The sequence below is a fragment of the Myotis nattereri genome (genome assembly GCF_964212035.1).
Source record: "Myotis nattereri genome assembly, chromosome: 18".
In the NCBI taxonomy this organism is placed as follows: domain Eukaryota; kingdom Metazoa; phylum Chordata; class Mammalia; order Chiroptera; family Vespertilionidae; genus Myotis; species Myotis nattereri.
In genome coordinates this window covers 5,598,803-5,660,289 of record NC_138093.1, presented here as the reverse complement: position 1 = coordinate 5,660,289, position 61,487 = coordinate 5,598,803, and the positions used below count along the sequence as shown (strand labels likewise).

Genomic DNA, 61,487 nt, shown 5'->3' with positions numbered 1-61,487 from the left:
CAGCTCAGGAAACAGGGTCAAATTCATTCGGAAATGGTGGTTCTTTTTTTCACTGAAAAGGATTTGGTTATAAGGGCTGTGAACTAGGGCACCTGAGCGCTAGCTGATTCTGATGCTAGGTCGTTTATTGATATTGAGGCAGTACAGGGACGTGGGCCTGGGAATGGAAAAATACCCCGTGGCCCGGAAGCCACGTTGGAGACCGTGGTCAGAAGATGTGAAAACCACTGTTCCTCCTGCACAGCTGGTCAGGTTTGGCCACGAAGAGCCAGCCTGGAGCCAGGTCAGAGGGCCTCCCTTTCCTCTGTGCTGCCTCCCCTGTGCTCGAGCACGATCTTAATAAAATCTGTCTGAACATTTCTCTGGGGTTTCCTCCCAATTTCTGTCTTGGGGAATCTGAGAACCTCAACACCGGTAACATTTCGTGGCGACTCAGCGGGACCCCTCGTGTCCCTACAGCAGCAGGACAGAGCCAGAGCACACGTCACGAGGGGTCAAACCTGGGCCTTTGAGTCTGTCTCCGATGCTCCCAGGCCTCTCCTCTGGCCAGTTTGTCCTTTTCTCTCCCCTGGTGACTGTTTTGTCTTGTCCTTGCGTTCCTGAAAGTGGGTTCAAGTCCCCCTGTAGTTATACTGGTGGGCAGACAGATTGTTTCCCTCTGTCCGTCCACAGGGTCTCAGGTTAGAGTCCCAGACATTGTTTTGTGTTCTGTTTGTGTACCTGTTTCCACACAAAGAGATGGACTTACTGACACCCTGGCTACTTGCTAGGCTACTCTCTTCAACACTAAAAAAATTCAATATTGGTTTTCTTTTGCAATGTGGTCTGGCCCCAATATTCTCTTGGGGATCAAAAAGAATGGTAACGATGGCCCTAGCTGGTTTGGCTCAGAGGATAGAGCATCAGCCTGCAGACTGAAGGGTCCCAGGTTTGATTCCCGTTGAGAGCACGTGCCCAGGTTGTGGGCTTGATCCCCAGTGGGGAATTGTGGGAGGCCTGGTCAATGATTCTCTCATCAGTGATGTTTTCCCTCTCTCTCTCTCTCTCTCTCTCTCTCTCTCTCTCTCTCTCTCTCTCCCTTCTTCTCTGAAATCAATAAAGATATATTTTAAAGAAATTTTTTTAAATGGTAACTATGAAGGGACGTCGTCCTGAGTGAGCGCTCGGCCCGCAGTGGAGTGACCCTGGCCAGTGGCGATCGCCCAGGTTCTCCTGAGCTGGCTGTGCCAGAGCCGGACCTGCGTGCTCCCCGCTGACCCTGCAGGCTGACCAACAGGGCTTTCATTTTACGGTGAGAAAATGAGGTAATTGATCCTGGAACTGTATCTGTTATTTGTTAAGTCTGTGTCTCAACCAGGCTGTAGACTTTTGTTTTTAACTTGAAACTGGTTTTAGATTTGATCTAAAGCTGGCAAATGAAACCTGAAAGTATTGACTGTTTGGGGTGGGGGTGTGAATGCAGGTAGGCATATAAGTGAAATATGTTGTTTGTTTCTGTTATTTGTTTTAAATGGTTTGACTTTTACGCTTCTTGGTGAGCACAGCACACTCCTTTGTGAGAGCCTTCTGACCCTGAGCTCTCTCCCTGGCGTCCCTGGAGCAAGTTCCCAGGGGCCTGGGGATTTCACACACTCCTGGGGGGCGGGGGGCGGGGGGGGGGGGGCTTTCATGGGACATGGCAGACAGCTGGCCATGGGAGCCTGTGGGGGTCGCCTCTGTCAGTGCCTGAGAGGAATCCACATGGCAAAGGGTCAGAGTTCAACCCACACCTCCCTGGGTTCTGTTACCACCTCATTAACATGTTTGTCCTTTAATGACAGTCATTGTTGAGTCTGATGCTTTTGCAAATATATTTCATCTCCAGGAAGATACATGGAGAGGACTCTGGCTTATTTTAAAATTCAGGTTTCTAAGAATTTTTGGATCAGATCTTTACACTGGATGCGGATTTATAGAACGCTAGGGAACACTGGCAGGTGACCAAATAAACAAGAATTAACTCTTTGGGGCTGAATGAACTGAAAATGATTGTAATTTTTATAACTTTTTGTTGGAAATATTGATGTTTAACCTTTTTGCTTTCCGGGTATAAGAAAGCTTGTTTTCTCTTAAACTACCTATGACTTACAACAGTTTGGTAAATTATATCTCTGTAGATAATAGTGAAACATTTATATTTTTCTCTCTACCTAATCCCACAGAAGTTTGGAAATTCTGAATGAGTATCATTATTTTCATGGGAATATGGCTACTGGCATAAATCCTATAGGAATCTGTTCTCTTTATAATGGGACACAATTGGAAAGTTTGAAGAGGCGTTGACTGGAATGTCATGTTTAAAAGAGACACACATAGACTCTGGATCTCTGGTTCGATTCCCGGTCGGGACCACATGCCGGGGTTGTGTCTCGATCCCTAGTGGGGGGCGTGCAGGAGGCAGCCTATCAATGATTCTCATCATTACTGTTTCTATCTCTCTGTCCCCCCCCTTCCCCGCTGAAGTCAATGGAAATGTTTCTTTTTTAAAGGAGTATACCCTGAACACCAGCACTCAGTCAGAACACAGTGCTGCTGTGTCGGCTGCTGAGAGGACGCCGGAGCTGAGATAAATGGTGTTAACACTGAGGACCTGCCCAACATAAAGCTCTTGGTATTTTGAAAACATTTGTTCATTTGGTTGCAAGCAACCAATCAAAACTGAAAAATAAATGCAAAATCTTGCTTAAAAAAAGAGGGGGAAAAAAAGCACAACCCAAATCAAATCCAGGAATCCATTCATGGTGACCTGCCTTCACTTACCTGGCTTTCCCCTCTGTGCCCCGATGGTCCTTCTACTCCCACTGGTATTTGGGCCTGGTCTCTTTAACCTTCTCGTAGTTTGTCTCCTCCAGATGGCAACAGTTCCATGTTCATGAAGCTGATGGTCATGCCAGGCTGCCAGCCCATCCCGGACAAGGAAGACCCGAGCCCTTGCTGCTCTTCAAATGAGACGGCGAGAGAATTGTATTCCTCCCTCACTCAGCAGGAAGCAGTCACCAGAGACCTCTGACCCTAATCCCTTCAGAATAAGGAGGATAAAACCTCCCGGGGGAAATGAGGCAGGATAAGGACTTGGGCCCAGGAATGAAAAAATACCAGATGGCCAGGAAGACAAGTTAAAACCAGGTGGCCAGACGACGTCGAAACCACATCTGGGGCATGCTCAGTTGATCAAGGTTTGTCCGCTATGTAACCTTCCAGCAGTGGCGATAATGAGCAATGCTACCATCTTGCCCGCACAGCACAGGCCGGAGATAGTTGCCAAGCAACCCAAAAGAAGGAGGAAGTAACCCCACCCTGACACGTTAAATTCCACCCCCTGAACCCTTCCCAAGCCGCCTTTCCCAGCAAACCCATCTTTGTTTTTGCACAAGCCCGCTTTGTCCCCAGCTTATAAAAGCGGCCAAACAGAGCCAGCCATGAAGCCAGCTCCGTACTGCTTCCCTTGTGCTCAAGTGTAAGCTTAATAAACTCTGTCTGGAAATTTCTCTGGGGTTTCCTCTCGATTTCTATCTTGGGGAACCCCCAAACCCCAATACCATTAGCACTATGAGGATCACCTTTCTCTGCTTCTGTTCACTCCCCTCTGAAATGGGAATGGCACCTACATGCTCTACTGACTCCACCAGGGCACTGAACCCAAATGCGATGATAAAGGAGAGCTGCCACAGGGAAGGCGCAGGAGCTGGAGGCCGAGGCAGGCCACCGGCACCCGCATGGTGCATGCGCAGTAGCGGGTCTGTGCAAGCAGACCAGGTGAGGATCAGGAGTTCCCCTGCTCAGCTTAGTCGTGGGGAAGGGGAGCCAGCAAGCAGGAAGCATGCAGAAGCAGCACGGAAGTTTGCAGAGGTGGCAGCTGAAAAAGGAACAAGCTAAGCATTTTCCCCGGTTGTGAAACAAGTCAGGTTCCTTTAACAAGGCACGGGCAGCTGTGATTAAGATCCTGCGTTTGCCTGTTTTGCCATGGTCTTTTTTTTTTTTTTCTTCCCCCAAGTGTTCTTTCTTTGGCTGCTTATTCGAGGGCAATAGAAAGAGAACGTGGTATGTCTGTTTACTAAGCTTTATGACCTTGAACAAGTGACTTAACCCCCAAGTCTCAGGTATCCGGCCTGTAAAATGGGGACAAGAGCGCTCAGCTTGAAGTTACTGTGAGAATGAATTGACCTGAGCCCCATAAACTCTTTAGTACAGTCCCTGGCTGCTCCTTGCTGTGGATAGTGCAGGGCACAGCACAGCTCTGGCCCCGGTGTAAGTTACCAATACTGTTGGTAGGCTAGGGCAGGTATTACTGAAACCTTATAGCCAAGATTCCAGGACAGTCACCATTTCAAGGGCACTTTCCTGTTTTCCCTTGTCGCTGAGCACGTGTCCATTTTTGGCTGGGAAAACACGGTCACCGTGGCGGCACCTTGGTGGCTGCCTAGTTGTCCATCAGCCCCGAGAGTCTGGGCCCAGGCCCAGTGCTTCTCAGATCCCCAGATACGCAGCTGCGGGGCGGCAGGAGGAGCAAGATGGTCGGCAGGTGCTCAGGGTTCCTGGCAGGTGGGAGACCGAGGTCCTACCTCCCCCTCTCTCAGTCCCACAGGCCACCGCTGCACTGTCCCAGCTCTAAAAGGACAGAGAAAGTGAAATCCTTTGAGCTCAATGGTTCCCTGCTTTGGCTGCACATTAGAATCATAAAGAAAATTTAAAAATCTTCATGCCTGGCCCAGCCGGCGTGGCTCAGTGGTTGAGCGTCAACCTATGAACCAGGAGGTAAAGGCTCAATTTCTGGTCAGGGCACATGCCCAGATTGCGGGCTGGATCCCCGGGGGGGGGGGGGGGGGGGGCGGGGCGGGCATGCAGGATGCAGCTGATCAATGATTCTCTTCAATCTCTCTCTTTCCCTCTCCCTTCCTCTCTGAAATCCATAAAAAAAATTTATTTAAAAAAGGAAAGAAAAATCTTCATGTCTGGACTGCATTCCAGACCAATTAAATCAGTATTTTTTTTTTAAAAAAAAGCTCTTTATGTCAACTCCAATGCACACCAAAAGTTGAGAACCACTGTTCTGGATCAGGGCTTTTCAAACTTGCCATGTGACAATAACTCCTTATATTAGTGTAAAATACAGTTGCTCAGGCTCTGGAATTGGCATTATTACTGGAACTTATGGATCCTAAAGCACACCCTTTTAAAAACGTATAACATTTGAACATCTTTGAAATCAGATGATCTCCTTCCCATCGGTGGCGCCGGGGTTCTGAGGAAATACAAGCACTCAGGGGAGTCTCATCATTAGGCAGGTGCGAGGGAACGCCTAGGCCCTGGCCTCCCCGGCGGCACTTCCCTGTCCTTGAAATCACTTGCGATCCTGCCAAAAAGGGAGCTCTGAGAAGGTCTTGGGTAAGGCCTCAGTGTCTGCATTTCTTTTTTATTTTTAATGTATTTTTATTGATTACAGAGAGGGAGATGGAGAGAGAAACATCAATGATGAGAGAGAATCATTGATTGGCTGCCTCCTACATGCCTCCCACTGGGGATTGAGCTCATAACCCGGGCATGTGCCCTGACCGGGACTCGAACCCAACCTTGACCTCCTGGTTCATAGATCAAGGCTCAACCACTGAGCCACACCAGCCGGGCTGGAAAAAACATTCCTAATCTTCCCAAGGAAGGGCAGCTCCCCAAACAAAAAGCCCTCGCCAGGGCCGCCTGCAGTGATGGAAGATGGAGGGGTGTGCTTCGGTGCCTGAAACAAGACCCCAGAATCTCTGTGGAAGATACTTTTAGGGAGTCAGCCCCTGAAAAGGAGGGGCACCCGCACCCTGTTCTCGTGTTCGAACCCAGCAGGCTACCTCCCTGGTCACAGAAACACAGAGTCTTTGCCCTTTGCCATACTGAGCTCTTAATTGGCTTGGCCATCACAGCGCTGGATGTAAAGGCCGCAATCCCCAGCCTAAGCAGCTCTCCAGCTGGGGCAGGGACGAGACCTCCCTCCCCAGGCCCCTGCAGACCCGCCTCTCAGGCCTGCGGATCTAACACTCCACCCCAGTTTACTGCTCCCTTACCTTCCTCCTCCCAGACCCGGAGACCCCAGAGGAGAAGCCGCCAGAGGAGACAGGGGACGATGGGGAGCGGAGTCAGTGCTGAGGACAGACAGCTGGCCAAGCGGTCCAAGGAGCTAGAACGGAAGCTGCAGGAGGACGCAGACAAGGAGGCCAAGACCGTCAAGCTGCTGCTGCTGGGTGAGGCGGTGGGGAGATGAGCCGGGGAAGGACAAGGCCCGCTCCGTCCAGCTTAGCCGGAGTCCGGGCGGAGATGGGCTCCAGCCCACCCCACAGGCGGGAGGACAGGCAGGTCCCTGTCCCGCTCCCATTCCAGTCTCGGGCTGGGGGGTCAGGAGCTCTAGATGCAGGTGCCAAAGCTCCGCTGGGATGGTTCTGCTAGTCCTTGGACCAGGAGCAGAACCAGGGCCAGGATGGCCCCGCCCATCTCTGAACCTAACCCAACCCAACACCTCGGGGCTTGCGGACGGGGCCCCACACGCAGCCAGAGGACTCGGAGTCCAGGACTCCGGAGGATGGCGGACGTGCAAGGCCGGCCCTGTGTACCGTCGGTGTCATGTAGGCGCAGGGACGGGCCCACTTGCCGAGTCCCGGCTCCTTCTCGCTCTCGGTAAAAACAGCAGGAGCAGGCGCCCCAGGGGAGGCCGGGCCTTCAGCTGGAGGCTCGTACCCTGAGGAGCTCCTAAGCAGATGAGGGGTTTGGGCTGAAGAGAGACCAGCACCTGGGTGGTCAGGCAGACACTAGTCGCGGCTGTAAATAGAGCCAAGACAGTAGAGCTCGGCCACCTGGCTCAGGAAAACCACAGTGGCCGCCGGGCGGGTGGGGCCGTGCGGAGGGCAGCTGGGCAGGTGTGCAAGCCCAGGCCCAGGCCCCACCCTGCGGGCGTGTGGCCTGGCCCTGGGGACACCCTGGAGGGAGTGTCCCTGGGCCCCGAGGAGGGAGGCAGGGGAAGAGCATGGCCAGCTGGGATCTTTTAAGCCTAATCCGTTTCTTCCACCTTCAGGATAAGCCGCTCAGACTAGAGCAAGCAGCCCAGGCAGGGGGAGGCCGGAGGGCTGTGGGTGTCGATGGAGGGAGAGCGGAGCGTGAAGGAGGATATTAGGGCATTTTTGTCAATAAAGGAAACACCACGATGGAAAAAAACAGCATTTCAGTGAAGGGATCCAGCTCCCTCCAATCCTGCCGAGTTCTCGCTTCTGAGTCAAAGGGTCGGAGAGAAGGGGGTGTGGTCAAGGAATTCCCCGACTACCGACTACCCGGGTTCCAAGGAGGCTGCCCCCGCCCCGCCCATGGGGACATCTGGAAATGTCTGGTGGCACGTGTGGCTGTCACAACTGCCAGCATGGAGTGCCACTGACGGCCAGTGGGTGGTGGCCCAGAATCCTGCTGGACACTCTCAATGCGCGGGAGACCCCTCCCCAACCAAGAGGCCCCAGCCCAGACGCCCACCGTGCAGAGCGAGGACCCCGCTGTGCATGGCCTGAGCTCAGGCTGGCAGGCCCTCCTCCGCGTGCTGTGCCCTGTAGGGGGGAGGGGCGGACAGGGGTGGGGGTGGGGGGAGAGGCTGGTGCACATCTGGAGCAAGAGCACTTCTCCCGCAGGGGCCGGGGAGTCGGGGAAGAGCACCATCGTCAAGCAGATGAAGTGAGTGAGCGAAGCCCCAGAGGACGGGGTGGACGCGGGAGTGGCAGGGCCGGCAGAGGGGGGGAGGGGCGCCTGGGCCTTAGGAACCCTGATGACAAGAACAGAAGGGACCCACGCCCCTCTGCACCCCTTGCCTCTAACTCTCCACTCTGGAACAGAGATCAGGTTCTTATGAACCTTTAGAGCAGTGGTTCCAAGCCTTTCTGGCCACGCCCCACCTAATCATCTCTAAAACCCTGATGCCCCCCCCCCCTCCCGACAGAATTCTTTTTTTTCTTTTTAAATATATGTTTTTTATTGATTTTTCACAGAGAGGAAGGGAAAGAGAGAGTTAGAAACATCAATGAGAGAGAGAAACATCGATCAGCTGCCTCCTGCACACCCCCAACTGGGGATGTGACCGCAACCAAGGTACATGCCCTTGACCGGAATCGAACCTGGGACCCTTCAGTCCGCAGGCCGACACTCTATCCACTGAGCCAAACCGGTCAGGGCTAGAATTCTTACTATTCAAAAAGTGAATCCTAGCCACGTGGAGGAAGCCTAAAAGGCCATTCACTTGGTCTAAACAAGCTTCCAAAGAACATGACACCCGTGAAAGACAAAAATAAAAGAACAAAAGGACAGCTGAAGTACTGAGGAAGAAAGCCCTAAAAAATTGTTTAAAAAAATATGAAGTGATATGAAAAAATAGCAAAGTTTCAAAACATATAACAGAGAACTGAAATGCATAAATATATCACAATACTATATATACATATATTTTATATATTTTTATTGATTTTAGAGAGGGAGAGAGATAGAAACATCAATGATGAGAGAGAATCACTGATTGGCTGCCTCCTGCACGCCCCTTACTGGGGATCGAGCCCGCAACCCAGGCATATGCCCTTGACTAGAATCAAACCTGGGACCCTTCAGTCTGCAGGCTGACACTCTATCCACTGGGCCAAACCGGCCAGGGCACAATATATATATTTATATACTGTATATGAGGCCCCTAGAACCATAAGAAATGAAAAAAATGCACTGTGAATACCCCATTCTCGCATTGCCCCCCTGTGGGGCGTGTGCCCACACTGGGAAGCACTGCTGTAGAGCCCCCCAGATCCGCAGCCCCTAGGCCTGGTTGCTCAGGCCCCGCTGAGGGCTGGGCGCACTCCCGCAGGATCATTCACCAGGATGGCTACTCGCCGGAGGAATGCCTGGAGTACAAGTCCGTCATCTACGGCAACGTGCTGCAGTCCATCCTGGCCATCGTCCGCGCCATGTCCACCTTGGGCATCGACTATGCCCAGCTGAGCTGTGTGGTGGGTGCCCGACGGGATGGGGGTGAGCCTGGAGGGAGAGGGAGGCTAACAAGGAGCAGACCAGCGGCCAACAGGTTGGGAGGAACCACAGGTCCGAAAAGTTGGTGTAACTAGAATCCCACCTGCTGAGTTTCCAATCTTTTTAGTTCGGAAGGCGGGTGCACATCTGGAGAAGCATGCAATTCCTGCCTTTTTAAAAAATGTTTTTAATGATTTCAGAGGGTAAGGGAGAGAGAGAGAGAAACATCCATGATGAGAATGATTGATTGGCTGCCTCCTACAGGCCTCACACTGGGGATCGAGCCCACCACCCGGGCATGTGCCCTGACCGGGAATCGAACCGTGACCTCCTGGTTCCTAGGTCAATGCTCAACCTCTGAGCCCCGCCAGCTGGGCTGCACTCCCTACCTTTACCGTAAATGTTCTTTGCCTTACTTCACCATTTAAATAGCTCCTTGGGCTCCTCGCCCGGCCGTGGGACTGTGACAAGCTCGACCCCTTGTTCCAGGGTTGGCCTTTTCCTACACCTCACAAAGGTGACAGGCTGCTGCCTTCCCTCGTGCCCACCTCTCCGTCAGTCTGCCCTGCGAATGCGCGGTCTCCACGAAGCAGAGGGCACGTGCTGGGGCGCATGCTCTGGCCCAAGGGTGGAGGATGGAGACACCCAGAGGAAGCCCCTGGGCCCTCTGCCCTCTGCCGAGCACCCCAGGACTGGGTGCGTGGCCACCCTCTGCATCTCGGAAGCCCACTCAGAAATTAGTGTTTTCTTAGGTGGACTCTGCCCTGGACACTGCCTCCGGCTCAGGAGGCTTTGGGAGCGATGCAAAGTGCGGCCCTTCCAGCAGAACTCCCAGAGGCCTCCTGGGAAGCCAGGACTCCCTGTGGTTCTCAGCCAGGGTTCTGCCTTACAGGATGACGGGCGGCAGCTCAACAACCTGGCCGACTCCCTGGAGGAGGGCACCATGCCCCCCGAGCTGGTGGAGGTGATCAGGAGGCTGTGGCAGGACGGCGGGGTGCAGGCCTGCTTCGACAGAGCGGCGGAGTACCAGCTCAATGACTCGGCGGCCTAGTAAGGCTCGCTGGGGACGGGGCGGGATGAGGCGTCCGTCAGCTTCTAGGAGACATCACACTGGCCTGAAGTTCCAGGCACTGAAAGCTGGGAGACCCAGGGACTGAACTTGGCCTGTTGCCTGTTGGGCCTCAGTGGTATTTTACTTGTGCCTGGAACGGAATGCCTTTAGGTCAGGACATGGGCCACAGCTCCCACGCTCCCTACTGCTTAATTTATTTATTTATTACTGATTTCAGAGAGGAAGGCAGAGGGAGAGATAGAACATCAATGATGAGAGAGAAGCATGGATCGGCTGCCTCCTGCACGCCCCACACTGGGGATCAAACCCCCAACCTGGGCATGTGTCCTGACCAGGAATCAAACCGTGATTTCCTGGTTCACAGGTCAACACTCAACTACTGAGCCACGCCAGCCAGGTTCAAATGAGAATGTAAACATGGAATTCCTGGCATACAGTAGGAACTGATGTTAACTTTCCTTCTCTCTTTCTCTCGGTCCCTTCACTTCACATCTGCCTTCCTCCTGCCACCACCTTCTTTTCTGAACTTTTAAAAAAATGGTAACTGGCAAACATATACAAAAGTAGAATAATACATCACCAGGCTTTCACTGTTATCAACTCATGGCCACTCTTATTTCATTTTATCTTCATCCCCCCACTGGATTATACTGAAGTAAATCCCAGATATCCTATCATTTCATCCTAAACATTTCATTATGTATCTCTAAAAATAAGGGCTCTTTTTAAAAATAAATCACAACATAATCACTACAACTAAATATTTAAAATTCCTTAATGTCATCAAGTAGTCACGTCAGTGTTCATTCGTTTCCCCAATATGTCAACGGTTCCAACTCGATTCAGGATATAAATGTTGCAGTGACTCGCGTCTCATGTGTGCCAGTTTCCTAACCCGCTCCTATGTTTTTGATGGGACTCCTGGCACCTTTAAAACCACCAAACCTCATTCGAGAGTCTAGAAAACCCTTTAGCCAGGGGAAATGCATGGAAGTTACCTGACGTGACTTCAATGGGGCGGAACCTCTGCCTCAAACGGACGTGGCCCCCAGCCCACGCCACACTGTCTCTTGTGAGGAGACCCAAGGACCTGAAGGGCTTTAACAGTCTGGATTCTAGTCCTGGTTCTACCGCCAAGTTAGTTGTATGCCTTTGGGTAAGGTTCTTGACCTTTCTTGGCCTTCGCTGTGAAAATTTAATGTCACCGATGCCAACCACTGCTCTCTAGCTACCTGAACCAATTAGACCGGATTGCGGCTCCCGACTACCTCCCCAATGAGCAAGACGTGCTACGATCCAGAGTCAAAACCACAGGCATCATCGAGACCAAGTTTTCCGTCAAAGACTTGAACTTCAGGTGAGAACGTGGTACCCTGAAAGCACCTCTGACATCAGAGGGCACGGTGTGCGTCCTGACCTTCACTAAAGCCCACCTGAATCAGTGCCCTGCCCTGTCCCTCTCACTGCCACCTGCTGCCTCCCTGGGGGTGGACACCAGACCTGGGGCCATCCCCGCACATGCCTGGAGGACAGCTTTCCACCCTCAGGATGTTCGATGTGGGAGGGCAGAGGTCGGAGAGGAAGAAGTGGATCCACTGCTTTGAGGGAGTCACGTGCATCATTTTCTGTGCGGCCCTCAGCGCCTACGACATGGTGCTGGTGGAAGATGATGAGGTGGTGAGTGGTTTCCTAGCCCCTGCTCCAGGTTCTCTCCTGTCTCCTTAGATCACGTTCCATCCGGGCACCCTAGATACCTTCTGGCGAAACGTCTCACAGGGCCGCTCATTTCCCAAGACCTCTTCAAGTCTACGAGGTCGGACAGGGTTTTGCAGGAGTCTTAGCAATGACAAAAGGCTGCACGTTACGTTTGTCTTCTTTCTCATTAGATGAAAGGATGGAGCCAAGTTAGCTAAGAGCATCCTTCAAGACCCCAGTGGCCTGCTCCCCAAGACCAGGCTGGCCCGGTTCCCTCTGGGCTCTGCAGACACACAGCCCCCGTTCTCCTCGCCCAAAGTGGCGCTCAGAGAAGGAAGTGGCAGAAGTGCTTGTGGTGTGGCACCGGGCTCTCCCGCCCTCACCGTTCGGCACCATTTACATTCCTGCCCAAACTGAGACCCGGGACCCCATCACAGAAGCCCATCAAAACCATCCTGGAGCCGAAACCGGTTTGGCTCAGTGGATAGAGCGTCGGCCTGCGGTCTGAAGGGTCCCAGGTTCGATTCTGGTCAAGGGCATGTACCTGGGTTGCAGGCACATCCCTAGTAGGAGATGTGCAGGAGGCAGCTGATCAATGTTTCTGACTCTATCTCTCTCCCTTCCTCTCTGTAAAAAATCAATAAAATATATTAAAAAACAAAAAAAACCCAAAAACCCATCCTAGAGACGCAAATGGGCACATGCTAACAAGGGCCCAGTCTCAACCCTGGGTCAGTAGCGCGTGCGGATGTCACAATCCTTAAGTGTGCCCTGGCTCCCAAAGACCTGCGTGACATTCATGGCCTTCACGATCACGGGCACGTTCCATACATGACCTCATTTAACCTGTGTAATAACCCTACGAGATAGGGAGACAGACCCAGAAAAGCGCGATGATCCTCCCCGTCACACGGCCAGGATAGGAAGAGCAGGAGGAAGCCAGAGTCTGTTGGCTGTTCTAGAGAGAGAAGCTGTTCCCTATCTTGCTTTTGGCATTTGGCACTCGTGTCTCCCAGAGCAGGGGGCAAACACCCATCCCCTAAGCCCAGCCTGGTGTCTCTGCTGTCTTTCCTCCCCTAGAATCGTATGCATGAGTCCCTGCACCTGTTCAACAGCATCTGCAACCACAAGTTCTTCGCGGCCACGTCCATTGTCCTCTTCCTCAACAAGAAGGACCTCTTTGAGGAAAAAATCAGGAAGGTGCATCTCAGCATTTGCTTCCCAGAGTATGATGGTAAGTGTCAGGGCTGGGGACCAGGTAAGGCTTTCTTAGTGATGACTGGTGGTGCCATTCCCCACAGCAAGGAGACAGGCAGGAACTTGTCTCTGAGGAGCACGCGGTAACCCCCCTGCCTGTGCCAAGTTGATGACTCCTTCTCCCTTAGCTCTCCTTCCTCTCGGGAGCTCTGTGATGTCCAAGTGACACTTGGCTGTCTCAGCTGAGAAACCTGGGCATCCAGTTCCAGGTTGTTCAAGTTTATTTTTACTGCTTTGAGAGAGGAAGGGAGAGGGAGGGAGAGTTAGAAACACCAATGACGAGAAAGAATCGTCGCCCTAGCTGGTTAGCTCAGTGGATAGAGCTAGGTTTACATTCAGGTGTCTCTGGAACAGAGCAGATGTCAGATGCAGGAGAGCCACCGACTGCCTATTCCAACAGAATCTACCAGAAACCAAGGGTGGAGACATAGGCAGCTCTCACCTCGATTTCTTTGCTCAACTCAAGCGAGAAACACTGGAGTGCAGTACAGGAGGGGCCTTCCCTTCAAAACAGCGTTTGTTTTGACTTGTAACGCTTTGAGGGTCAAGTCAGTCACCTAAAAAGTAAGTGAGCAACTAAGGGTTAATTTATCCCATTTCTTCACTATTTTTCTGGAAAACCAGGGAACAACTCTTATGAGGATGCAGGGAATTATATCAAGAGCCAGTTCCTTGACCTCAACATGCGAAAAGATGTCAAAGAAATCTACAGTCACATGACCTGCGCTACGGACACGCAAAACGTCAAATTTGTCTTTGACGCAGTTACAGATATTATCATCAAAGAAAACCTCAAGGACTGCGGGCTCTTCTAATCTCCATCACTTCCCACGTGTATCTTCCACGAACAGGCTTGGAATCTGGGTGATTTTGAGCAGAAAATGTCCGGTCACGACACCGTGAGATGGGGAATGAATGCGTGCTCCCTTGGCGGTGAGGTATACATGGCTGGACGGTCTCTCTTACATTCTTTTCAAAGCAGCGTAGCCAGTGAGTTTAAAGAGCCCGAGGCCAGGAGCCAGAAGACCCAGGCTCCAGGACCGGTTCTGCAACTCACGGCAAAACTTAAACATTTCATTTCTCAGGCCTCGAGTCCCTCACCTGTAAAGTGAAGGGAACTCCTCTACTACTTCACGGGGCTCTTCTGATGATCACAAACCTAACTGCAGGGAAGGCACAGAAAGGCTCTGTGGTTAGAGTCACAGAAAGAAATCCTATGTAAACGCTGCCATTTATGACAATCAATACCAGGTTTTTTGATGAACTAGCCCAAGCAAAACAGCAAAAATCAATTAAAAACAAAACCTTGATAACCCTACCACCCCTTTTTACTAACAGACCTCCCTCTATGTGCCTTAGCTCAGACATCCAGATCACTGAATAGAGGTGTTAGTTTTGAAGGCACATATAGAAGAACAATCATTTTATTAAGCAGACTACCCCTCTGCCCCCCAAAAAACCGAGTTCCCTTTATCTATAGGTAACTGTTTCTCAGCTATACAGGATACTTTCTAAGTAAGTTTGGAGTATTAATGATTTTATTGCTGCTACTCCTCTACCATAGAATCTAGAACAAGTGAGCAATCCTAAAATTCTCATTTCAACTGCTATTTGTTTCATAATAAAAAAGGCAGCGAGCCGAACCGGTTTGCCTCAGTGGATAGAACGTCGGCCTGCGGACTCAGGGGTCCCAGGTTCAATTCCGGTCAAGGGCATGTACCTTGGTTGTGGGCACATCCCCACTGGGGGGCATGCAGGAGGCAGCTGATCGATCTCTCTCATCGATGTTTCTGGCTCTCTGTCCCTCTCCCTTCTTCTCTGTAAAAAAAATCAATAAACTATATTAAAAGAAAAAAAAAAAAAGGCAGCGGATCTTGCTTTAGACAATAAACATCTTTGCAGTTGGGTGGGTCCCTGTAACGTCTGGCTGGAAACATCTTCCCAAACAGACCACTAAGCAAATTATTCCTCTGAACGCCTTCGAGGGGAGACGCAGCTTGCATTTATCTTGACAGGAGCGGTGAAGGGTGGATTTAGCATTTTTACAGCTACCAGTGAGGAAGGCTCTTGGCAGCAAGATTTAGTATCTCGAAGAACGTGTCAATTAAAATGAAAATACACTCTTTGCCAGAAGCACACATTCACACCGAGGCTGCTACCAGCAGTGTTGATACTAGGGAACCATATGAGCTTGAAACACACTGAAGACGACACTGCAGCTGCTAAAATTGGATTCATTCACTAGTCTGAATCCTTGAAAAGAAACCAACTTGGGAGAATGAAGGAAAACTACTCTGTCTACTGCCACTTACAAACTTAAGCCAAAAAAAGGGCTTTTGTCGGGAGTGGCACATGTAGAGCAGCCTGATTGCTCTACGTGCGGAATCGACATCGAGAGATTTCGGACGCATAATTTTTTGGTACTTGGGCAGCTGGTGATCGTTGGTCCTGGCGCCCGCAAAAAAAACCACACTCACAAAAAAAACTTAAGCCAAAGCCTGGCCGGCGTGGCTCAGTGGCTGAGCGTCCATCTATGAACCTGGAGGTCAAGGTTTGATTCCAGGTCAGAGCACATGCCCAGGTGCAGGCTCGATCCCCGACACTGGCAGCCAATCAAAGATTCTCATCATTGATGTTTCTCTCTCTCTCTCTCTCTCTCTCTCTCTCTCTCTCTCTCTCTCCCCCAAATCAACAAAAAAGTATTTTTTAAAAAGGAAACAAACCGAAACTCAAGTTAAAGAAAAAATCTGGGTAAGACTTCTTGTATCCAAGAGCTGTTCAGGGACTTTTCTAAATGGCTTGCTCCAACCATGACTTACCTGTTTGCTTTAATTCTACATACAGGGGTTCTGAAGTTTTTGTTGTGGTTTTTGGGTTTTTGATTTTTTGTACTAGAGGCCCAATGCATGAAATTTGTGCAAGGGGCTCGGCCCTTGCAGCTCGGCTGCCTCGCGGCCCTGCCCACTGGTTGTTCCAGAAGGTCGGCCCACCGTCCAGTCTAATTAGCATATTAGCTCTTTATTATATAGGATATGGATCCCTCTGGCAGTCTAATGAGTCCTATGGGCCCTTCTCAGGATATTTAAATGGCATTAAGTTCGGAGATTTACAAAGGAAGCCAACACACTGAGTACAGGTCTGTCTTTGCAGCTCCAAAGCACGGGGTTAGAATCCTCGCTGCAGCTGTGACCTGTCACACAGGCCTCCCATGCAAATATATCCCACTTAATCCACTTCCCCCCAATCATACCACATTGTGGAATTTTTTAAAAAAAAGGTTTTTTACTGATTTTTTTGAAAGAGTGAGTGAGACAGAAACATCACTGTGAGAGCAAAACATCCATCAGCCGCCTCCTGCACGCTCCCCGCACTGGGGACTGAGCCTGCAACCCTGGCACGTATCCTGACCAAGAATCAACTGACAACCTTTTGGTGCCCTCTGGTCATGAAAAAGTAAGCAATGGTGTGAACAGAAAATAAAACAAAGACCTTTCATTGAACATCAACCTGCAACAAGGAGGTCATGGTTCAATTCCCGGTCAGGGCACATGCCTGGGTGCAGGAGGCAGCTGATCGATGATTCTCTCTCATCATTGATGTTTCTATCTTTCTCTCCCTCTCCCTTCCTCTCTGAAATCAATAAAAATATATTTTAAACTAACACACACAAAAACAGGCCTTTCACCTGCTCCGCATATAGTTGAACTTCATTTCAGGTCTTTAAAATGAATATGGGACATTGAGATGCTGAGACAAGATGAGCAGCTACGGACTCTGCAGTGTAGTCTTGAGTATCACGAATATTTACAAAGCACCTTTAAATGTCATTTCTATGTGATGAGAACCTTGGAACATCAGAGTTGGGAGATACAACTAAGCCCACTTTTAGTTCACAGAATAGGGATATAAGACCAAAAGATTTCATAGCTGGCTGGAAACGGGGGAAAAACAGAATCCAGCACACAGAACAACTCTCCAGCCTCCTAAGATTCTGGGGCCTCAGGACCTTCATCCTACATGAGCAAGAATGAACAACTAGAACAGGCAATTTCTTGTGATTTGTTATGTCTCCTGGGGGAATCTCTCATACATGGGATATGGGTACACAACGGAGGATAACAGAAGTTAGGAGACAGAAAAATCCAATTGTACAAAATTTAATATTCCAGCTCTCAAACCTCACAGCTTAGTGAATGCTCGCACACTGAGATGGTGTGTCCCAGCTGTGTCCTTGCTAATTGTTTTATGATCGCTGCTACCTTGCTGGTTCCCACGAGACTTCAGCAAACATCAGCACCGGGCGCACAGCCTTTACTACTGGACCCTCCCTCCCTCCCCTTACCCACCCTGTCCCCGGCGCCTCAGAAAAGACCTTCACTCCAGTTCAGGCTAGCTGCGCTCTTCATCCATGAACGGTAGGTTCATGGCATTACATTTACAGTTAGCTCTGTCACAGGATTTTATTTTTAGTGTGGTGTGTGAATCTTTCCATTTCCAACGCATAAATAAATGCAGTGAAATGAATGTTTACAAGTCCCAGTTTCTTGTTTTGTCTTAATTTTGTGTAAAAACTAGATACTCTAAGTCATGTACAAAAAGTGCTTCTTACTGGCAAATAAAAAGTAGCCTGGCCAAGGAATGTCCCCATCTTCATCGTGCCTCTCTGCTACCTACTCCTGTGTGACATTCCTCACTACCTTATTCCTGAGAAGACAGGCCTGACCCAGGCTTGACGCAGAACCAGGAAAACTGCCCTGTCCTGCCTGGACTTGTTCAGAAGTACGTGTTCCTCAGTAGAAGTAACTCATAAAAGGTTATGAGAAAATTGCAGGTGTGTGTGGGGTGGGGGTGGGGGCAGGGGGTTAAAACCTAAACAAAGGCACCGAACAAAGATCCTGACCATCCTGGAAGGCAGTCCCTCAGGGCCTTGAATCTTCCTTTACTTCCCAGTAGCTCAGACAGCAAGATCACAGCTGGCTTTCTCTTGTGTGGGGATGGCCATGAAGCCACGCCGAGAGCTGTGATTGGTCAAGATCACCTCTCTCACTTTACTGTGAAGCCTGGAGAAGAGTACTGGGAAACTGAGACAACTCTGTTGTTAAAGTCGGTACCACACCCAGCCGGTGTGGTTCAGTGGTGGACATCGACCCAGGAACCAAGAGGTCATAGTTTGATTCCCGTTAGGGCACATGCCCGGGTTAGCTTGATCCCCAGTAGGGGGCATACAAGAGGCAGCTGATCCATGATGTTTCTCTCTCATCGATATTTCTATCTCTCTTCCTCTCCCTTCTCTCTAAAAGTCAATAAAAACATTAAAAAAAAAAAACCCAACTAAGTCACATCAGTATCACATCTAAAAAGTTTCACAAGTGATAAGAGGGAAGGGAGTAAGTGCTGTTTTAGGTTTTATAAATGAGCAGAGGACTCACTGTGATTTTTTGAGCATCTGGAAGGGAAAAATCAACCAAAGGCAGGGTTTAACTGGAATGAGACTAACTTTAGCTTCTACGTGACTGCCAGCCCGCAAGGAGCTCCGCAACAGGAAACTCCAGAGCTGTGCTGAGCAGATAGATAAGCAGATGGAGTGCTTAGCCAGGCCAGGCAACCAGTGTCCACAGCAAGTCACAGTCACCACAAGGAGAGCCATGGCAAGGATGGACGGACACAATTAAGGTGAGCAAAAGAATTGGAAGAACCTGCGATTATTTTTAAATACTCTAAAATACGCATGTAATAAAACCAATAGATAGAAGAAGAAATAAATAAGACAAGAGAGCAGTTTTTAAAAATGTGGTCCATCTATTCTTAGAATGCAGCACTTTGTGAAAAAGAACAATCCATTAGTGGAAATAATAAAACAATACACTGAACTACACTTAGAAATCTAACTGTCCAAAATAAAAATGGCATCTCAAGATCCACTTACAAAGCCTGTAAATGTCTTCGGAATTTTCATGCCAGGAGGTGAAATCTGTTGCAAGGCTGAATTAATAAGGTAGAGGAGACTGGCCGGGAAGCAGAATGCTTCCTCTTTATATAGAGTCTAAGGTTTAATCAGGCGAGAAAGATATGACTGGCAACAAAAAGAAGCTACTACTGCAGTCCTTCCTGCTACGGTCTAGTAAATACTGTTCTTTATTTATTACAATTTAATTCTCTTAGATGTGCTGATTTCTTGGATGGTCCAGAGCCTGGCAACCTGAATTGTGAAACATGATCTATCACAACTTCCAGCATTCTTCACCGCCAGACACAGGCAACTTTTTGTTTCTTTAATTACAAATATCAAATCTTTTCTCCAGGCTAGTAGATAGGATGTTTCATCCCTACATTCTAGCTATAAGAAAAAAATCTTGTATTTCAAGATACAATAGTGATCTGCAAGCCCGGTGATCAGAATAACCCTTTTAAAGTTATGGATTGCCAGCCAGCTGGCCAGGAGTCAATCTCTGAGATGGATCCAGGTGATTTGGGCTTAAGGCATATTTGAAAACCACTGACTTCAACTGTGTCCCTGTGTCTGCCAAGGAATGTACATTCAGGTAAGTTATTTGGGATGGGGGAGGGGGTGGGGGTTGATCTTCATGTAAACACAGAACATGTGTAAATGGTGTGAGAGGCAGAAAAGTGGAGAACTACTACTTTTCACTAACAGAAGGACTAAAAATGAACACAGACATATTCAAATGAAAATACAAAATGCATTTCAAAGTATAATGAACTTTTTGGGGTTATCTGTTATTATGGGCTATCAACAACACCATCCCATCAGCCCAGACTATAGAAACACTACAGTTAAAATAACACTGGAGCAATTCTCATTTCCAGATGATTCTATTTACAAAATACAATAAGGAAAAGATATATTCAAAACAAACAAGAACTATCATCCCTATTTACATTGTGGGCATAAGTCAATCACCAATTAAAGCTGATAATTTTCTTTCTTTTAGGTCGTTTTCACAACACTAAAATAAAATTGTTAGATAACACAGTTCACCATCCACATAGTAATACTTTTCCAAAAAGAATAAGAAAGAAAAACAACAACAAAAACTACCAATAAAGGCACTGAACTACTGTGGCTTACTTTTGGAACCAGCTTCGATGACCACCAAACCTTTTTTTTTTCTTTTTAAACTAGTGAAAGATCACATCAAAAGATGAAACAGAATCCAATCCTAAAAGATTGGACCCCAAAAGGCACTGCTTAAACCAGTGACATGGACTGCTCAAAATGCATTCTCTTCATCTGCCCCTGCAATGGACCGTTCACTATTTAATGACATTTGCTGTACATTGTACAAAAGGACCTGCAGGCAGAGGCAACTACAGTTCCCCGCACGACCAAAATGTCAATCTGGGAAATGGACTGTGACGGCCTGTCACTTACACAGACGGGACATAAGCCCCTCAGGCTGGCCAGGATTCAACAACACCATTACACCAAAAGACTAGCCTTCAGGGAACCTCCTTACCTAAACCCACTCAGACAAAGGCCAAAGCACACTCAGCAGGGGCAAAAAGAAACAAAAGAAAATACTTCCAGAAAGGACTAGTGACAAACAGGAACAGACCTGGACTCTTTACTCATCATTTTAATACTGCTGCCGCTGTAACAGATTAAAATCTGTACACATGACAGCGTGGAAAAAGGTCCCCAAATGCAATGGTTTCGGCAAAAGAACGTCCTAAGGATTATTACAATTAACATTGCTACAATAAAAACAATGGCAAACGGCTTTGGCACCACATTTACAAAGTAAAAGCATGCACTGTTCATACACTTTAGATGTTTCCCAACAGAAAAAAAGGCCATAGGAGATGAAAAACAAGGGGCATCGTTGACAAAACTCCCTTTGACCGAGACAGACAAGCAAGGATCAGAGCGGTCAATTTAGTAGGGACGCAGCAGCAAAGTCACTGGTTCTGTTTAAAATTTAGCAATTAAAAAAAAAAGATAAAATTTAGCAATTTGCATTTGATTGGCAGCTACCCTGGGTATGTCTGTATCCAAGAAGTTGACTTTATCATACTACAGAAGCATTTATTTAGTAATTTGGTAATCAGCATAAACCCGGTAAACCCTCACCCTAAGCTTAAAAAAAAAAAAAGAGCTAGACAGAACTCTCCACTGTAATTACCATTTAGAAATCATTATGGTACTTTCAACAGAATAGTAACACACATTTCATCCAAAAAAGCTGTAGTTATAGTCCCGATAACTGAAGAATTACACAATTACAGAAATATTATATTCTGACCATACCAAGAGTTAAAAAACAAAGAGTTCCTACTAAGAGGAATATTTTCAAGATGATCTGCTCATATCTTGTGCATAGTTAAGACTGTGTGTGTTTTAATAAAGATTCTTTTGCAAACAAAGAAATAAAATTTTGTATTCTTGATGGGGGAAAAAAACCTTAAAAAATAAACTGATGGTCTGTTAACAAGGGAAAAAAAAGCTACATATTGAAGTTCTGGAATGCAGCACCTCAGCTTCACATCTGCTCTAACATCTGAGATTTTGAAATCCAAGTGATGTCTTGATTCATACTTTACGGCTGTCCAATTCCATGTTTGACTTGAGCATCTCGTGTCAATTAAGAGTCCCTACTACAGAAGATTGTGCTAAAGAGCGCCAGAGTTCTGCATGCTGCCGCCTTCCCTGGTCCCGGTCATGCTCGCTGCTGCCAAGGAGACAGCAGGAGAGATCTGGTCTCAACACTCCACATGTAATAACTGGAAAAGAAGAACATTCTCCATTAGAGAACGTGTACTGAGTCGAGAGACATGGCCGCCGCGCTGGGAACCACTGCCCCAAGTTTTACCTTTGGTTCCACGCCACTCGCTTCAGTAAAGCCCACACTCCTTCAAGTTGTGCTTAATGATGACATCCGTGACGGCGTCAAAAACAAACTGCACGTTCTTGGTGTCGGTGGCACAGGTGAAGTGGGTGTAGATCTCCTTGGTGTCCTTCCTTCTGTTCAGGTCTTCAAACTGGCACTGGATGTAAGCAGCTGCCTCTTCGTACGTGTTGGAACCTGAGGCAGACACCCCACATCCTCAGTTCAAATTAAGTAGCTGCCCGAACTCTGCTACGTCGAGCCTCCTCATTTACCGATGAGGAGAGGGCACGCGGGCCAATGGCATACAGACACATTTTTGTATTTCTATCATCACCATTAGGTTTTTCTTCAGAGCGGACTCATATCATTATAAACCGAACAAAATCATCACACACAAAGATCCAGAAAAACAAACTGAAAGTTTCTCTTTCTCCTTTCATTTAGACTTTTTGGCTAAAAAAACCCTAAGAAGTATAAAAGGAAACTAGGAGAGTAGGAGCATATATTTCTAGAACACAATTGTTTAGACCAGTGGTTCTCAACCTTCCTAATGCCGCTACCCTTTAATACAGTTCCTCATGTTGTAGTGGCCCCCAATTCATTGTTACAAATTGAACATAATTAAAGCATAGTGATTAATCACAAAAACAATATATAATTATATATGTGTTTTCCGACGGTCTTAGGTGACCTCTGTGAAAGGGTCATTCGACCCCCAAAGGGGTCGCGACCCACAGGTTGAGAACCGCTGGTTTAGGTCACAAAGCCTGTACTCCTTGAGGAGATCCTATATAATAAAAGGGTGATATGGACGGAATGACCAGTCGCTATGATGCACACTGACCACCAGGAGGCAGATGTTCAATGCAGGAGCTGCCCCTGGTGGTCCGTGCGCTTTCACAAGGGGAACGCTGCTCAGCCAGAAGCCGGGCTGACGGCTGGCAAGTGTAGTGGCAGTGGTGGGAGCCTCTCCTGCCTCCGTAGCAGCCTAAGCCGTCAGTTGGACTTCCCCCAAGGGCTCCCAGACTGTGAAAGGGCACAGGCTGGGCTGAGGACCCCACTACCACCGAGTGCACGAATGCTGTGCACCAGGCCTCTAGTGTGAAATAATTCAAAAGGGTAAGTCACGCTTCTTTTCAAAATCATTCCAGTGTTAAGGGGCTTAGTCTCAGAGCCTTGATGCAATAATTTAAAGAACCAAAGGTACACTAACAGATGCAAATGGAAAGGGCCCTGAATTGTACACCTTTAAGTAGTCAATTTTATGGTATGTGAATTATACCTCAATAATGCTGTAATTTTTTTAAAGGTGGAGGTGGGTGGGGGAGGGAGGACCAAATCCCATTGTCAGCATTTGTAATTAACACCCTTAATCACCTGCTTCCTACACGTCTTCTCTACCTGTGAGCCTTTAGAGTAGCCTCGGAAATGGCTGCAGAGCCAGAGAAAGGCAACAGAAACTGATTCCTGTGAACCAGCGGCTACTGTCACCGACATCAAGCCTAACACAAAATACCAGCACTGAGCACATAAACATGAAATAGCAAAGAAAAGGGTGTTATTTCAACAGAATGTTTAAAGAACTGAAGGAAGATAGCTTGGTAGGGGCTTGAAATGGTTCCCACAGATCTGTGGGCTTGTGTAATTTAAAGGCGATAGAGGACTGAAAAACATGTCTGTGTGGTAGGAACAGATATTGGTACTTGGGAAAGCAGGACTGGGAATCCTTCAGAAGGATACAATAAACAGAAAAAAGGCTTGGAAGTTCACACACACACACACAGCGGTGACATCCAGGGCTCTTTGCTATGTGTGAAGAAGACTCCCAACTGAACATTAGTGTCAATCCTTTTACTTGTCTTAAGGAAGATTTCCAGCCAGCATGGCTCAGTGGTTGAGCGCCAAGCTATGAACCAGGAGGTCATGGTTCAATTCCAGGTCAGGGCACATGCCTGGGTTGCAGGCTCGATCCCCAGTAGGGAGCGTGCGGGAGGCAGCCATCAATGATTCTCTCTCATCATTGATGTTTCTCTCCCCCTCTCTCTTCCTCTCTGAAATCAATAAAAATACGTACTAAGAAACTTTAAGAAAGATTTCTTCCCAGCCCCAACCTTCTACTTTCTATATAGACTCACCCAGCTCTCACCTCCCACCTCACTCTGAACAGAGGACCACATTTCCAACTTCCCTGAGAAACAGAGGCCATGGGGCTTAAACTATCATCTTAACCTTTTAGCTCAACACCTCGTTTAAAAAGTTACTGCTATCTGCACTTATTTTTGTACCTTTGGTCTTAGAGATGTCTTCTCTCTGGTTCCAAATTCAATTGCTCTACCTAAACTCCTTTTATAAAGTTGAGGTAAAATTCACATACCATATAACCAACCATTTCAAAGTGTGCAGTACGTGGCGTTTCCTGTGTTCACAATGTGAGGCCACCACCACCGCTCTCTAGTTTCAAAGCCTGTTAACCCCAGTAAACATCCCACTCCCACCCATCTCCTGACAGCCGCCCACCCATCTGCTTTCCGTCTCTGTGGATGTGCCCTTTTTGGATGTAACATATAAAAGGAACCACACAATTGTGACCTTTTGTATTTGGCTTCTTTCACTTAGCACAGTGATGGCGAACCTTTTGAGCTCGGCGTGTCAGCATTTTGAAAAACCCTAACTTAACTCTGGTGCCGTGTCACATATAGAAATTTTTTGATATTTGCAACCATAGTAAAACAAAGACTTATATTTTTGATATTTATTTTATATATTTAAATGCCATTTAACAAAGAAAAATCAACCCAAAAAATGAGTTCGCGTGTCACCTCTGACACCCGTGTCATAGGTTCGCCATCAATGACTTAGCATAATGTTTATGGAGCTCATCCCAGTAATAGCATCCTTTTTTATTTTTTTAATTTTTTTTTAAAACATTTTTTAAAATTAATTTTGAGAGTGATTGCTTTTTAAAATTTTTTTTTATTGATTTTTTTACAGAGAGGAAGAGAGAGGGATAGAGAGTTAGAAACATCAATGAGAGAGAAACATCAATCAGCTGCCTCCTGCACACTCCCTACTGGGGATGTGCCCACAACCAAGGTACATGCCCTTGACCAGAATCGAACCTGGGACCCTAGAGTTCGCAGGCCCACGCTCTATCCACTGAGCCAAACTGGTCAGGGCTAGCATCCTTTTCATGGCTGAATAATGCTCCATGAACATGCCATTCTTTGTTCATCCACTCATCCTATCTAGATTCTTTTATGTTTTTTAAAAGAGACAGAGGAAGGGAGAGAGGGAGGGTGGGAGAGAAGAAGGAAGGGAGCAAGGGGGAGGAGAGGGGAAGAGGAGGAGAGGAGGAGAGGAGGAGAACGGGAGAGGGGAAAGGGGGAGGGGGGGGGGAGAGAGAGAGAGAGAGAGAGAGAGAGAGAGAGAGAGAGAGAGAGAGAGAGACATCGATGTGAGAAACATCAATCGTTTGCCTCCCTGCATACGTCCCGACTAGTGAGCAAACCCACAACCTGGATATGTGCCCTGACTGGGTACTGAACCAGCGATTCTTTGGTGCATGGGAACGCTCAACCAACTGAGCCACATTGGCCAGGGCCCTACCTAGACTCTTGATTCCTTTTTTTCCTGCCCACTTGCAAATCTCACTCCATCCATCACATCCACTCTTTATAACTTTTCTTTTGCTGTAGGATCTTACCTCTATGCCTACAAACATCCTCCACTTTTTAAAAATTATTTATTTTTTTAAAAATATATTTTATTGACCTTTCACAGAGAGGAAGGGAGAAGGATAGAGAGTCAGAAACATCGACGAGAGAGAAACATCAATCAGCTGCCTCCTGCACACTCCCCACTGGGGATGTGCCCGCAACCAAGGTACGGTTGACCGGAACCAAACCCGGGACCCGAGTCCACAGGCCGACGCTCTATCCACTGAGCCAAACGGGCCAGGGCCATCCTCCACTTTTATCACTCCTCTCACTGCTCTCAGTTACGGCCAACACTAGAGGTCACTCCAATGTGCATCTTATTGTTCTGCATACAACACTGCTGCCCACTCCTCACTTCTTAAACGCTCCTCTTAGTTTGTGATATTTTGGCTCTTCTGGTTCTTCCTTTTGGATCCTCTACAAACCCTTCTTTCTCTCCTGCCAAGAGAAGCTGATACTCTCCTATCTCATCCATGGTCCTTTTCTCTCCTCTTTGTATAATATCCACTGAGTCATCATTTTCATTTCCACACTGTATCCCCAATCAATATACCTTAACCCTCAACCTCTCCCCAAGCTCAGAGGACAAACATAATAACTGCCTATTAGATATCTCCATCTGGGTGTTCCAGACACTTCAAAACCAACATTCCTAAATACAAATTCAGAGCACAGCACCGGCACCCAATCAAGACAGAACTTGGGGAGTAGCTCTGCTTCTTCCCACGTCCCTACCCTCGCCTTGTCATAGAAGGCATTTACAGTGTCTGCTCAGCGAAGAGTCCCCTTCCCCGGAAATGCCCGACTCTGATCTAAAAGTCATAGTGGCGCAGCCCTGGCAGCCATGTCTCTCCTAGGAATCTGAACCTGGGGAATTTGACCCAGTCTAGCCTGGTCTTTTAAATGCAGGAAATACAGAAACAGTGGCAGAAGCATCTTTGATCACATAAATTGAGCAGCAGCAGAAGTTGGTAAAGAGAGAAGAAGAAAGAAAACACACGGGGGCGGGGTGGGAAACAGAGAGGCGAGAAAAGACACAGGGATTCGTGACAGCTTTCTAGTCCTCGTTCTAACTGCACTGTTAAGACATGCCTGCACTCTTGCCCTTGACGTCTATGGTATTTCCCCATATCTTCACCAAAAGTTTTTATTTGCACCCAAAGAGAGTCCTTACTAATTCAACTCCCCTACTATCTATCTTTATTGCCATTTTGAAGCACAGATCCTACGATTTCATGTTCCCAATGAAAATCCTTTAATAGTTCCTTCCCCACGGTCTCAGCATGAGAAACCAGGCCCTGCAGGAGCATCCCATCTCTCCAACCAGTCCTTCCCCTCACTTAACGCTCAGCCATAACAAATTCCTCCCAGGTTCCGGAACAAATCATGTCCCTTTTTACCTCCATACATGCTATTCCCTCTTCCTAAAATTCCCCGTCCGCTTGGTGGTATCTAATTCATCCTCTTCCTGTCTCACCCTAAGTGTCATTTCCTCGAGACAGACTGCACTGACCCCATCGAGGTAACCACTGCTTCTGTTCTTCTTCCATCAACATTTCATACTGCAATGAAATCCTGCGTGTGGGCATGTGTATCTCTCGCTACAATGACTGTCAGTTTCTTGAGTGCAAAGACTGCACCTTATCCTTGCACTTTCTTGAATGTATTTATGCCAAATTTTGATTTTTTTCTTTCTCTATATCCCTCAGAAAATAAGAACAGAAATATAAAACACACTTGTAAACTCATCTGTGTCTGGAACAGCACTTTAGACTCGAGGGGTCTAATCACATACTGATGTTGATTCCACTGCCGGCAAACACTCCCCATAAGGCTAACAGGCTTTGTTCCAAACAAAAGGCAGCTGTAGGAATGTCACTAAGTGCTGATCCCAGGCGGGTGCTTCCAACAAGATCTTTCATGACCACTTACCCGTGTACTCTGGATAACAGATAGTTAATGGACTCCTCTTTATTTTTTCCTCAAAAAGATCTTTCTTGTTGAGGAAGAGAATGATTGAAGTGTCTGTAAACCATTTGTTGTTACAAATGCTGTCAAACAGTTTCATGCTCTCATGCATTCGGTTCTAAGAAAGAAATAAAGGATGATAGGTCAGTCACAAAAAGCAAAGGTGGACAACTGTTCATGAAAAAACAGACCAAGTTTTAAAAGCACTGAATGGCAACCGTGGAATTAAGTCAGACACTGATAACAAAGTCTGGGCCAGTCCTCATTTTTGTAATTCTTGGAAGATTAGGAGGTGGGAAGAAGGACTGGCTGATAAGAGGACTTGATCCTGCCACATACTCAATGTGCTGCATGGTCATATCTCTTAAGAGTCAATAGGGCATGAATGAATATTTTGAAAATCGAATTTCACTGACAAGGAAAAAAGTTAGGGATGTGAGTTTTGATTCAATGAGCACATGGATGCACAAAGTCTTCCTAAAAGTTAGTTTCCATTTCCTGGATGCACACAAGATAGGCTTTTTATGGAGGCTCCAACATACCATCTCCTCATCCTCAGCCAGAACAAGGTCATAGTCACTGAGGGCCACACAGAAGATGATTGCTGTCACTCCTTCAAAACAGTGAATCCACTTTTTTCGTTCTGATCTTTGGCCGCCTACATCAAACATCCTGAGGAAGGGGAAAGCACAAACTCAGCAAGATCACACACCCCTCCCTGAACTGAAACGATGAGGGATTTCCCACTATCGCATATTCCAAACCCCATGTGTAATGGAAAAAAACAGACAGAGGAGCAGACAAAGTATAGTCAAAATAATTATCTGTGGTTAAATTAAAACAAAACATGAGAAAATAAATCTCTGGAATAATAAAAATTCTCATTTTAGAGACAGTGAGCCTCCTCTCTATCAGCTTGTACCAGATGTGCCAAGCCAGCAGAGTAAGCACCGAAATGGATAAAAGGAAGGGGAGGAAAAGGACAGGGAAAATGAAGAGCTGGATAATACAACTTAAGATAATAACGATACCTAATATTTACTGAGTGTTTACCATGATGCCAGACACCATCCTAATCATCTTAAGTGCATTAACTGATTTAACCCTCATAGCACTCCTGACTCCTACAAGTATCCCCATTTTACAGATGAAGAAACTGAGGCACAGATATGTTAACTAATTTGCCCAACGACACACAGCTAACAAATGGGGACCGAGGATCTGAACCCAGGCACTCTGACCCCAGCGCCCAGGCTCTTATCCACAAACACTGCAACCTCTCAAATGGTTTACCTCTTTTGAGAACTTAATAAATATAAATCCCCAACTTGCATTCTCTCCATAACCTCTCCCTACTGATTCAAAAGTTTCTTTTCTTTTAAAAAAAATTTAGGTATAATTGAGATACATTTTTCTTAAAGAAAAATATTTTAGAGATTAATTATGGAAAAAAGGGAATTATGTTTTTTTGGTAGGACGCTTAACAAGTCAGTATCTAAAAACAAAACTAATGCTTCTCGACCCCAGTCTTATTTGAACCTAATTAATACTAACAAAGTCTCAAGTGTTGGCACACTTCATGTTCCATCCCGGTTAGTTTCAGTCCACTGCTCCCTTCTGGGGCTCACTTGATATCCTAGGTCACCTGCTGAACTGTCAACAATGTCCTCATCCACCTCCGACAGTACAGGAAGCAGCCGCACAGCTGTGTCTCAGCTGGTATTAGGGTCGGAGGAGGTCGGCAGAAAAAAGGTCAGACATCCTGAAGATGTATGTTTGATGATGGCGACAAAATGTTTAGAGGTTAAAACTCTGCCAAGCTGGTTTAGTTTATCAGATCTACAGTGGCTAGGGACCTAGTTCCAGAGATTTTTTCCCTGAAGACATTGAGGCAGTTGAGTAATTTCTCAATGTGTGTTTTGAAGAAAACGGTCATTTATCTCTTCATGACCAACTTTTTCTTCTGACTGATCTCATAGTGGTTTTTTTCCGAACTTTGGTCATGATGCCGATAATGACGCAATCACAAGTTGGCTTTAATACAGGTCATACTATAGGTTTTAGGAGCGCTAACAACATATATTTCACCAAGGACGTCTTTCAAGGGGAGACATACACTGGTACCCCAATAATTTTGGTTTACTCCTCCATTTTCTTCTAAAAAGTTCATAAAACTAGTGTAACACTATGACGCTCCCAATGTGGACTTTTAGCACATGTTAACATTTACAATATCATTCACTAACAGATTGACATTTTATAAACATTACCTCATAACTGAGAGGCAAGTTAGCAATTACACAATGCCTTGCATAGAGTAGATGTTCAATAAATGTTTGAATAAATGGATAGTGGTTTTGCCTAGAGAGAAGAGGAAAAGGAAGAAATGATAGTACTTCATAACAAGATGTCTACATGCCAACAATACAGTGGGTACAGCACCTTAATTAGATCTGGCTACTGATCCTGACATTGGAAGACCAGTAGGATTTACCTAACGAGAGAACAGTCTATGCCAACATCAACAAGAAAGTTCCCACACTAAATAAATAAAAGTCATGAGCCCTAGTCGGCTTGGCTCAGTGGATAGAGCGTCAGCCTGCGGACCAATGGGTCCTAGGTTCAATTCCTGCCAAGGGCACATGCCTAGGTTGCGGGCTCGATCCCCAGTAGGGGGCGTGCAGGAAGCAGCCGATCAATGATTCTTATCATTGATGTTTCTATCTCTCTCTTTCTCCCTTCCTCTCTGAAATCAATAAAGAAATATATTTAATAAATAAATAAATAAAGGTCATGACATTTAATTATAAATGGATTACTAATCTTATAGTACACAAAGAGACATGGTTTCATGGGTGATAATCCAAGTGGCCTCTGTTACTCTTTTTTTTTTACTCTCACCTGAGGATGTGTTTTTATTTATTTTTTAAAAAGAGAGGAAGGGGCCGAAACCGGTTTGGCTCAGTGGATAGAGCATCGGCCTGCGGACTGAAAGGTCCCGGGTTCGATTCCGGTCAAGGGCATGTACCTGGGTTGCGGGCACATCCCCAGTAGGAGATGTGCAGGAGGCAGCTGATTGGTGTTTCTCTCTCATCGATATTTCTGACTCTCTATCTCTCTCCCTTTCTCTCTGTAAAAAATCAATAAAATATATATAAAAAAAAAAAAAGAGAGGAAGGGAAAGGGAGAGAGGGAGGGAGAGGGGGAGAGGGAGAGGAAGGGAAAAACAGAAACATCAATCGGTTGCCTCCCATATGTGCCCTAACCGGGGATCGAACCTGCAACCTGGGCAACGACCCTGACTGGGAATCAAACCTGTGATCCTTCAGTGCATGACACTATGATCCAACTCACTGAGCAACACTGGCCAGGGCCTCTGACACTCTTGTTAAATAAGTTCACCAGTTCTAAAGATAACTCTTCTATAAATATTCAGCTGGACTGCTATTTCCTATATTTCCAGGTTACAAATAGGTATACTAAAATTTCAAGGCCTCAACTGGAATCCAATACTTAAACTGTGGATTTCACAAATCCTCTAAATTAATTTTTTTTTTCCAGAGAAAAGAAAACAGAAGTTCTGATCTAAAAGTTACATTTGTATGCAACAATGCTCACTATTACATCCTGCATACAAGCATAAAGAGGTAACTAAAAAGAACATCAGACGTTGAAGGGGGAAAGTCTACTTCTAATCTCAAAGGTCACAAAAGCAGAAAACAGAAACCAAAGACAGTTCTAATGTTTACAAAAGACCAGTAACACAGAGATGAGCTGAAGCCTATTTTAGAATTACTAATGCTGATGAGAAAATCCTTTGTATTGAAATACTCGAATTTTCTCTAAAACAACCACTGTTTATATGTCATCGTACCTCTCCAAGTATCTTTATCCCCAGAAATATTTTCCACTCTGCACTGGATTAAAAACTCAGTTGTGCATATACTGTGCACAGATCAGTCCAAGAGTCCTGACTACATTAGCTCCATTCCACTAAACTTAAAGGGACAACCAGGAAGAGAGGACTGACACTGGTGAGAAAAGCATTTTCATTTTAATGCCAAAATGGCCGAACAAAGCCACACAACTGGTTTCCTGCCCTTTTAGAATTGTTGTTACCCTTCTAAACAATAAACACCCAATACCTGTTTTGGTGGTTCCAACAAAAAGCAGCTGAAAAGAATAAAATTAAAAACAAAACACATCGCACCCAGCCGGCATGGCTCGATGGTTGAGCACTGACCTATGAACCAGGAGGTCACTGGTTCGATTCCTGGTCAGGGCACATGCCCCGGTTGTGGGTTTGATCCCCAGTAGGGGGCATGCAAGAGGCAGCCGATCAATGATTCTCTCTCCTCATTGATGTTTCTATCTCTCTCTTCCTCTCCCTTCCTCTCTGAAATCAATAAAAATAAAAATAAAAACACAGTAGTAGCCATATGATTACTTCTATTGACACCCAAGTTATAACTTAATTTTGATTTTAGTTCCTCAAAATGGACAAAGTATTTATGCTACTTGGAGAAAAAAGAAATGCTTGGACTCTTATAGTTGAAACATTCAAATACAGGCTGATGAATACGGTAAGTTTCTAAACCAAGCGCTCCTGCCTAGAGAACTTTCACTCTGGTTGAGAGAGACTAAGTGAAGAATGATGTTTGTGTTGGTGACTTACTTGAAGTACAGTTCTTTGAAGGTGAAATGCGTTTCCACAATGCCTGTGGTCTTCACTCTTGTCCGCAGGACATCTTGCTGAGTTGGAATGTAGTTGGCTTGGGATATTCTTTCCAAATCATTTAGGTAACTAAATAAAATACACGTTTATGTTTACCTGGTGAGGCCAACGATGTGCACAGCAAGTCAACAGACTAAACTAGTTCCTGCCAAAAGTAGATCCTGAGCTAAAGTGGCCGAACAGAATCACATCTTCCTATCACAGAAATAAGAAAATGTGAGCCTAGCAGAGGACAGAGTAGGTTCTATAAACACCACAGAAAACTGATAGGACTTTAAAGAACAGTGTTTGAATTACTAAAAAGAGAACTATGCTCAATAAGAACAAGTAGTTCCTGTTTTTATTTATGAAACTGAAAGTTGTGGGTTTTTTTTAAAAATCTAAGCCAAAACAAACTATAAATACCTTCAAAGAAATTTAATTTGTCATACAATAATTAAAAGACTGATTCACAGCTAAATTAAATTTTTCAGTTCAGGGTTTCTAAAGATTTGTGGCCTGACATGAAGAACAGGTGGCACCATTGTAAGAGAATCTTATTTAATAAAAGGCTAATATGCAAATAGACCAAATGGCGGAACAACCGAACAACCGGTTGCTATGACGTGCGCTGACCACCAGGGGGCGCGCACAGCCCATGGTGGACGTCGGCAGCAGGCAGCAGAGCATGGAACATGGTGGGAGTTGGCCATGGCGGGATGGTGGGGCAGGTGAGTGGGGGCACCAGACCAAGCGGGGCACGGGTCACTGTCATTGGGGTGAAACTCTGGTGGTTACTGAAAATTCTTTGCTGCTGTGCGCTGGCCCCACTCATACCCGCTGCCAGCACTGGAGCCGCCACTTGTCCCCGCTGCGGGCGCCTGGCGTCAGCCCCCATCGCTCTGCGCTGTCAGCAGGTGCGAGCGGTGCCTGCCGGCCTCGATTGCCCCTCAAGGCTTTTCCACCTCCCCCTTCTCCCGAGGGGTGATCGGGACCAGCAGCTGCCTCTCGCACCGGCTGCCAGTGATGGCCCCGCTCGCACCCACTGCCGGTGCTTGGTGCTGGTCCCAATCACTTGGCGCCATCAGCGGGTGCGAGTGACGGCTGCTGGCCCCAATCACCCAAGGGCTTCTCCACCTCCCCCTAATCCTGAGGGGTGATGGGGCAGCAGCCACTACTCGCACCATCAGCATCAGCGCACGGGAGTGGCGGCGGGGCTGCCAGCAGAGAGGGGACCCAGGCATGGTGGGAGGGGCCGGGTGGGGGTGCACAGGATGGGCCAAGACCCACCCCTGTGCCCACTACAGCCTTGCAGCCCACAGTTCCTTTCAAGGTGCACGAATTCATGCATTGGGCCCCTAGTCATTAATAAGGAGCCAGTCAAGCTTAGATCAACAATTATGGAAAAAAAACCCACAAAAACAACACCTCCACAAATCACATGTCTTCAGGTGTAGCTGGAGGATTTAGAGATTATTAAATGTATGATGGAAGAAACAACTACAATCTAGCTTTGATGACTACTGGGAGAATTATTTAAATTACCAATAGCTGCAATTTAAAAATATTAAAAAAAGATGGGCAAGAATCTTGAAATGGTTCACAAGTCAAATTTTCTCTTGAAGAATAAGTTTTTCAAATATTTAATTTCTCTATAACAACTTACATTGGAATGAGAATGGGGAAAGTAGGACAATATAATACTGGAGAAAATACCTTAATGTTTAAAAGTGTCTTCATTTAGTAAAAAAATGAATACAAGTAACAAGAACTCACCAAGCCCCCAAAATGCATGTTAAAAAAAACATCATTCTGAATAGAGGTATGATAAGTAAAAATGTAAAAGAAGCAAAACAGGATAGCACATTATAGCTTAATATAAGTATTCATTACAAATTTCCTAAAAGCACATAAACCAAGAGAATTTCCTTGACAAACAGATGCTTCAATTTCGTTCCAAGACTCAACATCTCCTTCTATGTAAAGTCTGCTATTGCGTTATCTGGCAAAAGATTTATCAGTGGTGACTAGTCCCCGGGAAATTCATACTGCAACCAGCCACAGAGGTGGATGCATAGAAAGGGAGTCACAATCCTAAACTCCCTCGCTTGCTGGCAATCTATGCAAAGCCCCGGTGCGCAGAGGGATTCCTGAGCTGGGAGAGCACCAGGCACCAGCTGCAGGAGATGTCTCACCACTTTCCCCTGCTGGTTACCAGCGACCACGGAGCGCCTTTCATGGTGCCGAGTCCCCCACTTACGTTCCAAGAGGAAACGTTTTTCTCCAGGTCATTCAAAATGACCAAGGGTTTCCAACCGAACTGAAACCGTCTCTATAAGGAATCCATAGACTTCAAGAGTGTCTGCTACTTCCCCATTTCCGTAAGGATGGGCAATGAACTGAGCTATTTTCTGTGAGAGAGGGAAATGACTTACTATGAGGCAGAATCGTTGAGCTGGTACTCCCTGGATCTGCAGAAGCAAGCCTGCACGCCACCATCTCGCCACAGCCGTCTAATCACTCCTGCCAGTTCTGGGGTCATGACTCCTTCCTCGGCACTGCCAGCTAAGACAAATAACTGCCGGGCATCATCCTGAAGAGAGACAGATGGTCCTCCAGTTCTTAAAGACGTGACAAGAGTCTCTTACTTTCACACACACACGAGCATCATATGTTATATTATTTCTAAAGAGGCGCCGAGTCTCACGCCTTCTCCACTACAGTCACAAGTGCAGAGCTGAACTGAGGAATGGTTTCACGCCCCTACCCTTACCCCACTCCCTCCACAGACCACCATCCCCTGCAAAGATCTCCTTCTGACTGGCCTACTAATCTCCATCCTGGTTACGCATTTTGGCAGGAAAAAAACTGGCCTGTGAGACAGACATATGTAACTCATTTGCATTCTGTTTAAGGAAGTCTCCAATAAAAATAGAAATGAAGACTAGCATGTAAGAGGTGAAGCCTGCACACGTCCAAGGAAGTAGAATCAGTTTAAGGAGAAAGTGTTCTCTTCTTCCCCCTTCAGGTCAGACAGGAGCAGGAGGCATTTTGGAAGTCTGGAAGCCTAGTGGGAGACACAAATCCCCCAGGGCAAATGCAGTCTCTGTATTTGCCCAGCACAGTATTAACCCTCTAATAAGACAGGGGGAAAGGCAGCAAAAGGAAAAGTAGCTACAAAGAGAGATTTGATCAAAACTTCCTGAGTCAGGGACCTAGCTGTACAAGCAGAGTTTTTAACCCTCAAATGCGGGAGTGGGGGGAGAGGACCGAAAGGGGCTAGGAGAACTGTGACTGTTCTGCTTTATTCTTCTCAGCCCCAGTTGTCAGATGGTATAAAAAAGAACACCAGTCTCATGGGACGATTCCCCACTCAAATCTAATACCTGCCTCAGGAGATTTCCAAATGACTCTACAAACACAGAAACGAAAGAAGCATATTCTTGGTAAAGAAAAAGGGGGGAGGGTAGCAATCAATTGCATCACAGTGGCCAGCAGAGAGCATTTCCAACCACAGGGGCAACCACAGCCCAAACCTCCGAAGATGTGTGAATCCACCTGCGCAAGCGAAGCAACACAAAACTAACCCGAGTGCATCCCATTATTCTGCCTAACTCGAGGTCTTCGGCCTTCATGGCGTTTGCCGAGTACTCCTCCTCCTGTAAGATCCTTTCCTATTTCCTTACTGTATTTTTAGGCCCAACCCTTTCTACGAAACTTTATCTAACATCTGCATTGCCCTCCTTTCTTTCCAGAGATAAGTATTTAACATAAAGGAGTGAATGACTGAGAAAAGCTGCAAAATGACATAAACTGGCAAATACCCAACAGTGAGCAGGCCCTTCTACAGAGATGGTAGAGTCTTTATTTAACATTTGAAGACTTTATAGTCCCCTGGTTCTGAAATCTGACCCATACTCATGCAGATATTAAAAACACTTCAATAAGCATTACATTTTAAATTTAATACTATGGTTCTAATTTTAGAAACTTGAAAAGAGAGAGAGCTACTGTATCATACTTTTGCTGTCCTGACTTTGTAAACACTGTTTCAGGAGGAAACACTTTCCTACCACTTAATCTCTTCCACTGACCCATCCTGCTTCTCCACAATAGACCTTCTTAATGAAGGTCTGTAAAGAGGCCCCTCTCTGCAATGAACTTCATACCTTCACCCTAAGCAGACATGAAAAACAACCTGCCCCACACCCAGCTCTATTCTTTCCCATTCACCCTCTAACCAACTGTAAATAACTAGAAGGACAGTAGAGGAGCTATAAATATAAATTCTTACACATACAAAAGAGAAACTTTGATTTTATAGTTCAATGTAGTACAGGGTCACAGTATTCTTGAATACCGAAAACTGCCTCTAAAATTTAGACATGGTTTTCAGTCCTTATCAAGTATATTCTGGGGGAGTGATATCTGCCTTAAGTCTCTACACCTCAGAAAGCAGAGCCACATGTCCAGGCAGCCTCTTTTACATCCCATCAACTGACTCTCACTTGCTACTATAAGAAAATATACAGTGCTGTAAAAGAGGTGGATAAAAGTTATCCCAGAACCCTAGTATATCCCGTTTCTTAAAAGACCTGACAAGCTAATACCTCCCGAACAGATTGCTAACACTTCTCAAATGAGCACATAGTACTTTGCTACATCTTACCTTGTTGCTTAAATTCATTTCCCTAAAATGCAAAGCAAATTTTGCTTAACTGCACCTACTGAAAAAGAGCAAGGGGAGAGGAAATGAAAGGCACTTACTGCTCTGGCTGCTTCCCCAAAGTCAATCTTCAGCCGTCCCATGGCCCGTATGATGGCGATAATGGACTGTATCGTGTTGCTGTAGACAACTACTCTATACTGTTTACATTCTTCCTCCGAATAGCCGTCCTCATGAATGATTCTTGGAAAAGAAGAAAACCACAAATCATTACGATGGACCTAAGATGGAAAGACCCTGTGAACTTTCATGCATTGTGAGGAAATGCAGTCTTACAAAAGGCCATGTCTCAACTTACTTCATCTGTTTCACAATGGTGCTTTTACCAGATTCTCCAGCACCTGAAAGAAAGGGAAACCAAATGTTGAACTGATCGGGAATCAAACACAAAAGCATGAAATCAACAAGAGTAGTAATTCCAGATTAATGGAAACCACAGGTCCTGGGGAAAACTTTGGTCAGGCTTTCTATCAGGAAAAACCAGTGAGCTTCTCCATTAGAGTTTTTTTATACTTTCTTTACATAACTCAGCAACCAAGTAAAATTCATTGAGAGTGTCCCAGGGCCTACTGCATACCACTTGTGAAAAGCAGGCCTTCTCCAGGAGACAAGCCAACACCTCTAGGAACTCACCCTCTACAAGAAACAGGATACAGACACTGAACACAGGCAAAAATGAAATGATTCATGGTTGGCCTAATCATGTTGATTAATTCCTCTGTCAACCCCCAGGGACCTGAGGAATGTTCCAAGAGCAATCCTCTCAGCCATGGGACTAGAGTTCAAAATAGAAGCAGAGGAGGCACTGTCCCCAGCACTTTTCCACTCTATACCCCACCCCCACGGTCCCTTCCTCATCCAGCGAGAACCACTTTAATGACCACAAGTGTCAGGGGGCCCCGCTGAACTCCTTGAGATTCATTCCACCTGCATTTCCCCAGCCAATGCATTTTCCCACCTTCCAAGATGCCTGTTTAACACTGACCCCTCTTCTGACTCTCAGCCTCTCTTTTACTGGAAAGATTAAAGAACTAAAAGAAAAACATGCACACATTTTCCCATAACCAAATCTACCAATCTACGTGTACCTCCATGAATACTCTCTACCTTCATCAACGAACTGTCTCTGCCAATGTGTGAGACTAATCTCTTGAATTGTGCACTTACCCACTGCATTGTACCTACTCAAGGTCTTGGCTGCTACAATTACCCCATGACACTCAAATATCGAGGTTTCTCTTCCTACTGGGCCACTCTCATCAGTATACAAAGTTACTCGATTACCTTCTATCCTAAAATCAACACATACCCTGCCTCCTACCTTCCGACTCCACGTATCTTCCTCTAGCCACCTCTTCATTTTTTCTTCCTCTTTATACCGAAACACTTGAGTTGTCTATACTCATGTTCTCCAATTCTGTGCCTCCCATTCTCTCCTAACCCACTCCAGGCAGATGTCCATGCCCACCACTCGACTGAAACCACTTCCCCAGGTCTCACAACTTCCATGTTAACAAAGCCAATGGCCAATTCTTGTTCCTCATCTTACTCAACCTCTTAAACAGAACTTGTCCACATTGATAACTTCTCCCCTTGAAATATTTTCTGGAGCCCACATCCTCCTGTCTGAATTCTAAAGGTTATTTCTTTGGCCCTTTTCTCTGTCTGCATTCATTCTCTAGGCCACCTCATCTAACTGGTGTTTTAAACACCAGTCATAAAGTGATAATAATAGTTAACAGCTAGTGAGTACTGAGTGCCAGACACAATTCCATGCACTTTGCTTGTGTTAACCCAATGAATACAATACCCCGTGTGGTAGATATTATTATCCCCAGATGACGTACATACAGCGGAGAGATGTTAACTTGTCCACAATTACAGTCAGTAAGCAGCAGAGCTAAAAATGTGCACTCACACAGTTTGGCTCCAAAGTTGTATACTGCCTCTATGCTAATGATTTCCAAATTTAGATCTTTAATCTTGGCTTCTAACCTTGGCTCCAGACTCATCTATGGAAACTACCTACTGGTATATCTATCTCATTAGCTTCCTATTAGACATCACAAACTTAAAATGCCCCAAACTGAGTTACTGCTTCCCTACCTTCCCACCAAAGCCCGCCCCATCCCGTTTCCTTATCTCAGTAAATGACACCATCACTGACTCAGTCGCTCAAGCTAAAAATGGTGACATATAATTAACATACAGATGAAATGTGGGTGCCAGTACCAATATGTATATTAAATATTAGGAAAGTCTAATTTTTAAATAAATAAATACATAGTTCTAACAGGTTCTTCTTGCCCCACAATGGATCATGATGAGTACACTGGAAACCACAGGTGATTACTGCAAAGACTTCCTAAACGCTTCAGACCTTGCCTTTCCTATGGTCAGTGTTCCCCTCAGTGGCAGGAATGAAATATGTAAAATGTAAATCAGATCATGTCACAACTCCACCTCAAACTCTCCTCTGCCTCCGATTACATTCAAAGTAAAATCCGGGGGCAGGAAGGCCCACTGCGCTCTGGCCCGTCCACCTCTTCATTGTTGACTCCGTCATTCTCCATTTTGTTCTCTCTGCTCTTGTTAGTCAGGAAACATACCAAACAGGTTCTCAGTGAGCTTGATCCTGACTCATGGTCTCTGCAGTCACTATTCCCTCTGCCTGGAATAAGTTTTTACAAAATCTTCTTCTTCCTTCAGAACAGCATTCCCTGACTAATCTACCTAAAAAGCTCCATCCCATTCGCCCTCTCCCCCCTCACTCTGTGTTGTATTTTCTTGAAGCACCTGTCACTTCTTCACATTACAGACGTGTTCACTTTATGTCTTCTCCACTAAAATATAAGCTCCATGATGGTTTATGCATCCCTGTATTCCCAGGACCTAAAACTAAACCTAACATAAGTCGGTCATGCAAATAAATACTGCTGAACAGATAAATGACTAATGTTTATTATGTATGATCCTTTACTAAATATTTCTCAACTCTATCAACCAAAAATGTTAGTGAAAATAAAACTCAAATAACTTAAACATTTCAGACATCTACATTTTTACAGAATCAAACAGGATTTTTACCTGTGACACTGTCTCTGTTCTTATCACCGAATCAATTATCAGGGGTAGCACTAAAATAGTTAATATTCAAGTAGCACGCAGAGAACTTTCTAAGGACACTGTAAGAAAGAAGTGATTTCTCCCTTGCATATCTTAAAAAACACACACAACCTGCCGAAACCGGTTTGGCTCAGTGGATAGAGCGTCGGCCTGCGGACTGAGAGGTCCAGGGTTCGATTCTGGTCAAGGGCATGTACCTGGGTTGCGGGCACATTCCCAGTGGGAGATGTGCAGGAGGCAGCTGATCGATGTTTCTCTCCCATCGATGTCTCTAACTCTCTATCTCTCTCCCTTTCTCTCTGTAAAAAATCAATAAAATATATTAAAAAAAAACACAAAAAAAACACACACACACAACCTAATTATTCGATTTCAATTCTGGGGAAGAAAATAAAAAAGCATACCAGCTATATGTTGCCCTACCTCTATGCTTTTCCAAGGCTACCTGATAAAATGTCAGTTTGTCCTTCTCTTCATTATGACACTATATATAAATGTATGTATTTGTATATGTATTTTTTTCACCCAAGCTTTTTTTTTTTTTTTTTTTTTTTTAATATACTTCATCGATTCCTTTACAGAGAGGAAGGGAGAGGGAGAGGGATAGCGAGTCAGAAACATCGATGAGAGAGAAACATAGATTCAGCTGCATCCTGCACGCCCCCCACTGGGGATGCGCCTGCAACCCAGGTACATGCCCTTGATCGGAACCGAACCTGGGACCCTTGAGCCCGCAGGCCGACGCTCTATACGCTGAGCCAAACCAGCCAGTGCTCACCCAAGCTTTTATTAGGTACCCAGTTCCATCTCTTAAAAGAAGGCACCTCTTACTGACCACAGAATTGAGTGGGCGTTTCAGGGCATTTTATACAAATACAGACTGATTTGCTTTCTACCGAAAGGCTTGGACCTATTCGGCTTCTAGATCACCATGAAAAGTGCCACCAGCTTACCTTTCTTCCAAGTATGAAATCTAAGAGTCACCTGGAACTCACTCACTCTTCTCTCCTTACATCAGGCTGTAACCAAATCTTCTTCCTCCTTATGCATTTCTCAAGTTAATCCTTTCTACTCCTCACATCTCAGCCTGACACTACACCTATTATATTGCTGTAACTTTCTGAAACTTCTAGCTCAAAGCCCCCCTTCCTTCTCATTCTTTCCAAATGACACCACTAAAAAGGCACCAGTTTACCTAATAATTATCCAAATTCTAACATCTTCTGTAACCCTTTATTTGGGCTGGACTCTTCATTTTTACCTCAATCCTCTGTGCTCTGCTGCTGCAGTAGTGAGTCCCCTTCTAGTAACATCTCTCTTAGGTTTTCCCCACATGCTTCCCATGTCTCACCTTCCCCTCCCAATACAGATATGGTGTTTGGAACTTCCTAATTTTATCTACATCCTTTTACCTACCTTCCTTCAAAATTCACCAAATTTAAGGGGAGACTCATCTGCCCATCTTCAATCTGCCAGGGCAGTAATCATAAGGATGTAAAGAATGGGATCCACACAAAGGGAGTGCAATGACTGAATCCATGGCCTAGAGAGAAGAACTGAAGATGACTCTGTAGCAGAAGGGATGGAACTGGGCAGGGGGTAGGGTGTATAGGAGAGCAAAGTCCGAAAGGTCCCAGAAACAGGAGAGAATGGGATCAGTTTAACTTAGAAGATTTAGACTTGAAAAGATATATAGCTAAATGTCATCTTATATCAATAAGAAGAAAGGATGAGGGCTAAAGCTAAGGGATTTCTGAAAGAAAAAGAGCAGAAGAAGCTAAGTTAGATGATCTTGCTCTCATACAAGAAGCAAGGCAATGTGCAGCAAATAAAGGGGTAGAATTGGTTTAGAAAATCAGCTTAGAAACAATCAAACAGAACAAGCAGTGTGTGTACAGGTTAGCATAATCACCAACAGTTAGATGAAAAACAACTTACCAGCTCTGTTCTAGAATCATCGTATTTACCTAAATGCATTCTAAGTTTTGTTTTTAAGGAGCTCCTTGAGAGGAGACACCACATTACACGCCCCACCCACTTCTTCCCACAACACACACTACATTATGGGGATGGAAGATACATGCTGATGATTTCTCTTTTTTCTTTTATTTATCTTTATGGTTTGAAGTATTACAAATGTCTCCTTCCCCCACCAATGACTCCCCTCCTCCCCACTCCTGTCCCCTCCCCATGTGATTTCTTTGCACGATTTTTTTTAAGTCCAGGGAATTGCTAACATATATAAATAATTATCACATAAATAAACATGTTTAGCTTATATACACACTGATTTTAAACCCTAAAAGAGGGCTGATCCTCGAAAAACAGTGTCACCTGACGCCTCTCTTTTTTCCTCTTTCATTTTGACTAGAAGGAAACATCAAGCCAGTCCACAGAGGGAGCATGAGCAATACGTATTCTGCTCCTTTACACTGCTGTGCCCTCAGGGATAAGATTTACTTACCTGTAGAACAGTCAACTGATGATGCTTAGAACAGAGCCTGACACACGATAGTATTCAGTAAACATTAACCAGCCATCATTGTGAATGCTGTTTCCACTGTGGGAATACCACCAAGTAACCTTAGGGCCCAAAGAATATAATTTAATAAAAACTCCTTCGACACTGATGTTGGCTCAAAATCCCAGTAGCAGCTGTTTCCCAACAATCAAATCCTAGATGGAACGTGGATTCACAGTCTTAAGCAGCAGCTTATAACCTAAAAACTACCGCAAACTATGTCAAAGCATGAGTCATTTTCTCCACCCCACCCAGAGGAACAACAACAACAACAAAAAACCTCTCTTCCTCAAATACACACTTTCGGCTCTAGATACGCCTACTACCTTCTCTCCCACACCTCTCACCCACCAGTACCTCTCCGGCGTTTCCTTGTGTTTTGTCCTTGTACCACTACCTCGTGTACTAGTGGCGATTCTTGTGGCACCTGGAACATCTCTGTCTCCTTCCTTTTAAGTATCTGTTTCCATGGAGAAATCTTGAAGTGTCTAAAAGCCCGGATTATAGCTAGAGCACCGCCCCCCTTCTGGAGGTCTGTAGCTAAGTCCCGCAGGGCACTAGGTGTGGATGACCAGCCCGTGCTAGACCAAGACACTCTCTGGGTCCCTACAGGCCCTATTATCAGACAAATGGGAACACCTGACTTCTGTACCACGGAAGGTTGAAAACTTGACCAGCAAATAAATTTGATTTTTCTAACTTATCCTCACCTTTCATTTACAACTCAGGCACTTAAAAATATTTTTTTTTTAGTGAACGATACCATGGCATAATAAACGCTGTGGAAGAGTAGACTTCGGTCCTAGCTCGGCCATGACTAACTGCAGGACCTTTGGCAAGCCACCTGGCCTCACTGTCTCCTTATATAGCAACTGTGAAGGGCTGTGCCTAGGTGCTCCGTGGTTGCACTCTAACACTATAGTTATAATGACTCGATAAAGCTAACAGCAGACTCAATCTCTAATTCTGACACACGTAGGCTTGAAATCAGACCATGGGTCACATCATCCTATTAACTCAACCATTTACAATAGTGACCATAATCCAGTGATCAGCATGTCTCCAACAGGCACTCCTGATCAAGAAGGGACAGAGAACAGAAAGCATCAGACAGTGCAGAACATGGAGGAAAGGATGTCTGGCAGCAAACCTCTATTCATGCTCAAGGGGGCTCTGTAATGACATAATCTCCAACTGGCAGAATATTCAAGTTAGCTGCTGCTCTTTAAAGAATGAATATCCTTAACTAAGGATCTCAGGACCACAGGCCATGCTCGTTCCAATCACAAGATGATCGATGGCTCCCACTGATTCCTTTCTATTGACAGGCATAGAGTAGCTAACAGTAAAAATTCAGATTAAGGTGAAAATGACATTTCATTCAGAACGCTTTTCAAGGTACCATTCTTAATACAACAACCAGTCACTTCCTAATTCAGTAAAAGAAAAGGTTAGCAGAATTACAGATGCGAAAAATGTCATAGAGCAAATAAAAATTGTTTCTCAGTCTTTTCCCCCCTCACAAGCATTTCTTGTATGTGTCAGAAACTGCTGGGCAGAGACTTCAAATACAGATAAGCTTAGGAACTTACGATCTCGTGGGAGAAGTTAGAAACTGCTTTTCGTGTGAAATTAGCAAGTTTCCTTAGCCTAAAGCAGTGATGGCGAACCTTTTGAGCTCGGTGTGTCAGCATTTTGAAAAACCCTAACTTAACTCTGGTGCCGTGTCACATATAGAAATTTTTTAATATTTGCAACCATAGTAAAACAAAGACTTATATTTTTGATATTTTATATATTTAAATGCCATTTAACAAAGAGAAATCAACCAAAAAAATGAGTTCGCGTGTCACCTCTGACACACATGTCATAGGTTCGCCATCACTGGCCTAAAGTGTCAGAATGCCTTGTTCCACCCAGCCCACTGTCCCTCTAAGCCTGCCCATCCTCTGCACATAAATATCCTTATAGCCAAACTGGTTTGGCTCAGTGGATAGAGCGTTGGCTTGTGGACTGAAAGGTCCCAGGTTCGATTCCGGTCAAGGGCATGTACCTTGGTTGTGGGCACATCCCCAGTAGGAGGTGTGCAAGAGGCAGCTGGTCAATGTTTCTCTCTCATCGATGTTTCTAACTCTCTATCCCTCTCCCTTCCTCTCTGTAAAAAATCAATAAAAATAAATTATAAAAAAAAAAATCCTTGCAAACCCTACTTAGTTCAAACTTCCACTCTCTGCTGAAGCCCGCGCCATCCTCTCTGCACATTATTACTCCCACTCTGGTGGCTGATCTAGCCTGTTCATTGCCTTTCAGTGTCCGTCCCAGAGGTTAGTTTCCAAAATTCAGTTCCAAACTCTCCCTCCCAGCCACCTCACCTTATCTTGATCTCTAGCCAGCTCTTGGCTCCTCTAAAAAGCCGACTATCTCCCAGCTCCTACTCTCCTCACTTTTCCTAAGCTGCCAACTGGTTTCCTCGGCCTTGATGAAATGGCAATGAAACTCTTTTCGGTACCACCTGAACACTCTTCCACACTGTACTGCTCCCTCAAGGGCACTCTGACCAGGTCCAACCTGATCCTACAGGCTTGTGTCAAACATTGTCACACTAATTATTTGGTCAAATTAATGTAAGGAATTGGGTTTGTACTTATTTAGGTCTCCAGTAGTCCTATGCTCAAAAGCGCTCTTACAAAGCACAACTGAGTGCCTTCTTTCAGTGTGTCCCCGCACCCCCCCCCCCGCCCCCACCCCCCGTATCTAGCCTCCATCTAGGACAGGTAGGCACATAACTGCGGGCATGATGAGTGGCTTGAGTTTCCATGAGATTCAATGGTTACCTAATCACATTTTGCAAATGCCAGTTGCAATGGATGGAATTTTCAATGTGGGCAGGTAACAGAAACAGATTTCCATTCCTCTGCTATTTTTACTCAGCCCCACACCCATTCCTGGCTATGCCCTCACCTCTCACCCACAATTACACCTGACAGTAAATTTGGACTCACTCACAAACCTCTCCTATTCCCCCTATTTCCCTCCTCATCTCACTAGGCCTATCCCAGCTCCAGGGCACCCACCATCCACTTCAGTGAAGCTGCTATGAATCTGTCCTGTCCACCCCGTATCCCAACACCCAAGAGAGGGCACGAAACACAGTGAGTCCTCATGAACTATCTGTGCAGTGAATGAGTAAATGAATGAATACTTAAGGGTAAAAGATGGCAGTGAGTGTGACTGGGGCAGAGAAAACGGTCTCTTTTCTGAAAAGATTTTTCTAGGAAACAATTGCCCAAAAGGTTTGAAGTGTATATAAGAAATTTCTGATAAAACTTGCAATGGCCGACATGTTCTGGGCCACTCCCTCCCTGTGATTGATCAGGAAGTGAATACCTGAAGCAGGAGTCACCCAGGCAAGGCTGACAAAGGACCTGCACCCTGCTCGACCTTGCTCCAAAAGATGAGCAGGACCCCCAATCAGATTAACTGAGGACGCTGTACAAGGAAATGGAGAAAAGGGAATCCTGAACTACTAGGCTGCAATGTGTGAAACCCAGGCTGCCATTAGGGGGCCTTCATGCACATCAATGTCAGAAAGGGAAGGGCCTCGGGAAGCTGGCCTAGAGAAAAGCGAGCAGACAGATGTGCAGAGAGCCGTACAGGCGCCATGAGAGAGGAGAGAGCACACACAAGAGAAGAGTCAGAAGGTGGGGAAAGAGAATGGATGGGACCAAGGAGACAGAAGGGAGAGGAAGAGACAAGAAAGCAACAGGAAGCCGAAAGAGGGAAGACAACAGGAGCCTGGCCAATGCCAGCGCTGCCTCAGTTCCCACGGCCCGACTCCTCCGTTCTTCCTGCTTTCCCGGAAAACCTCTCTCCAGTCTAACAGTTCCCTCCCAACTCTCTGAGCTGGCTTCAATCCGTTTTCTATTTCTTGTGAGCAAAACAAAACATAAAAATAAAAACTAAATGGAAGTAGCTTTGAGTTAATTACAATCAATTACCTTATTTTTGGCCTTTAAAAAAATCTTAGGTTGGTTTGATTAAATATTGAATACATAAAAGGGAGTAATTGTGACATATGTGTAACAAAACAAACATCTGTGCAGCTATCACCCAGCATAAAACATTAAAGATGCCCAGTCATCTCTGAAGTCACCTGAGTCTCTTCCTATCATCAATTACTTTTCCATGAAATATTTCTAGAAGGTGAATATGCAATAAGGGACGGGAGGGCATTAAAAAAAAACCCAAAACCCTAACAACCAAAATATGTCTGCCTTACACAACAGTATATGGTTTGTACAGTTTCACATCTTTCTCCAATTACATGGGCAATCCTATCATTTTCCAAGCCTTATTTATCCTATATAATAAAAGCCTAATATGCAAATTGTCCCCTCAACCAGGAGTTCGACTGGCAGTTTGACCACTTGCTAGATGTGTGCTAACCACCAGGGGACTGTGCAAAGCACGACGGGCATCGGCGACAAGACACTGGCAGCGGGCGGCAGTGGAGGTGCTGCTGGCCCCAGTGGGCTTCCGGGTGAGCAGGGCCACAGCTGCCGGGACCACTGGGACCAGTAAGCTCCCTGTGGGTTCACGCAGGAGCCGGTCTGCTGAGGCTGGCTGGGAGAGAGCGTGCTGCCTGCCCAGCTTCTGTGCGGCACCCAGAGGCCCACGTTGCGCCCCAGCCCACAGCGTCCAACCGTGCTTACTGGATCTCCGTGTGGGGACTCAGGCGGAAGGGGGCACGCAGGGGCCCAGGGGCCCAGGTGTCGCCCAAGGCCCAGAGGTCAGCTGGGACCTGCCCTTCCATGGCAGATGCTTGCACTTCGTTCACTGGCTAGGTCTAGGGACCATACCTGTGCATGAATTTCATGCACCAGGCCTCTAGTATATATATAAAAGGCTAAAGGACTGTCCAACTGTCCGGTAGGTATGACGCACACAACCACCAGGGGGCAGACGCTCAACGCAGGAGCTGCCGAGTTGCAGTGACTTGGCAGCTGTGGTGGTGACGAACCCCGGAACCAGAGAGGAGGGAGCCCGATTCCTCGCAGGGCCGCATGGTTCCACCTTCGGTCATGAGTTATGTTGTTGCTGGGCACCATCGCCCAAATCTGGTGAGGGAGGGACCGCGGGAGGTTGGCTCCAGGGCGTGTCTGGCCCCGGCTAGCCTGGCCCCCCGCTGGCCACCTTCTAATTAATTTCCTTTTAATGTGCACAAATCCGTGCACCAGGCCACTAGTAAACTATAAAGCAGAAAGCTAACGGCCACTTTAACGTTCATAAATCACCTAAGGAAGATGTTGGTTTAAGAGAGAAAAAGAGGCAGCTCACTTAGCTGAATAGCTCTCCTCAAAACACTATCACTTGAGAACACGAACGAGTAACTTGAGTGCTGCTAAAGATCCGGTGTTCTCCTTGGGCAACTGGCCATGTGAGTGGGACAAGTGTGGGTTCCTCCTCACTTCTGTGGAATATAAAGAGAATGCTTGAGGGAGCAGGCGCCTGTGAGCAAGGAGGGGATTAGCCTCTGGCTGCCTCAGTATTCTAATTTTGGCTTCTGGTGAGTAAGTTTCCTTTCACTTCTTTGAAAGCAGGTCAACAAAAAGCCATTTGATGTTAACCCTAAATTATATGGTTTGTACACATACACCACTGAAAATGAATTTTGCAAAGGTACATTTCTTACTAGCCCCACCTCAAAATTTTCTTGTGAGATAGGGCAGTAAAATACTCCAATGAGCACCCTTCTAATCCCTGCATACCTCTCCAGCCTCACCTCCTCCATTCTTACACCAACCCTTCATTCCAGGCAAACCTAGTCATTGGCTCACAGATATCACTGAGCTTTTGTGCGCACTATTACCCCTCTGTCTGGGTGCACTTCTCTCCAGTCTCTGCCTTAAGAGCTCCTATTTACCCTTCAAGGCCCATCTCGAACATCGCCTCCTCTGGGAGGACTTCCCTGATATGTCTCTTCCCCACCTCCTTCCAGAACTTGGCTACTCCTTCTGTAACCACATTCCACATATATTATCACTGTTTACTCGTGTATCTCCACAGCTCGAATTGCTTCAGAGCTCTATTTCTCAGTTATTTGTAATCTCCTGGCTAGGAAAGTACCTGAGCACGTATAAGACGATCAGAGATAGCTGATCATAGTAGCTTAATAAACAAGCCTCCTTTGGACAGTGCCACACCAAAAGCCAAAAAGCTCAACTGAAAGCAGCCCTGACAAGTGTGATGCGGTGCCCTGGACTGGATCCTGGAGCAGAAAAAAAACCATTAGTGGAAAACTGCTAAAGTCCCAATGAAGTGTGAAGTTCAGTGTTGACAAATGTATCATTGCTGTGTTAAGATGTCAACATTAAGGGAAACCAGGTGAACAGTCTACGGGAACTCTATGCACCATCTTGTGGCTTTTCTATAAATCTAAAATTATTCCAAAATAAAAAGTGTATTAAAAAAAACTTTTAAGTAGTCTAGAAAGAGTTGAAAGAACTACAATTATTGATGAGGACATGAATGTGGATTTTATTTTATTTTATTTTTTAAAATATATTTTATTGATTTTTTACAGAGAGGAAGGGAGAGGAATAGAGAGTTGGAAACATTGATGAGAGAGAGACATCGATCAGCTGCCTCCTGCACACCCCCTACTGGGTATGTGCCCACAACCAAGGCACATGCCCTTGACCGGAATCGAACCTGGGATCCTTGAGTCCGCAGGCCGACGCTCTATCCACTGAGCCAAACCGGTTAGGGCATGAATGTGGATTTTAATTACAACCATAATAACAGAAATACTAAAAGAATAAGAAATATACTTCTCTTAGAAGTAGAGGAAGAAACAAAATTATTTTTTAACAACCCGAAATGAACTAAAATATGTGAGGCTATATTAATGCAGCAAAATGGTAAAAGAGATTTCCATCATTAAACTGAAGGAGTTCAATATTTTATTTCCCAAAATGCGTACCTCAACATTGAAATCACTTCCATAGAGTGTTTAAGGCTGCACTATCAATCGCAGACATCAGAACTACATTAACTATGTAAGTCATGGTAGCAATTACAGCATTGCCTCAAACAGAGCCGTGTTTTGAAGTTAATGATTCCCATATTTTAACTTTAGGAAACAGAGAGAACATGCTCTACTAAAAGTATGTTACTCTGAAACCATCTTTCTATAACTTACAGTAATTTGTAAAATGTAATTTCCAAGGTCCCAGCAAAATCCATTTCCATACAACACTATCCATTTAATAAGAAAAAAAATTTAAAACAAGGGATATCAATACATGACTAAAACGAAAGCCACGGACAGTGCAACATTCCATCGTAAGTTTTTGGAATTCAATGGAATACTGTTTTAGTTTTAAAACCCAACCACTACAGAAAGATTCATTATAAGATGACAAGAATCAAGCTACCCCACTAATTTTAAAGAACTCTGATGTAAAGGTTCCTATATCACCAGTATAGTAAGTGTCAACCTCAGGCCACCTGCACAAAACAGAAGATACAAGCACAATTTAAATATATAAATAGAGTGTATGTTTTGATCATGGTGAGACATGCCTGACTCTACAGCTGTAGGTTTCCATGAGCAGCTAGAAAAAATTTAGAGCACTACTTTTAAGTTAAGCAATTCTGAGATGTAAAATAATAACATCACTTAAAAAAAACAAAAACCTAAGACTTTCGTATGAATATTAAAAACATTAACCATTTGAATAGACTTGGTGAAAAAAAGAAGCAAACAATAAACACTAATACCTCAGCTAATCTTGAACAATCTTTCTTAAACTTTTAAGGATCTTCCAAGTCTAACTTGGAAGTCAAAGGGAATTCATGTCTGAAGTCTACATCCTCCTGAAACTTGTCTAAGATCATTAGGCCATTTTTCATATACATGTCAAACAAACTTGGTCTTTTTGGAATCCTTCTTTGATTAGTTCATATTAGATATATTCATTTCTGTTACAACTTAATAGCAAATCATGGAAAACAGGATATTTCATTTACACAGAGCACTGTATCAAAACTAGACTGATTAAACAGGGATCCTAACACAATGTTACTCAGTTCAAGTAGCTTGAATTACAGAAATGATACAGATGATTGCTAAGCAGGTAACAGGATAGCCTGGATAGATAAATGCTTAAAGATAACTCTAACTTGCTAAACACTGAAAAAGAAATATACCAAAAAGTAAGACAGTTTAAAAACTGGAGGTTAAAATGAAATCCGAGAACAATTTCTTTTCTCTACATTCTCCTGACCATTTACACTATGGGCACTTTATGTGATTTATGTCTTCCAGGTTTTTAACCTCAGTTTTTAACTATCTTCCTAAACAGCTTTATGTTAAACTAAGTTTGATCAAACTCAAGAATAAGAGAACTAGCAACGCAAAAACAGCCCTCTTTATAATTTGCTAAAATACCCCCTCTGGCTGATAATATTAACGCCACAGACAAAGGACCCTGAGATCAGACCTCACGCAGAACAAGGAAAATGAAGCTCAGCGATTAGGACTGATCTCCCAATTTTCAGTCTCTTTATTTCTGTATTCTGTTTAAATTTTAAAACAAGCTCCGGTGATCTGAACAAATTTAGAGTCCACTGCTCTAGACATCTGTCTCTGTGCTAACATTCTCGCTCCTGGGTACTTAAAGCATCTCTTCTTCCCTTCCCCACTTTCCGAGACAAGTCCCAATCCCTAATAAAACAAAACTACACTAAGCCAACAAAACATAAGACAGAGCATGATAGCTCAAATCTATGAGCAATCTGCCCTGCCATGTTTTTACCTGCTCCCTAAACAAACAAACAAACAAAAAACCTATAAGCAAGATTATTAACAAGGAGCAAAATCGTCTGTTTTACCACTTCCCTTAGTTTTGGACAATTTTCTGGTGCTCATAAAAATAGTAGGGAAAAAAGTCAGGAAAAAGCAGGGATGATGAAGCACAGGTCCTGTACTGATTATACGCATTAAAAAATTAGCTCCTGAATTAAAATAGAAAGTAATTAAATTCAGGTGAATTCGGTTATTTAATAGTAATTAAGTAACTATTCTGAGTTGGATGTGTTGATAATGGGAGTTTAACATCCTGCACCCTACCTCAAGTTTGAATTTAATTACATCTGCCAACCATACAAAATGACAACTTAATATTGAGAATTAGCAGGCATGTTCTTCTGAATTAATGAAAAACAGGATATTTTTTCCATTGATTTTGGGAGAGAGTGGAAGGGAGGAGTAGAGATAGAGAGAAACATCAACTGGTTGCCTTCTGGACACGCCCCGACCGAGGCCAGGGATCAAGCCTGCAATCGAGGTATGTGCCCTAGACCAGAATCAAACCCACGACCCTTTAGTCTGTGGGCCGACGCTCTAACCACTCAGCAATCCAGCTAGGGCTAAAGCAGGGATACAGTTAGTTCTTCAATATTTCATATCATTCCAACTTGTATTTAATGAGTGTCCACTACATCGTAGGATTGTCATCTATTAATCATTAACTCTCTATCCATCTATTATATAAAAAGCCTGTGGTCATCACGCCATAAGGACCAGTCAGCAGGAGGCTGTGCGCGAGGGGTGGGCACAGGTGGCCGGGGACTCGAGTCTAGAAGACTTGACTGGAGGCGAGGGTGGGTTTCTAGGTCCCGCCAGGGCAGCGGGCGGGTTTCTGGGTCCCACCAAGCTGCAGGACTCTGGGTCCTGAATCTCCCGCAATTTTGCGCTGGGCCCCTAATGCTTTTTTAATAGAGAATTTGACCCCCCCAGTCTTGGAAAGGGTAAGACTTACGGAACTCATAATGCTTCATCAATCCTGCCATATTCCCACTACAGCTGGCTAGATAGTGGTGGGCACCTGACAAGGCTGAGCCAATCTGACATTCTTTCCCAGGAACCTGAAATGGGGATCATGGGAACCTGACTCGGATGACATGAAGCACTTAACCAACAGGTCAGGCAGTGTGTGAGCCAGAGGTGTCGGAGTAAGCCAAAGCTGAAAATTGGGGGTAGGGATGGGCAGGGCCAAAGAAGTCATAAGTGAGCAGAGAAAGCTGATCTGAAGAGGTGACTTACCAACAAAACAGAACAAATGACTATTCTGTCCTAGGAGGAATCAGGGAGAGAGCACGCATCACAATCCTTACACACGGGACCTGGCTCTATTTATTTCTTGTCTATCTTTGGATGTCTCATGCCTATGAAGTTGCCCACTGTATCCTTTCAATAAACTCCTCCTTGATTGGGACAAGTGTGAGAAAGTTCCTGTTCCTTACAGGCAAAACACCTTAGCATTATTTATAATATAAAGATGAGAAATACCTAGTCCTGTTGGCTCTCAAGGACCATGTAGTTAGGAGCAGGTAAGTATAAAAATAATCATAATATAAGGTAGACAGACTGTAAGAGACATAAAAAGTACTATGATATTTCAAAGAGATGGACAGAACATCAAAAAGGTTTCATGGAGGAAAGGGAACTGCATAGTAATCACAACAGATGGAACTTTGGGATATTTTTAAAATGCATTTACTAGGAAAAAGAAAATGATGGGACCCTAAGTCAGTCAATAACAACAAAATTTTACAGGTCCAGTAACTCCAATATCTGGTTAACAAATGAGTCATAGGACTTGGTGACTGACTGGTTATAAGGATGAGAGCAAGAGAAGAGTTAAAAATCTAGATCTGTTTTCAGCCAAGAAGACTTGAGAACGATGATGCCAGAACAGGCAAGTTCCCGACAGGTGGACTTGGGGAGAGAAGGGGCGTGGGGAGGTAAGTTCTATATGGGGTTTATCCTCCTGAGGGAAGCGGGGGCCTGTAGGTAACGAATTCATTGGGGAAACAGGAGAAAGACAAGCCATCTGAGGTACAGGAAAGAGATTTCTCAAAATTCCAAGTAAAAAACTGTCCTCTAAAAGAGGAACTAAAGACTCTTCACAGTGTCTAGGTTTTTTCTTTTGCATTTTCAACTTTCCATTTTTGCATGGCTACTGATTCTCCTGGTCCTAATGAGGGACTTTAAAGAATGGAGGGCAGACAGTATTGTGGGAAAAGAACGTGATCGAATCCATGGCTCCTCTCCCCAGGAAAATCACATAAACCCCAGGTTTGTTTGTTTGTTAGTTAAAGCATGCCATGGAAGAAACCAGAAAGGAAAAGAGAGGGTTGGGGGGAAAGAGCAAGTACCTGCCAAGACCCATCCACTCCCTTTTCCTTTCCCAGCAACTGGGGATGAGGCTCAGCACCATGGGAGGAACTGAGTCAGGAACACAGGTCTTCGGGTTTCAACAACCTTCTCCAAAAGAGGAACCCCTTTCATAGAGACAACTGCCACAGAACTGAAAGACTTCTTGGTAATACTGCAAATAAGTTTAATAGGCTAAAAATTCTTTTCAAAACAACACCGATGCAGCCCTGATTAAAAGGTTACATACCCTATAAATTCTAATAAATACTAAGCACCCTACTCTGTCATCACTACAGAATTAGCCTATTCAGGGAAGATTACAATCTTGTAATCCCTAAAAAGGACCACATTGTCAGACTGCAGAATGATGAGTGCATTTAAATAAAAGACACAAAGAACAGTAAGTGCTTATAAAAAAACAAACCTATTTTTATAATGTGAATTTCTACTTTTTATGCCAGTTTTTTTTCTTTCTCAGAAACAAGATGCATCCTCACAAGAAATTTAACAACTGTCTATGAATCTTATGCCAAAAAATGGCAAACACTGCAAAGGATATCATCCTATGAGGACATAATGTAATATGGTACCTATCAAAGGACTGCCTAAGTTTTAATGAGCAGATTCAGCCAGTGATACGCAGATATTTAAATGTGAATCATCGATTGTATAACACGGGATTTAAGTGAATTAGATGATTCCAACTATCTGCATATAACTTAATTTCTGCCATGCCACCACTGGCAGAATCCTAAAGAATAAAGCATCACCCTCATTTTGTATGTTTGCTCAAGATCTGCTAAGAGGAACTACAAGAAATGAAAATCTGGAGATAGCACAGGAATAGATCAGGCAAGAACTTACAAAACTAAGTGATAATATTTAATTTCTTCACCATAAAGGATTGATATTTACTAAATTTCCTTGGAGATCTTTAAAAAGGGTATATTAATATTTGAAAAATAATTCGATATCTGCCTGAAACACCTTTGAAAATAGTAGCTAAAATGATAAGCTTCACATTGTAATAACAGAGGTCACCATTTACTGAAATTTGTTTGCCGAGTATTTTACATACATCATCTCATTTCATATTATGAAATAGGCATCATCATTCCCACTTTATATGTGTGAAAATTAAGACACACATGGTTAAGTTACATGATCTGGGTCTCACAGCTAATAAATGGAGGTGGGAATTGAGTTTGGTTTTATGTGACTCCAAAAGCAGTGCTCTTGTCCATTCTACCAGTGCGTCCCAACTATGCCACCTCATGGCACACACTGAAAATGATAATATTTGTGAGGCTTATTGAGGTAAGCTGGGTATGTTTTTTATATATCATAAAATTATGACATGAAAAATCAAACACAAAGTATTACAGATGATATTAAATACTAATTAGTATAAATCTTCCAAATGAAATATTTTCAATACCAAATTCAGAAAATTTACAGAGGAAATCATACCAAAATTACCATTTCAACAGTTGTAATGAAAAATTATAAAAATGATTTAAAATTTCAAAACTATTTTAAAAGTTTGCAAACAGCACACCTGTTTGCCATCCTATGCACTGCACTCTGATTGGAAAGCTTTGCAAAATATAATTTTGTCTTTCTATAGAGTATTATGATTAAACACTAATCTGGAATATCAAGATCCTTCCAATAACATATCTAAAGGAAATTCAAATAAAAGGTAATAAAAAATTATAACACAGAAGTGTTCCTTAACTAATTCAGCCCACACTAGTTTCTTAATCTGAATTTCATACTACCTGTAATCTGTAACATTCATTTTGATTTAATAACAAAAATAACTAATATTCACTGAGCTAATACAGTGTACCAAGCTGTGTTCTACTTCACATTATTACGATATGTAATCCTCACAGCAATGCTATGAAATACCTCTATTTTCTCCATTTGAAAAGATGAGGAAGCTGAGAGAGAATTGCGTAAATAACTTTCCCAAGTTTAGAGGTGGTGAATGACAATGAGAACATGAAACAGCCTGACTGCAGAGCCCATGTTGTTAATCACTGTGCTAAACTATCTCCCTGTGAGGAAGAAAATACAGTAATATTTAATGAGCACCTATTATGTGCCAGGAGAGACAAGGGCAAGTAAATAGAGCGCAACTTAGACTACACTTGACAGCTTCACAGTGATGAAGTAAAAATGACTTACATGGACATCCAGGAGGTATTCTACAGCAAAAGGAAAATCCTTTCTTTGTATACTGTGATGGGTGCATTTTGCTTATAGAAACAGCAAGGGAGAAAACTGGCATTTCATATGTGCATTATGGTATGGTTCCAGCAAGAGCATCTGTATCTGTCACCTAGTGGTTGATTAAACTTGCTCAAGAATATTAAAAAACTCACGTAAAACAATGAAATTGATAAAAATTGAAAGCAAATGCTTTAGTACTTCGATTTTTACTTACAGCTTTTGAGGTTCCCTAAGTCATCATAGGTTTCATTTTGTTCTTAATTAAATGCACTATTTAAAAGTCCTGAATAAATATTTCTGCAGACATTTGGACAAGTTCCACCTGTCAACTCCAGCCACTTGGAGGAAAGCCTCCCAGTTTGCAACTGTATTATAATAGGCTCGCGAGCCACATGCGGCTCTTTGGCCCCTAGAGTGTGGCTCTTCCTAAGCCTTAGGAGTACCCTAATTAAGTTAATAACAATGTACCTACCTATATAGTTTAAGTTTAAAAAATCTGGCTCTCAAAAGAAATTTCAATCGTTGTCCTGTTGATATTTGGCTCTGTTCACTAATGAGTTTGCTGACCACTGCAATAGGCTAATGCCCTGAGGGGATCTCGGACGGGCAATATAAATCAAAACACACAAAGAAGACGAGACACCTTTAATTTTACAACCAGCTGATCAATACGGACCATGCTAATGCCCTGAGTGTTGTGATTTATATCAAACACCTGAAAAGCCCCACGGAGCAACGTCTGCCCAGGATTAATAGTATTTAAAGAGCATGTGCCAGGGGCCATGCTCATTCCCCAATGATACTTGTTACACAGAGAGCGGCAGTCTAGAACTACAATGTGAATTCATGCTTCCTGAAAGATCAGGTAAGCAGTCTGGAAGCTCAAGCTCTCATGTGTAACTTGCGCCCTCCATCCAGAAAGCTGTTACCAGAGCTTCTCAACCTACAAACCACCAACAGGTTGACAGGAGGAGAGGAACGGGGCACCCAGCACAGCCTGGAGTACAGAATTAGGTGATGGTGGAGCACCTCTCTTAAAGCGACGTCTTTTCCTCAAAAATCAATTGTTTTAAAAAATAAAGTTCTACCGCTTACAGAAACCACGACTCCTACTTCTTCTCCAACAAATCCCTAGAAAATGCTTATAAGGAAACAACTGGCTTGATTTATTGACAAGCTGACGCGAGGGTTCTTTATAGCGTTTACCGAGCCTCTAGAAGCCAGCCTCTCCGACGTTTTTTAAACTAATCACGCTGAGTAAAATGCATCTGGCTGTACCTAAAAGCCACTTAAAACGAATGTGGGGTAAAATAAATAGCAAGTCCTGAAATCAATGTTTTTAGTTTGAAGGGACCAAAAGGGAGAGAGAGAGAGAGAGAGAGAGAGAGAGAGAGAGAGAGAGAGAGAGAGAAAACGGCTCGCCAGAAGCCTGTCCCAGTCTGGACAGTAAATGTGATGTGTCTGGCTCCTGAATGGACCCTAAGGTAACCCCGTTCCCACCGCACATCATCCCTACCCACATCCCTACCCACTACTCAGCGGCCGCCAACGCGGGCTGGACGGTCCACCACGTCTGTGGACACCAACCTCAAGCCGGGCAGCCCTTACATTTCCTCGGCTCACACCATCTCCCCTTTGCAAAACCAAGGGAAGGGGTGATAAAACCTTAGGAGGGTAAAAAGGGTGGGAAAACATAGACAGCCTCTGCAACCGAACTCTTCCTTTGTACCGAGAACTTGCCAGTTAGCTCGACCGCACACCTTCGCGTGACTGGGTAAGCCAGGGTTCCTCCACCTTCCCTGCTGTTCAGAGGCCCCCTCTCCGCCACCCGCGGGGCCAGCTGCGACCGCTCTGGCCCAGCCCCTCCATTTACACTCACCACTCAAGCCCCCCGGCTCTGCCCCGCCATCAAGTATCACCTCGCTCCGAACTCTCAAGCCATATGCAAGCCCCCCACACCGTGCCCCGTCCTCCTGGCTACCCACACCCTCCAACCCCCGTGCCAAGCTTTCCCCAGCCCCTTCCCTTCCGGTCGGAGCCTTTCCTCTGCACCCAACACGGTCCCATTCCCCCGCGCTCCCAACTCTCTCCGCCAAAGGCAGCCCAGCTCGGAGTCACACCCTCGCCAGCCCGATTCCCGCACCCCGCCCGGCGGAGACCAGCCGCCGACCCCACCCCCCGAGCCCCTGCCCGCCACGGCCTCCGCCCGCTTCGGGGTCCTCCCCGCCAGCCCGGCCGGACGCCCCTCACGGCCCCCGAGTGCCCAGGCCTCCCCGCAAGCCCCGCCGGCCCCGCCCACAGGCCCTCACCGAGGAGCAGCAGCTTCACTTCTTTCGCCGCTTTCTCCCCGTCCTCACGCAAGTTGCGGTCGATCATCTTGCTCCGCTCCACCGCCGCCTTGTCCTCGGCGCTCAACGTGCAGCCCATGGCGGCGGCGGGAGAGGGGACCAGGCCCGGGCTCACTCACGCACCGCGGAGACTGCGGGTCGGCCGGCCGAGTCGGCGTCTGCTGCTGGGCGGCGGCCCTCTCGGTCAGCTCCTGGAGCGCCCGGAGAAACCGGATATCCGGCGTTTACGACACTTCCGGAAACGCCCCGCGGCCGTTACGGCTAGAACTGTTCCTGCTGGGGAAACTGGAGGAGCAACCGGAAGCGGAAGTACGGGGGTGGGGGATGGCGATTCCCGGCGGTGGTTCTGCGGGCTGCCCCGGTCCCGTGGAACTCGCCTTAGTCCCTTTGCATGTTTTCGGTTGTCATTTTTAAATAAATGCAGAAAAACCGGGGACTGGCTTCAGTTCATGGCGCCCTCCCCAGGGCACAGCCCCGCTTTGGATGAGGGTGGGGGGGGTGGACTCCTGTTAAGAACCCACAACCCGCCTGGGGATTTCTCACGGGCCAAACCCGGGGTCCCTGGCCAAGCGTAGGACACGTTCTCCACCCGGGTCTGCGCAGCCAGGTCTGTGGGATGGGAGCAGACTTCAGAGCCGGGTCCTGGCCACGCTTCACCGCTGCGATCTGTCAGGCCGACCGTGCCTGGACCTGAGCGATCCCTTTCTCCCCCTCCGTCCGCCGCCTCTGCTCCTGGTCCTGGTCCTTGGGCCGTTACGTGCAGGTTTGTGTGGACCTGAGAACTGTCCAGCTACTGCGCTGTTGGCAAAGGGCTCCTGGAAGTCGCTGGCAGACTCTCCCTGGAAGGTAAGCGGGTGGTTCCTCCATAGCATGTCCTCGCTGCCTTTCCCGGGATGAGCCCGTCGTCGCCCCGCAGCTAGGGGCCTTAGCTCTTCTACCCGGACTAGTCAACCTCAGCCCCACACCCGAAACAAACCAGTGCACCCTGTGAATCTCCTAAAATTTCCTGTTGCGGAGCCACACAAAAAGAGAAGTTCTAGTAAAACTGGCCTTTCAGTTCTAGGATCACTTGAAAATTAATAAATCCCCTATGAAAGTCCCAGGCTGATAGCCTTTTCCACTCATAGTCTGGGTACTACCTCGAAGGTGACCCGACATTACCTCTTCTCCCAAGAGCCCCACACCTACTCTCCACCATACAGTCTAGGGAGGGGAACTCTTGTAGCCCCAAAAGCTTTTCCCTGTGGTTAAAAGTTATTTCCCTAATATAACCTAAGCCTTAGACTATAAGAAAGGTTTTTATGGTGATGATTCAATAATTAGAAAGGTTCCACGAGAGCCACCTTAGCCTCCACCCCCATAACTTTATACCAGTTTTTTCAAAGTTTGACAAGACTCCTATTCATTCCCTAATGACTGTTAGAATAAAAGGGACATGTTTTCCCATAATCAGTACTAATGGGGGACAAGGGCAAGAAGAAAGGGAAGAAAAACCAGTGTTTATTGAGGACCTACTTGCCAGGTATGGCTAGGTGCTTCCCTATGTCATCTCTTTTAATCCTCACAACAACCCTGTGAGGTAGGTAATGTTGTCCCCACTTTTGCAGATGAGGAAATAGGCTCAGAGAAGTTAAGCATCTTTCCCAAGTTCACACAGTGAGTACGTAGGTCTGTGTGACTCCCAGATTCACCCCTTTTCTCTCTCGCCGCTGTAAGGTGTTACCTGGGGAGACCTGACAACAGAAGGTCTTCATCTAGGCTTGAGAGCTAGCCCAGCACCACCAGGGTGCAGGAAAAAGCAGCGACAGATGGGTCTCAACCTGCTGATTCTTCAGGGGATTAGGGGCCAAATGTTTCCAGGAACAGCCTTCCCAGCTAAGGATTACATATCGAACTAGACCAAGCAATTCTGGCGTCGAGAAAACTCCTGGAAGGTGGTCAGGGCAGAAACTGTTGGGAAAGTTCTTAGCATAAGAGAAGAGAAATGTTTATCTCCTTCATGATTCTCTCGGGGAAAAATCAAAGGCATACGAACCAGCGGATGTCAAAGTCTGTAATAAACGCCAGTGAGATCACAGGTGTCAGAAAATTTCGACCTGAATTAGAGTTATCCCTGCACTTAAAATTTTCTCCTTTGATGTATGGGGAAGAAGGGTTGCTGGGCAAAGTCAAAGAAAAAGGCAAAATAATTTAACAAGATGGCTCCCAGCCGAAACCGGTTTGGCTCAGTGGATAGAGCGTCGGCCTGCGGACTGAAGGGTCCCAGGTTCGATTCCGGTCAGGGGCATGTACCTGGGTTGCGGGCATATCCCCAGTGGGAGATGTGCAGGAGGCAGCTGATCGATGTTTCTCTCTCATCGATGTTTCTAACTCTCTATCTCTCTCTCTTCCTCTCTGTAAAAAATCAATAAAATATATTAAAAAAAAAAAAAAAGATGGCTCCCAGACAATGTTTAATGCCCCCTTCCTCTGCCCTGCACCCCACCCCCCCACCCCCATACACAGAGGCACCTTTTCTATTTCCACTGGCTCACACTGCCACCTGCTGGCAGTGCTCAGGGCCTACTGCAGATCGTGATGTTGGAAGAGGTTTTTCCTCACCTAGGAACGAGATTCCACCCTTAGGAGTTTATCTTAAAAGGGAAGGGAGGGGAGGATATGTTTTGCAATCACAAAAGACTCCTGGTTGTATATAGTATCTAAGGGATTTCTTCAATGTAATAGACGTTAGACTAGGAAGACAAAAACCTGGAAATTTTCCTAGATCTAAAGGGGGAAAGCTGTTTGCCCATTTTCATTTAATCAATTATTTTTTTTTTTCAACTAAGTTTTCATTTACAACCCACACACTTTCCATAATCGGCAGGAAACCTCTGTGCCAGTATCTTGCTGCAACGGACAGAACTTTCAGAAGTTAGAACCATGTTCATCTAGCCTCCAGTATATTTTTCACAGAACTCTATAAGGCTTTAC

The 61,487-nt window shown here is 45.4% G+C and overlaps 2 protein-coding genes across 4 annotated transcripts; one reads left to right on the top strand and one right to left on the bottom strand.

Moving 5' to 3' along the window:
- Positions 1 to 2,602: 2,602 nt before the first annotated feature.
- On the top strand, positions 2,603 to 14,367 carry GNAT2 (G protein subunit alpha transducin 2). Of its 3 annotated transcripts, XM_081113335.1 has the most exons (9): positions 2,603 to 3,215; positions 6,104 to 6,266; positions 7,689 to 7,731; positions 8,900 to 9,041; positions 9,953 to 10,110; positions 11,361 to 11,489; positions 11,680 to 11,809; positions 12,908 to 13,061; positions 13,709 to 14,367. In XM_081113335.1, exons 2-9 carry the CDS (start codon positions 6,149 to 6,151, stop codon positions 13,897 to 13,899), a joined length of 1,065 nt encoding a protein of 354 aa, XP_080969461.1. In that variant the 5' UTR covers positions 2,603 to 3,215; positions 6,104 to 6,148; the 3' UTR covers positions 13,900 to 14,367. The 3 variants fall into 3 exon arrangements, with proteins under 3 accessions (XP_080969461.1, XP_080969459.1, XP_080969460.1); XM_081113333.1 differs by lacking the exons at positions 2,603 to 3,215; positions 6,104 to 6,266 and having other exon boundaries at positions 7,053 to 7,731; XM_081113334.1 differs by lacking the exons at positions 2,603 to 3,215; positions 6,104 to 6,266; positions 7,689 to 7,731; positions 8,900 to 9,041 and having other exon boundaries at positions 9,253 to 10,110.
- A 5,417-nt stretch (positions 14,368 to 19,784) lies between these two features.
- GNAI3 (G protein subunit alpha i3) lies at positions 19,785 to 58,754 on the bottom strand. The gene is made up of 9 exons (XM_081112139.1): positions 58,476 to 58,754; positions 37,356 to 37,398; positions 37,099 to 37,240; positions 34,767 to 34,924; positions 32,293 to 32,421; positions 28,160 to 28,289; positions 27,582 to 27,735; positions 21,916 to 22,128; positions 19,785 to 21,826 (listed from the first exon to the last, which is right to left on the bottom strand). Exons 1-8 carry the CDS (start codon positions 58,591 to 58,593, stop codon positions 21,938 to 21,940), a joined length of 1,065 nt encoding a protein of 354 aa, XP_080968265.1. The 5' UTR covers positions 58,594 to 58,754; the 3' UTR covers positions 19,785 to 21,826; positions 21,916 to 21,937.
- Positions 58,755 to 61,487: the final 2,733 nt, after the last annotated feature.

What these genes read in the sequence shown, in the direction of transcription:
- GNAT2 (XM_081113334.1), top strand. Translation starts at nt 9,461, where the DNA reads ATGTTCTTTGCCTTACTTCACCATTTAAATAGCTCCTTGGGCTCCTCG. An exon ending in CTCAATGACTCGGCGGCCTA is followed by an intron (nt 10,111 to 11,360) that starts GTAAGGCTCGCT and finishes ACTGCTCTCTAG; the next exon opens with CTACCTGAACCAATTAGACC. An exon ending in GTCAAAGACTTGAACTTCAG is followed by an intron (nt 11,490 to 11,679) that starts GTGAGAACGTGG and finishes TTCCACCCTCAG; the next exon opens with GATGTTCGATGTGGGAGGGC.
- GNAI3 (XM_081112139.1), bottom strand. Translation starts at nt 58,593, where the DNA reads ATGGGCTGCACGTTGAGCGCCGAGGACAAGGCGGCGGTGGAGCGGAGC. An exon ending in TTGGGGAAGCAGCCAGAGCA is followed by an intron (nt 34,925 to 37,098) that starts GTAAGTGCCTTT and finishes GTCTCTCTTCAG; the next exon opens with GATGATGCCCGGCAGTTATT. An exon ending in CTGTTATCCAGAGTACACGG is followed by an intron (nt 22,129 to 27,581) that starts GTAAGTGGTCAT and finishes TGTCTGCCTCAG; the next exon opens with GTTCCAACACGTACGAAGAG.